Source organism: Lichenostomus cassidix, unplaced genomic scaffold (genome assembly GCF_008360975.1).
Source record: "Lichenostomus cassidix isolate B80296 unplaced genomic scaffold, HeHo_3.0 HiC_scaffold_46, whole genome shotgun sequence".
NCBI classification, from domain to species: Eukaryota; Metazoa; Chordata; class Aves; order Passeriformes; family Meliphagidae; genus Lichenostomus; species Lichenostomus cassidix.
Window position 1 is genome coordinate 2,719,612 of NW_028147597.1, and position 52,709 is coordinate 2,772,320.

At 50.6% G+C, this 52,709-nt stretch overlaps 2 protein-coding genes across 2 annotated transcripts; one reads left to right on the forward strand and one right to left on the reverse strand.

Moving 5' to 3' along the window:
• Positions 1 to 13,253: 13,253 nt before the first annotated feature.
• On the forward strand, positions 13,254 to 15,815 carry LOC146421969 (olfactory receptor 14J1-like). The gene is made up of 2 exons (XM_085046917.1): positions 13,254 to 13,494; positions 14,800 to 15,815. Exon 2 carries the CDS (start codon positions 14,823 to 14,825, stop codon positions 15,750 to 15,752), a length of 930 nt encoding a protein of 309 aa, XP_084903043.1. The 5' UTR covers positions 13,254 to 13,494; positions 14,800 to 14,822; the 3' UTR covers positions 15,753 to 15,815.
• A 26,218-nt stretch (positions 15,816 to 42,033) lies between these two features.
• On the reverse strand, positions 42,034 to 43,034 carry LOC146421970 (olfactory receptor 14I1-like). Its single transcript, XM_085046844.1, has one exon. The coding sequence runs from the start codon at positions 43,032 to 43,034 to the stop codon at positions 42,102 to 42,104; it is 933 nt and encodes a 310-aa protein (XP_084902970.1). The 3' UTR covers positions 42,034 to 42,101.
• Positions 43,035 to 52,709: the final 9,675 nt, after the last annotated feature.

Consider the following 52,709-nt stretch of genomic DNA (forward strand, 5'->3'; position numbering starts at 1 on the left):
CAAAGCAGATCGAAGAGAAGGGGTCCAAACGAGGAAAAAAGAAGAAGAATGGAAAAAACGGGAACAGAGCTCACTCCGACCCCCGTCCAGCACGCAGTCTCTGCCGAGCGACGAATCCTCCCCCGGAGCGAGGCTTCGGGAAAATGTTTTCAAAAAAACCCGCGTTTCTCTCTGCGGCTGGGTGCAGTTAAAGAGACAGGACCACACATTTTTTTTCTTTCTTGGGCATATAAGCCAACGATAGGGGATAAAGGATTATCATATCATCAATCCAAGACATTCCACCCCTTATTCCATAGCGTTGGCTTAAGGCCCACCTTAACATCTTCCAACTTCAAACACACACACATATATATACACATATATACATATATACATATATACATATATACATATATACACATAACTATGTACAAATAATGTCACGAACGGTGAACGGTGGTATGTTGCCATCCCAACCTTACATGTGGCCTTCACCCAAAATTAAATTTTCCTGAGGGACACATTGTGTTTTTCCATCTTCCTGCATTATCCACCAAGTACACCCTGGTCCCTGAGCAAAGACAACCCCACGGATGGGTTTGTCTTTATGTGAGGCAGAATCAATCCAGACAGTTTTCCCTAACAAGCCTCTGGCATGTACTGCTGGGACCTTATCTCCATCCACTGTATGTAGAAGCTCAGATTGGGCAGGACCTGCTCGGTTGATGGAGCCTCGGGTATTGACTAACCAGGTGGCCTCTGCTAAATGTCGCTCCCAATTCTTATAAGTTCCCCCACCCAATGCCTTTAGGGTGGTTTTTAACAATCCATTATACCGTTCCACTTTGCCAGCGGCTGGTGCATGATAGGGAATGTGGTACACCCACTCAATGCCATGGTCTCTAGCCCAGTTGTTTATGAGGCTATTTTTAAAATGAGTTCCGTTATCTGACTCAATTCTCTCAGGGGTACCATGCCTCCACAGGACTTGGTTCTCAAGGCCCAGGATGGTGTTACGAGCAGTGGCATGAGGCACAGGGTAGGTTTCCAGCCACCCAGTGGTGGCTTCTACCATTGTGAGCACATAGCGCTTGCCATGGCGGGTTTGAGGCAGTGTGATGTAATCAATCTGCCAGGCCTCTCCATACTTATATTTTGACCACCTTCCACCATACCACAGGGGTTTCACCCGCTTGGCTTGCTTGATGGCAGCACATGTTTCACAGTCATGGATAACTTGAGAGATGCAGTCCATGGTTAGATCCACCCCTCGGTCTCGTGCCCACTTATAGGTGGCATCTCTGCCCTGATGGCCTGAGGCATCATGGGCCCATCGAGCTAGGAATAAATCTCCTTTATGCTGCCAATCCAAGTCTACCTGGGACACCTTTATCTTTGCAGCCTGATCTACCTGTTCGTTGTTTCGGTGTTCCTCATTAGCTCGACTCTTGGGGACATGGGCGTCTACATGGCGGACCTTCACAGGTAGTCTCTCTGCCCGACTAGCGATGTCTTTCCACTCTTCAGCTGCCCAAATTGGTTTTCCCCTACGCTGCCAACCAGCCTTCTTCCACTTTTCCAGCCAACCCCACAGAGCATTGGCTACCATCCATGAATCAGTATAAAGGTAGAGCTTTGGCCATTTCTCTCAAGCGTTGAATCCCTTGTTCTATGGTTCTCCACTGGGTTTGTTGCGAATAGAGATCGTCGGGATGTAGGTATCTGTCCCTCGCAGCTCTGATAGCTCGTCTCCAGAGGCTGCTGCAGTCAGGCCCATCTCGTATAGTTTGGTTGATATCTGGGTCACGTGACACAGTCCCTAAATGCCTTGCCTCAGTAGCATCTAGAAGTGTAACATCGCCTGCAGCATCCCAAAGACGGACTAACCAACTAATCACAGATTCATCATCTCGTTGGACATAATCTTTTCTTAGGCTGTGAAGGTCTCTCACATTCATGGATTCAACAATGACCTCTGACTCAGTTGCTGGCCTTGAGGGTCCCTCCCCACTGTCATCTGGGCGATCAGTCTTAAATTGGGCTTTCCTGCTCCTTGTAATAGGAGCAACTGCCATTGGCTTAGGCTCCCTTACTTCCTGTTCTATAATATCTGACAGTGTACGATAAGCATATGCCAGGGCCCAACATATTGCACTGCAGTTGTCTCTGCACTTCTCTTTCAGATACTTCCCCACCTCAGCTGGTCTCGGGATTTGTCCAGGGGGAAATTCCCAGTCTATTGGATCAGAGAATTTCTTTAAAGTTTTACCTATGTCCTCCCATACTCCACACCATTCAAATTTCCTCACATCTGGATTAGGTGCCTGCTCCTGCTCAGCCCCTCTGGACTTCTCAGCCCTCATTCTGGTAACACTGAACATCATATACACGGAAACTCCTAGGTAAAGCACCTGTACTACCAAGTTAATGGTCTCTTTAACATCCAGGGGAAACTGAATATTCTCAAAAGCTGATATACCAGATTTAAAGGGAAAGAGATGGGTGAGGAGCCAGGAAGCTTCACCCTCTACTTCTCTAACAGGTTGGGTAATATTACTAACAAAACTCCAAAACAGGTTACTAAAACTAGAGGAGGAAACTAACAGAGCATGTACATCTTTAACTGTTTCCCATACCTTCTTACAGATCGTCAGTATCACACACATTACTATAACAAGCCGGAGTCGTGTCCCTGATTGGTGGAAATTATACATTAGGGACAGGATTGCCCCTACCTGTTGGTAGGGAAACAAACCTATGTGCCAAACAGACAGTATTACATCAAACAACCTCCCATCAAACAGCATAGTGACTACTGATGGCTGTAATTCAATACCAAGCGATTAAAACCAGAATGCAATTATTAGGGTTTTTTCTTCACTTTCTCTAACCCCACAAAAGGTGTAGAACAAGTAATCGAGGCCCCGTAAGTTGGGCGCCAAATATGTCCCGGGTTAATGATAAGACTCTCTCCTCCGAGAGCGAAGGGCCCCGACACCCCCTCCCCCACCCACAACAGAACCTCTCAGATGAAAGTGAAGAAAAAACTATTTATTTAACAAAACCACGCAGAGTGCCCTACAAGGCACAGGGGAAGGGGAAAAACAAGGTGAAAGGCAGTTATTCAACCTGAATAAAAAGTCCTTTTCTCAGACGCAGTCCCTCTCCTCCTCGCCCCCCACCCGGGGCCGGGTGGAGCTCCCTGGAGAGCTCTGCTGTCCTCTGGCCCTCCTGGGTCTCCGGGTGGCAAAGCAGATCGAAGAGAAGGGGTCCAAACGAGGAAAAAAAGAAGAAGAATGGAAAAAACGGGAACAGAGCTCACTCCGACCCCCGTCCAGCACGCAGTCTCTGCCGAGCGACGAATCCTCCCCCGGAGCGAGGCTTGGGGAAAGTGTTTTCAAAAAAACCCGCGTTTCTCTCTGCGGCTGGGTGCAGTTAAAGAGACAGGACCACACATTTTTTTTTCTTTCTTGGGCATATAAGCCAACGATAGGGGATAAAGGATTATCATATCATCAATCCAAGACAAGAGGAATCCCAGTTCCAGTGCCTGGAGCAGCTCCTCCCCTCCTCCTTCACTGACCTTGGTGTCTGCAGAGCTGTTCTCCTCACATGCTCTCACTCCTCTCTTCTCTGGTCACAATTACAACTGTGCAACAACTTCTTGGTTATTTCTTTCTCCTTAAATCTGTTATCACAGAGGCATTACCACCATTTGTAATTGGCCCAGCCTTGGCCAGTGGCATGTCCACCTTTGGAGCCACCAGGGATTGTCTCTGTCCAACATAGTGGAAGCTTCCAGCAGCTTCTCACAGAAGCCACCTCTGTGGCCACCCTGCCACCAAAAACCAGGCCATGGTACCAAGGGGCTGTTGTGACACTGGGGGCTGCATGGATCCAAGGGGCAAATGTGACATTGCACAGCCTCATGGAACCAAGGGGCCATTGTGACACTGCAGAGACCCACTGAATTGTGGAGTCCATCGTGACACTACAGGGCCTCATTGAATCACTGAGAATATTGTGATACTGCAGAGTGTGTTGGTTTTGCTTAGCCCAGAACATCAGCAAGGTATCTTTAGCATCCAGGGGAAATTTAAACCCTACAAAAGCTGTTGTGGTTGGCCTGAAGAAATGGCTGAAGAGTTGGGAAAAAACTCACCCCTGTGTTCATGAGTTGGTTTTGCTTAGCCCAGTTTTTGCTGGGGAAGTGGGGGAGAGGCACAAAGATGGCTCCTGAGTGTTCTGTGTGAAAGTTCTGGAAGCTTTCACAATGTCCAGCAGAGCAAATCTCTGATGGCTCTGAAGATGATGGACATGCTGCTGGCCAAGGCTGGGCCAATTAGAGATGTTAGTTATGCCTTTGTGGAAACATATTTAAGAAGAAATCAAAAACAATGTGAGCACACACTTCTTTTTAGCCAAAGGAGGAGTAGGAGGTGAGAATATGTGAGGGCAAAACAACATGGAGACACCAAGGTCAATGGAGAAGGTGGGGGAGGAGGTGCTCCAGGCACTGGAGCTCTGAAAATCCTCTGATAGCTGTGCTGAAGACCATGGGGGGAGCAGGTTGTCCCCCTGCAGCCCATGGGGTCCATGGGGAATGCAGAGATCCACCCACAGCCCGTGGGGAGGTGCCCACACCAGAGCGGGTGGATGCCTGGAGGAGGCTGTGATCCAGTGGGAGTCCCAGTGGAGAGAGAGGCTTTGCTCCCGAGATGGAACAGCCTGGCCTTGGAGAGCTGCACCCCGTGGGGGAGGGAGCCACGCTGCAGCAGTTTTGGGAGGACTGTCTGCCCGTGGGAGGAGCTCATGTTGCAGCAGGTTCAGGTGGACTGCTGCTCGTGAGATTTGGACTCATGCTAGACGAGTTCACAGAGAGCTTCCTCCCATGGGAGGGACACCATGGCTAATGCAGAGGAAAAGACTTCTCCCCCTGAGCAGTGGAAGAAGATCTCAGTGATGAACTGACCAAACCCCCATACTCTGTCCCCCTGTGCTGCTGGTGGGGAGGAGGGAGGGGGTGAGCAGGGAAACAGCGTCTTTGAGGGTTTTTTTTACTTCTCATTATCTTCCTTCTGACTCTGTTAGCAATAAATTTCACTTTGTAACTTTAAGAGGAGCCTGTTCTGTCCTTGGAGCATCTCCCAGTCCTTATCTCAACTCATGAGCCCTGTGTGTATTAACTTTTTGCCCTCTCCTCTGCCCAGCTGTGGCAGGGAAGAGTGAGTGAGTAGATGTCATGGGTGCCTGGCATTTGGCCAGGGTCAAACCACGACATGTGTCCACTTTCCATCATCCCATTTTTCCCATGTTCCACATGTCCCCCATGTCTCCCTTGTCATCCATCCCACATCCCCCAAGTCCCCACTCCATATCTACCATTTCATCTCCCACATCCCCCAAGTCACCCATGTCCCTCATCCCATTCCCCCATTCCATGTCCCCCACATTCCCCATGTTCCCCATTCCCTGTGCCTGTCCCCCATGTCCCCATTCCATGTCCCATCTCCATCCCCCATGTCCCCATTCCATGTCCCATCTCCATCCCCCATGTCCCCATTCCATGTCCCATCTCCATCCCCCATGTCCCCATTCCATGTCCCATCTCCCACATGCCCCTTGTCTGCCATTCCATGCCCCCATCCCACATCTCCCCTTCCATGTCTGTTCCCCTGTGTCCCTCTTGTTCCACATCCCACATCCTCCATCCCCCACCCCCCATATCCCCCTGTCCCAATTCCATGTTTCCCATCCCAGATCCCCCATATCCCCCATCCCCTGTCCTCAATTCCATGTCCCATCTCATTTGTCCCACACCCCCATGTCCCTCCCCACAACCCCATCCCACAGCCCCCATGTCCCCATTCCATGTCCCCCATTCCACATTCCATAGGGGGAGAATGGGGGAAATTTTTGGGGAAAATGGGGGAAAGTTTGGGGGGAAATGTCGGGAAAATTTGAGGGAAATTTTGGGGAATTTCTGGGGAAATTTGGGAGCAAACTTGGGAGAAATTGAGGGAAATTTGGGGGAAATTTTGGGGAGATTTCATGGAAGTTTGGGGGAAATTTTGGGAAAATTGGGGAAATTTTGGGGAATTGCGGGAAAATGTTGGGGAAGTTTGGGAGAAAATTTTGGGGAAAAATTGGGGAAATTGAGGGGGAAGTTCAGAGAAAAATTCTGGGAAATTTTGAAAATGGAGGAAATTTGGGAGAAATGTGGGAAAAAACTTGGGAGAAATTGGGGACATTTTAGGGAAATTTGGGGGAAAATTGGGGAAAATTTGGACAAATATGGGGGAAATTTGAGGGGAAATTTGGGGGAAAATTGGGGTGAAATTTGAGGGAAATTCAGGAAATTTTGGGGAAGTTTGGGGGAAATTTCAGAGAGAAATGGGAAAAATTGAAGGAAATTTCTGGGAAAATTTGGGGAAAATTTTGGAGAAGTTTCGGGAAACTTTTGGGGAAATTTGGGGAATTTTTGGGGAAGTTTGGGTGAAAATTTTGGGGGAAAAATGCGGGAAGTTTGGGGATTTTTTAAAGAAAGTTCTGGGAAATTTTTGGAAAATTTGGGGGAAATTTTGGGGAAAATTTGGGAAATTTCAAGGAAGTTCGGGGAAAATTTTAGGGAAGTTTGGGGGGAAAATGGGGGAAATTTGAGGAAAATTTTGGGAATTTGGAGGGAAAGTTTGGGGAAGTTTGGGAGAAAACTTTGGAAAAAATTGGGAAAGTTTGGGGGAATTTTGAAGGAAAATTCTGAGAAAATTTGGGGGGAATTTTTTTGGGAAAATTTGGGGGAAGTGCAGAAAATTTGAGAGACTGGGCAATTTTGAGGCAAAATTTTGGGGAATTTTGGAGAAAATTTGGGGGAAATTTGGAGGGAAATTTGGGGGAAATGGGGAAAAATGCAAATAGAATGGGGAAAAAGGAGGAAAATTTGGGGAATTTTTGGGGGGAAATGGGAAAAATTGGGGGAAAATGGAGGAAAATGGGGAAAATTGGGGAAATTGGGAATAAAAGGAAAATTTGGGGGAAAACTGGGGAAAAACATGGAAAAATTGGGGAGAATAAAAGAAAATTGGAAAAAGTTGGGGGAAATTGGGGAGTTTTGGGTGGAAATCGGGGAATTTGGGGGGGAAGGGGACATTTGGGGACATTGGGGGTGTTTGGGACACTTTGGTGTCACTTTGATGGAACTTTGGAGCCATTTCGTGACGATTTGGTGACATTTGGTGACTTCTAGTGGCATTTGGGGACAATTTGGTGCCATTTGGTGTCATTTAGTGTCCCTTTAGTGCCATTTGATGCCATTTTGGTGCCATTTGATGTCACTTGGTGCCACTTTTTGCCACTTTGGTGCCATTTGATGTCCCTTTAGTGCCACTTTGTTGCCATTTTTTACCTTTTTGTTGCCATTTAGTGCCACTTTGGTGTCATTTGATGCCATTTAGTGTCACTTGAGTGACTTTTAGTGACATTTAGTGCCACTCTGGTGCCATTTAATGCCTTTTTTGTCACTTTGGTGCCATTTAGTGTTACTTTGGCGCCATCTGGTGCCATCTAGTGTCACTTTAATGCCATTTAGTGCCATTTGGTGCCATCTAGTCTCACTTTAATGCCATTTAGTGTCATTTAATGCCATTTAGTGCCATTTCAATGCCATTCAGTGTCACTTTGGTCCCATTTGGTGCCATTTGGTGCCATTTAGTGCCATTTTTTGCCACTTTGCTGCCCTTTAGTGCAATTTAGTGCCACTTTGGTGCAATTTAATGCCACTTTGTGTCACTTGGTGCCATTTAGTGTCACTTTAGTCCCATTTGGTGCCATTTTTTGTCACTTTAATGCAATTTTTTGTCATTTCAATGCCATTTTCCCCATTTTTGTGCCATTTTGATGTCACCTGCTGTCTCCTCACTGACCTGCAGCAATCCGTTCTGCAGTCATTGTCACCTGTGCTGGTCGGTGATGTCACTGTGTGCCCAGGGGCTGCTTGGTGTCATTTAGTGCCATTTGGTGTCACTCAGGTGCCATTTGGTGTCACTTTGGTCCCATTTAGTGCCATTTAGCGCCACTTTGACACCATTTAGTGTCATTTGATGTCACTTTGGTGCCATTTAGTGTCACTTTGGCGCCATCTGGTGCCATCTAGAGTCACTTTAATGCCATTTAGAGCCATTTGGTGCCATTTAGTGCCACTTAATGTCACTTTGTGCCACTTGAGTGCCATTTAGTGCCATTTAATGTCACTTTAGTGTAATGTTTTGCCATTTGGTGACATTTAGTGCCACTTTGGTGCCATTTAGTATCACTGTGGTGTCATTTAGTGCCATTTGCTGCCATTTGGTGTCACTTCAATGCCATTTGATGCCATTTTGATGCCATTTGGTGCCATTTTTTGTCACTTTAACACCATTTTCCCCCACTTTGGTGCCATTTTGATGCCACTTGATGCTACCCCGATGCCACTCTGATGTCACCCTGTCCCCTCTCAGTGACCTACAGCAATCCATTTTACTGCTATTGTCACCCGCGCTGATCGCTGATGATGTCACTATGGTGACGTCACTGATGTCACTCTGAAGACATTACTCTGATGACGTCACCCTGTCCCCTCAGTGACCTGTGCAGCAATCCATTCCACTGCAATTGTCACCTGTGCTGGTCGCTGATGTCACTGTGTGCCCAGGGGCTCTTTGGTGTTGTTGGAATACATATCAGGTTAAAAATTTTGTATAACTTTAGTCAAAGGTTTTGTTTGTCTTTACCCTGAGAAAAGGAATTTTAGGTTTCTTTCAGGACATTGTTCTACCAGATGAGGTCTGGTGGACTCAGCATATCAACAGATTGGGAGTGACCCCAGAGATAACCAGAGAGATAAAGACTATGAACAGAACATCCACTGGGACATTGTGGTTATCAACAGGACGTGGTGGATATCACAAACAGCTACCCCAGAGCAGCTCCAGCAGGGCTGAAGACATCCTGGCCTGGAAAAAGGACTGATGAGAAAAACTGAAGAATGAAGAATCTAATTAGCATCAGAGGTGAGGAAATTCAGATCCAATGGGAAACTGAATACTGGGGGTTTGCTCAACTTTAGACCAATGAACACTGACCCAATGCTTTCCTATGTATTTTTACTGTATAAAATATCTGAAAAATTGAGTAAAAGCTGTGTATCATGGAATGATTCTCTCTGCACACCCGGGCTATGTGTGGATGAGATAATTTCTGTGGTACATCCTGGCCAGAACAACATCCTGGCCAGATAATAAAGTAATGCCTTGACTCTCTGACATTAAAATGTTGTTGGAGGGTTTTTCTTTTTCCTGCAGATTCAGTGACAAGCTCAGCTCTGCAAGGCTGACAAAGCAGAAGTTCTGCAAAACAACAATATTGCCCTTACTCAAAAGCAGGGTTGAGGAACAGCCCCATAAAATGGACACTGGTGGTTGAAAACAGACCCCAAAGAACCATGCAAGGACTTGTGATAAAGAGTGCAGTTATATAAAATAAAGTAATACATTTCCATCAAGTAAGCAGGGAGAGCTCATGAATATGTAATCAGTGTGTGTGATAAAAACTCTGCTTACCCAATGCTCAGGGCACTCGAATGGAGGAAGGATCCTCTGAGTGCCCAGCACTGCAATAAAGAGTGGCTGCTTTCTAATATTCAAACTGTGGTAGAAAGTTTCTGTAAGGCTGATTTCAGTATCAGTTCCACAAGGCCCCACAGTGTCACAATGGTCACCTTAATTCCATGGGGCTCTGCAGTGCCACAGCTGTCTCTTGGTTCTATGAGTTCCACAGTGTCACAATGAGCCCTTGGGTCAATGGGGCCCTGAAGTGTCACAATGGTCTCCTTGGCTCCACGAGGCCCCATGGTGTCACAATGGTCCCTTGGTTCCAAAGAGCCCTGCAGTGTCACAGCAGCCTCTTGGTTCCATGAGGACTCAAAATTCCACAATGGTCTCCTTGGTTCCATGATGCCCTGCAGTGTCACAATGATGTCCTTGGTTCCGTGTGGCCCCATTGTGTCACAATGGTCTCTTTGGTTTCACGAGGCCCCACAGTGTCACCCTAGCACAGGACACCAGGAGGGATTCATTCCCCACTCCCTGCAGCTCCCTGGCCCAGCTGCACCAGCACCTTCTCCCAAGCCAGCGCTCCTGGGCACAGCCAGGGCTGTGCCACACTGCAGCTCCCTGCAAACCACAGCAGCAGCTTTGAGTCCCAAACCCGAGTCACAGACAGTTTGCCACTCTTTGTGTCGATATCTGACCAAGAAATGTCCCACTGTGGGCTGCCCCTTTCCTGCAGTCACTGCAATCCTGGGACCTTACACGGAGCTCTGAGCGAGAGAAATGGCCAGCGCTGCACCTCTGCTCTGACTCGGGGATGGTGGCAAATGCTCTGTGGGGTGGCTGCAATGATGGGAAAAGGACAATTGGCAGTGCAGAGGGAAACCCATCTGGGCTGCTGGATTGGGGCAAAACATCACTGCCTGGGGAGAGAAGTTGGCTGTGAAAGTCCCTCCTGTGGATGCTCACGTAGCCAAGAGTTGGCACTGAAGAGCATCGCAGCAATGGACAGGGGGATGGGGCTGCCAGGATTAAAGTGTCTCAGGTGGGTCTGGAATGGCCACACAAGGCTGAATTATTTCTGGCTCAATGGGCCCAGGACAGCTCAGGTCATCAGGGAAGAGATGCAACCTCCAGATGTGACCGAGGGGTGGATTTACCCATGGACAGCATCTCCAGGTTATCCATGAGTGTGAAACATGTGCTGAGATCAAGCAGGGCCAAGCGGGTAAAGCCCCTGTGGTGTGGAGGATGATGGTGGCAATATCGATCTGGGGAGACACATGGTGTTTTTAGTGGGAGTAGTAAATTGGAGAACACCATTCCCAAACCACAACAGCCCTGTCAGAGCCAGCCCTGTCCCTGCACTGCCCCAGCTCTGCTGCCCCACAGCTGCTGCAGCAGGAAGGGCAGAGCCATGGGGGAGGGAAATGCACAGGGACTCCTCCTGGGAGGCACCTCGGGAGGTTTCCAGGCCAAGCCAAAGCCCAGTCAGTGGAGAAAGGGACACAAGGATGGGCTGTTTGTGTGCTCTGCCATGGCAGGATGAGATGCAGAGCTGCAGAGACACCCAGACAATGTGGATCCCTGCAGGAGCTGATCTCACACAGCAGCTCCCAGGCCTCTGCTGCTCACTGGTTGCTCTGGTTGGATGTTCCCTGGTGGTTACACCCAGCCCCACACACCCCAGTGCTGTGTGCACACACACCAGTCTCACCAGGGCCTGGGCCCCAAAGGACACAAGACCTGATGGTTTGTGGTTCCCACTCCAGTATGTGGCACTTGGACCTCCCTCTGAACCCACAGCAGAGAGAGCTCCCTTGTCCCAGAAAGTTCTTGGCAATGGAGAGATTCAGAAAATGGGACAGGCTGTGGGGATCAGTTGCAGGGCATGGGCAGGGATGGGCACTGAGCATCACCTGTTTGCTCAGGTTGAGCTGTTTCATCCCCTTTTCTCTCTCTTTTCTCATGCCTGTTTTTTCACAACCCACCATGGTGCCACCCTCTCCCTTCCTGTGTTCCTTTCCTAGACATCCCATGGTAAGTCTTGCACATTCCCCAAATGCCCTTTCTGGATGCCCATCTTGACTCTCAGACCCTAAGGCAGAAACCTCCATGCTCAGCTGGGAGGTCACCATGGGATTTCTGCCATTGCCCCACTTGGTGAGTCTTTCTCAAAGAGATATTGGACCTTGCTTTCAGTTTCTTTACCTTTTGAGTTTTGAATGGCTCCTCCACAAGCATTCATGTCCCTGGTGTGGCAATTCTTTCCTTTTTATGTAAATGTTGGCATTTAGGCCAGATGAAAATGCTGACATGATGTGTAGATATTTGCAGCCCTGTGGAGAAGGATTTGGGGATATAAGAATCACAGAACTGTAAAATGGTTTGGGTTAGAAGACACCTAAAAGTGCCTCCAGTCCAACTCCCTTTCCATTAGCCAGGGATTCACTCGTTCAAGCTGCACAAAGCTCCTGACCTTGGAAACTTCCAGGGATGGGGTTTCCATTCACTGGAAAACCTGTGCCAGAGTCCTGTCACCCTCATCATAAACTATTTCTTCTTTACATCCAGTTTATATCTGCCCTTGTTCAGTATAAATACACAGTGCCTTGTTCTGCCAATACAACCCCTGGCAAAAAGTGTGTCTCTGCAATTCCTGGACTGAGAGCATAACATTTTCATGGCTAAACCATGGGGAGGTCCAAGAGATGTCCCAGGAGGGCGTTTGGAGGCCTCAAATAAAGGACCACTATACAGGGAATGAAGGCCCTGGGCTCAGTGGTTTGGAGACTGAAGAGAGAACAGGAGTAGCCTGAGAGGGCTTGAAGTGTGGGTTCAGATATATGGGAATTTTTTTCATCGTTGTAGTGAGCATGGAAAAGAAGTAATGCCAGCAAGGAGAGCTGGGTTGGTCCAGAGTGAACAGGAGGAAAATGGAATTTCCCTCCCAGGGCAGTGCTGTGGTGCAACACATCCCCCAGAAGGAGTCTGGGTCAGCCCAAGGCTCTGTGTGCCAAGGCAGAGGCAGGCAGGACGCAGAGCTGTCAGCAAAGGAAGGGCCAGCGAGGTGGGGCAGCCGGGGGATGACGACAGCCTGCAGGGACAGAGGCACAGGGCATGGACAGCGTAGGACAGCCTGGGCTGGAGAGGGCAGAGGGATGTGCAGGAGCTGCAAGGCCCTGACAGAGCCAACTTGTGCAGCACTTTGGCCATGGCTGCTGTCCCTGGCCCTGAGGCCATGAGGAGGACACAAGTGACCCTTGCAGCCCTGGGGCCTCATTGCCTCCTTGTCCCTGCCCAGCAGCCTGGCAGGGGCTGCCCCATGGTCCTGCCCTTGGCATTGCACATCCCCACATGCCAGTGCCCCGGGAAGAGCCCTGAGCACTGAGGGAGGGACAGGATCTGCCTTGCCAGGGGCTGGGGCTCAGGCCTTGGCCCTTTGCATTCCTGAAACACATCCAGCTTTGCTCAGCATCAGAGACATCTTTCCCTTCTTTGTCCCCAGCTGTCATCACTGCCTCCAGTGTTCTGCTCTACCTGGAACCTGGGGACATTTTCTCAGTTGTGTCTCTCAGTGAGACCCATTAAAACTTCAAGAAACTTTGAATTCTTGAGAAGTTTTTTGAAGACACTCTCAGGGACTGAGTCTGATGTAAACAACCCCAAATCCCCAAGAGGCTCATTAAAGTCCTTGTTCTGTTGCTGTGCTGCTGAGCTGGGCTGGGCTCCTGGCACAGAGGGAACTCCTGGCAACCAAGAAAAGCTTCAAAAAGACATTTCTCCTGAGGAGCAGTTTCTCTCCCAGCCCAGCAGGGCTGAGGGTGCTGCCTGCAGGTACCTGAGAGGAGTGAAGCAGACAGAGGCTTAAAGCAACTGGAAGGACAATTCTGAGCTTATTCATGGAGAAATCTTCACAACTTCTGACACTGTAAGTCTCTGGCTGCAGGGATCTCCTAAAGCTGACACATGACAGCACTGATATGACTGTAAGGATGGCTCTGCTGGTGTTTCTGGTTTGGGGGAGGATGTGCTGCAGAGCAGGGCTGCCCTGGGCACCGTCAGAGGGACAGGGCAGGACAGCTCCTGCTGCCAGGGATGGCTGCAGGCTGGGAAGGTGGGGGTGCAGCCAGGGGTGCCCAGGGCTGTCCTGCAGAGCAGCTCCTGCAGCCCTGAGGGCTCTTTGCCAGGGCAGGGGATCTGCCAGCTGCCCTGAGCAGCAGAGCTCTTGTGTCCCCTGGCAGCCAGCACAGCCCTCAGCCCGGGGGCTCGGGGCCCTCAGTCCCCTCCTGGGCCGGCAGAGCAGCACCAGAGATGAAGGGCATCTCTCCTGCCATTGCCCATTCCCTGCTGACCAGGGCCTGAGGGCGACTGTCCTGCACTGCTGCTGCCTGTGAGGGGCTGTGCAGGGCTGGGCAGGGAAAGGCTTTTCCTCAGGGCTCGGCTGTCTCTCTCCTTGCCTTGCTCAGCTGCTCCTGGCATTGCTGACAGGCTCTCTGGCAATGGCAGTTGCAGCTGCAGGGTCAGGCGCAGCCCTTGGGGCTCCTCCTGTGCAGGGTGAGCACAGCAATGAGGTGTCCCAGCTCCCTCTGCCCTGGGCAGCTCTGGGCAGGGCAGGCTGGCAGGCTGGCAATGAAATGACTCTCCCTGACTTTGGGAAAGGGAGCAGCCACTTTGTCAGGTATTTATCCCTCTGCTCTCAGCAGCTCCTCCTGGCTTTCCTTGGTAACATGGGAGTGGATCTCAGAAAGATGCAAGTGCTGGGCAGGTGGGAACAGGAGAGAGGGACAGAGCAGCTCCTCTCAGTCTGCACTAAGCCTCAGACAATCCTCCTGCCTCACTGGACTGTCTGTTCTCCCAGACTGCAGCAGAATCTCTCATTTTGCTGTGTGCCATCCCCATCCCTTTGCCCTGGCAGTGCTGGTGCTGATAAGCTCCTGTGCCTTAGGAGTAGATTCCCTGTCCAAGTTCAAACACCAGGAGTGGCTCCTGCCCTCCCTGTCCCCTGCACTGACTGAGGGAGCAGGTCTGACTCCCAGGTGTGCTGCTGGTCAAGGTCCAGATCGTCACACATTAGCCAGCAGCAATCAGGGCTCCAGCAACCAAGGTGAAGGAAGGGCTCAAGACAGAGACAAGGAGTAGGCATTTAGTGGCAGGGAAGGCTCTATGAGAAAGGGCTTTGACTTTTCTATTAGGAATCTTTCTAAAATTGTCGCTGTCTGTCTTCTTTCAACAGGTTCCAATGCCCAGAGGATCAAAATGTCCAACAGCAGCTCCATCAGCCACTTCCTCCTCCTGCCATTCGCAGACACACGGCAGCTGCAGCTCCTGCACTTCTGCCTCTTCCTGGCCATCTGCCTGGCTGCCCTCCTGGCCAACAGCCTCATCATCAGCGCCGTAGCCTGGAACCACCGCCTGCACACCCCCATGTTCTTCTTCCTGCTCAACCTGGCCCTCACTGACCTGGGCTCCATCTGCACCACTGTCCCCAAAGCCATGCACAATTCCCTCTGGGACACCAGGGACATCTCCTATCCAGGATGTGCTGCACAGCTATTTATGTTTTCTTTCTTTATTGGAGTAGAGGTTTCTCTCCTCACCATCATGAGCTATGACCGCTATGTTGCCATCTGCAAACCCCTGCACTATGGGACCCTCCTGGGCAGCAGAGCTTGTGCCCACATGGCAGCAGCTGCCTGGGCCAGTGGCTTTCTCACTGCTCTGCTGCACACAGCCAATACATTTTCCCTGCCCCTGTGCCATGGCAATTCCCTAGGCCAGTTCTTCTGTGAAATCCCACAGATCCTCAAGCTCTCCTGCTCACACTCCATATTCAGGAAACTTGGGCTTATTGTTTTGTCCATCTCATTAGTATTTGGCTGTTTTGTTTTCATAGTTTTCTCGTATGTGCAGATCTTCAGGGCTGTGCTGAGGATCCCCTCTCAGCAGGGACGGCACAAAGTTTTTTCCACATGCCTCCCTCACCTGGCAGTGGTCTCCCTGTTTATCAGCACTGCTATTTTTGCCTATCTGAAGCCTCCTTCCGTCTCCTCCCCATCCCTGAATCTGGCAGTGTCAGTTCTGTACTCGGTGGTTCCTCCAGCCCTGAACCCCCTCATCTACAGCCTGAGGAACAAGGAACTCATGGAGTCCATAAGGAAACTGCTGAGAGGACTTCATGAGCAATAAACTGCTCTTTTCTTTTACAGAAATTTCTCAATGAAGCTTATCAAAATCTTGGCCTTTTTATTCTTTTTGTCCATTGATGCGTTCTCTTTTATCTTTTCCTCCTGTTATAATATTTTCCGCTAGGGAATATCATAACTCACAGTATTTCTATATTAATATCTGCCATTATTCTGTATCTCAATGACTTTTTAAATCTTGTTCCATGTGCATGTGAATAAAACTATTTTTGTGCACAGGTGGAGGGAAGAGACTCCCAGCACAGCAGCACAGCCAGGGACAATGGCCCTGGCTCTTCCCACATCTGCTCTTCCCAACTCCACCCTGTCCTTCCCAGCCCTTCTGTGGGTGTAAGGGCTGAGTGCTCTGGCAGCTTGGTGACAGCCCTGCTGTGTGTCTGTGCTGTGAGCACAGGCAGGGACAGGCCATGGGCACTGCAGGGACACAGCTGGGCTCCACCACAGCAGTTCCAGCAGCAAAGGGATTCTCCTGAGGGTACTGCAGGAAGGCTCTGCTCTCTCTCCAAAGTCACTGTCAGGAACTTGCCCAAGGAATAGACTCTAAAGAGGCTCCTTGTGTTCCTTGTTCTCTCAGGGCTCAGTGGGATGAGATCAGGGTCAAAGTGTGGCCTTCAAGGGACTCAGGTCTGGGTCAGGTTTTGCTTGTTGGTGGCCTGTGCCCATCAGATGGTGAATGGTCTCCAGTGCCTCCAGTTCCTGCTGCAGGGCCAGACAGGGCTGGGCTGCTCTGCAGGTCTTGGGCAGGAGCAGGGAGAGGCTGGACTGGGCAGTGCCAGAGAGAGGAAGACAATGGACCCTTGGTTATACAAGTACTTGCAGTGTCAGAATGGTCTCCAAGGTTCTGTGAGGCCCTGCAGTGTCACTATGACCCCTTGGTTGCACCAGGCCCCACAGAGTCATAATGGTCTCCACGGTTCCACAAGGCCCCATAGTGTCACATTCACCCCTTGGCTCCATGGGGGCCCACAGGGTCACTATGAGTCCATTTGGTTTTACAAGGCCCTGCAGAGTGACAATGGCCCCTTGGTACAAAGGGGTCCTGCAATGACTGAATGATCTCCTTGGTTCTTCAGTATCACAATGGCCCTTTGGTTTGTTAGGGTCCCACAATGTCACAATTGCCCTTTGTTTCCATGTGGCTCCTCTTGGAGACTGAAATATTATCATTTATAGCTTAAACATCTTCATGAAGGACTTTTGTCTATTATAGCAAAACTGTAAAAAACTGCAGAGAAATCCTTCAAAAGCCTGAATGGCGCTCTGAACTACACTGCTCACTGCCCATTGAGGAAGACAAGATGAAGTAACAACTCAAGGCTGGAGGAGAAGAAATACATTCACAGAAGGATCAAGCTTAGCACCTTTGGGGTGGAGAACCAGCTCCTCACCCTCCCCAGGGTGGACAGCTGGGTGTTGGTGAGCTGGGGGGGTTTGGGGAGCCCCAGGGGACTCAGGGGGACATGGAGCTGTCCCCTGCCTGGCACAGGACGGGGAGTTCCCCACGCTGCAGGAGGCTCGTTCCTTCCTGGCTCTCCTCGATGGCCACTCCCAGCTGAGGGAGGATGCCCAGCACTCCTTCTGCAGGGAGGTGACCTCTCCCAGCTCCTGGGGGACGTGGCAAACCAGTGCCACGGGGCCATCAGGGGGTGCCAGGACCCCTGAGCAGCCCCGAGCTGGAGGTGACAGGGAAAGGGAGGTGACAGAATCACCCCAGGAGGGGCAGGTCCCCATCCCACCCCCTGGGCACCGCAGGACCTGTGGGGCTTGGGGACACTGTGGTGAGGGGTGGGCACAGGGGGTGGGCAAAGGGGGTGACCATTGTGTCCCTGAGGGTGACCAGGGCCATCCCTGTCCTTGGCAGCACTGAGTTCGCTGTGACCAAGCTGGAGGTGGCTGGGGGTGCCCCGGGGGTGTTCCTGCTGTGCCACAGTCCCCAGGCCTTGAACAGTTCCCCGCTGAGTGTCTGTGTCCAGCTGAGACCCCCATGGCACCCCCGGGGGTTTGGGGGGTCAGGACCTCACAGGGCCCTGTCCCCATGAGGGAAACACAGCCCTGGCACCCACGGGGACAGTGCCATGGGACAGTGCCATGGGGACAGTGCCATGGGGACAGTGCCATGGGGACAGTGCCATAGGGCTGCTGTGGGCACCCGTGGGGCAGGAGGGGTTTGGGGGCTCCCGGGGGGTCCCTGCCCTGCTGAGCCCTATGGTCACTGCACAGCTAAGCTCTGGCCAGGATTCCAAGCAGTACTAGATCCTCCAGGATGAGGACAGACACTTGTGGCTGTCAGGGGTGGCATGGATGTTCTGCAGCCTGCGGGAGCTGCTGGGCACCTCTGGGCACTGGGGGCTGCAGGCAGAGGACCCCAAATGCACCTACTGGCACAGGCTGCCTACTCGCCCTGCCCCAAGGTGACACTGGGGGACATTTCAGAGAGAATGATGTGAGGTCACAGAACAGCTATGACATTATGGAGTGGCTTTGTGATGTTCTGGGGGGATTGTGTGATAGAGTCACCTCTACTGAGCTGCTCATAGAGCAGCTGTGATGCAAGAAAGGGGCTGTGTGACATCACAGGATGGGTTGTGTGAGGTCACAGAGTGGGCTACAACATCACAGAGTGTGTTATGTGTGTCATCATGCAGTTATGGCATAATAGAGGGGACTGTGTGACATCACAGAGCAGGCTGTGACATCACAGAACAGCTGTGTGGCATCACAGGGTAGACTGTGACGTCACAGGATGGTGGTGTGACATAACAGAGCCAGCTGTGACAGCACGGGGTGGGCTGTGATGTTACAAAGCAGGCTGTGACATCACAGAGCAGACTCACATCATAGAGGAGGGCAGAGTGACATCACAGAGCAACCTCTGACATCACAGAGGGCTGTGTAGCTTCACTGGGTTGGGCCCTCCAGCCCAGGCCCTCCCTCACAGCTTCCCTCCCTTAGAGAATACCTTCCTGTTACTCATGTACAGTGGGGTCCCCTGTCCCTCGGGGCACCTTTTCTCCTCTGTGCTGCAGCCTTTCCCAGAGGATGTTCCATGAATAAACCCCCAGAGAAGAACACAGGGACAAGGGCTGGGGCTGTGTGACCAGGAAGGACATCAAGGATTTGAATTCTCCAGGTCACTGTGGCTTGGTTTGTGTTCTCCAGAGCAGGAAAGATGTCTGGCAGCTGCAGCAGGGTCAGTGAAGAGCCTCCAAGGTGGGGCTGGAGCCCTTGGGCTGTGAGGAGAGGCTGAGGGAGCTGGGCTTGTCCAGCCAGAGAAGGGAAGGCTGAGGAGCTCCTCATCCCAGCCTGGCAGTGCCAGCGAGGAGGTGATGGAGAACACAGAGCCAGGCTCTTCACCAGGGTGCTGGTGGGAGACAAAAGACAATGGGTGGAAGAGAAAGAGGGGAGGTTCAGCCAGGACAGGACTGGAGGAAATCAAATGAGTCAGGCTGGTTTCAGCATTTTCTCAACACCAAAAGCAACCTGACCTCCCTTCTCCATCCACCATTCACAGCTTTGCAAATAGGTCATTGTCTGAGCTGTTTTACCCCAGTCCAGGCACAGCATCATGATACAACTTAACTCTGTTTATATCTATGACAGCATCATCTTTGTCTAAAACTGATTTTGTATAGAAATCCCTTGTGACTGGTGGACATGTCAGATGCTGCTGGGATGTTGCACAGAGCTGAGGGAAGAGCTGTGATGGTTATTAAAATGAGTCATGTTCAACTTCTGTTTCTTGGCCATGCAGACAAACTTTCGGTGCCTCTGAGTCTCACCAGTTCCATACCCCAAAGGACACAAACCTGATCACTTGTGGTTCCCACTCCAGTGGTTGCACTTGCACCTCCCTCCATCCCCAGAGCAGAGCTCCCTTGTCCCACAAAGTCCCTGGCAATGGAGGGATGAAGCAAACAGGACAGGCTGTGGGGATCAGGGCCAGGGCACGGCCAGGGATTTGGTGTGGTTGTGACCCCAGGGCAGGATGCTGCCCTTGGCCTTGCTGAACCTCATCCACTTGTCCTGGGCCCATGGCTGCAGCCTGTCCAGATCCCTCTGCAGAGCTTCCTGCCCTCCAGCACAGCCACACTCCCACCCAGCTTGGGGTCACCTGGCAACTGACTGAGGGTGCCCTCGGTGCCTCATCCAGATCAGCAATAAAGAGATTTAACTGAAGTGGCCCCAGTCCTGAGCCCTGGGGACACCCCTGGATGTGACTCCATTGCCCAGCACTCCTTGGGCTGGACTTCTGTCTTTTATGGAGCTCTGCATTCCCTTGCTACTGTTTGCTGACAATAAATGAACATCCCTCTGTGTCTCAGGCAGCTCCTTCTCCAAGGAAAGCAGCCGGGAGTTTGTGCCAAGGAGCTGAAAGCTGCAGGTGCAGCCTGGAGTGGAGGAAGCTGAGATTTGCACAAGGCTGCTCTGAGTCCCAGGGCTTGGATGAGGGAAATGGTGAGATGGGGGTTAGAGACAAAGTCTGATTACACATCACCCATAAAGGGTCTTGATGTTCAGATCTGATCAGAATGCATTAGGAGGTGCTGGGGATCAATACCAATTGGAGGTTTCTTATATCATTGTATAAAGAGCAAATTAATAAAGAGGAAAAAAAATATCTCGTATCCCTTTTTAATGTAATACATTCACTTTGAATAGACTTCTGGAATTCACGTAATTAACCTCAAAACAATTGAAGTCATAAATGATTCCCAGGGGCTTGGCTTATTAGGGTGTTTTGAAATGTTAATGAGCCCTCAAAGAATGAATTGCAGAACTGAGGAGCTGAAGGCTGAAGAAGCCTCTGGAGAAAGAAAATTCAGCAGCAACCTCCAAGTTGCTGAGGATGTCAGCAGCCCCCACTGAGGCCATCCCTGCCAAGAGACCATGGGGGCAATGAGCAGCCAAGGAGAGCATCCCTGGGGCTGGGGAAGCAGAACTCAGAGGCACCAGCGGCTCCAGCTGGGAAATGGACTCTGCAATGTGGCTGTGAAAGCCCTGCCTGGGCTTGGCCAAGCAGGACAGCCAAGGCCTGACCCCCATGCCCTGGCAATGGGGATCGGTGGCCTCACAGGATGCTCGTGGCTCTCCCGGAGCAGTGGGATGTGGGGTGTGGGATGGTGAGGGCAGGAGAGCAGCAGGAGCCCTGCAAAGCTCTGTGGGCTGGGGGAGGAGGCCACAAGCCCTGGGGCTGCAAGGAACTCGTGTCTTCTCATGGGCCTCAGTGGCAGGGACAGTAGCCACAGCCAGGGGACACAAATGTCATTGCTGCTGGCAGGGGGTGGTCCCAGCCCCACCAAGGCCTTTGGTCACCCCAGTGCAGCTCTCCTCCCCTGGCCTAGGCCTGTGCTGCTTCCCTTGCAGACTTTACCCACTGCCCCATTTCCCCACCTCCCTCTGACCCTGGGAGCTCCCAAAGCTTTCCTCATGTCCCTCAGTCCTCCCTTTTTGATGCTTCAGACAAAAAGCTGTGTTTGGCTGAGGAATGGCCAATTCCTGTGGGATTCCCAACTCCTGCCTTCTTCCCACACCCTGCTGAAGCTCCTGTGGCTCCCAAGCTGTCCCAGGCACACCCTTGCTGGAATCTGCTCCTTCTCTCCCTCTCCCAGCACTGAAATCCATGTCCCATCTGCAGCCCTGCAGAGCAGCCCAGCCCTGTCTGGCCCTGCAGCAGGAACTGGAGGCACTGGAGGTCAGGGACAGTGACTCTGGCTCTGGAATGCTCAGGAGATGCTCAGCTCAGGCAGCTCCTGCAGCCCCAGGGCCAGCCCTGCTGCCCAGGACAGCAGCAGAGAGTTGCCCCAGGGCTCCTCAGGCAGCTCCAGCTGCCCCAGGGACACAATCACAGAATCACAGGATAAAACAGGTTGGAAAAGACCTTTGAGACCATCAGGTCCAACCTGTGAGCTTACACCAGCTTGTCACCCAGACCATGGCACCAAGTGCCACATCCAATCTTTCCTTAACCAGCTCCAGGTATCATCGAATCTGCAGGAAAAAAATACAAAACCCCTCCAACAACATTTTAATGTTAGAGAGTCAAGGCATTACTTTATTATCTGGCCAGGATGTTGTTCTGGCCTGGATGTACCACAGAAATCATCTCATCCACACACAGCCTGGGTGTGCAGAGAGAATCATTCCAGGATACATAGCTTTTACTCAATTTTTCAGATATTTTATACAGTAAAAATACATAGGAAAGCATTGGGTCAGTGTTCATTGGTCTAAAGTTGAGCAAACCCCCAGTATTCAGTTTCTCATTGGATCTGAATCTCCTCACCTCTGATGCTAATTAGATTCTTCATTCAGTTTTTCTCATCAGTCCTTTTTCCAGGCCAGGATGTCTTCAGCCCTGCTGGAGGTGCTCTGGGGTAGCTGTTTGTGATATCCACCATGTCCTGTTGATAACCACAATGTCCCAGAGGATGTTCTGTTCATAGTCTTTATCTCTCTGGTTATCTCTGGGGTCACTCCCAATCTGTTGATATGCTGAGTCCACCAGACCTCATCTGGTAGAACAATGTCCTGAAAGAAACCTAAAATTCCTTTTCTCGGGGTAAAGACAAACAAAACCTTTGACTAAAGTTATACAAAATGTTTAACCTGATATGTATTCCAACAACACCAAAGAGCCCCTGGGCACACAGTGACATCAGCGACCAGCACAGGTGACAATTGCAGCAGAATGGATTGCTGCACAGGTCACTGAGGGGACAGAGTGACGTCATCAGAGTAATGTCTTCAGAGTGACATCAGTGATGTCATCATAGTGACGTCATCAGCCATCAGCACAGGTGACAATTGCAGTGGAATGGATTGCTGTAGGTCACTGAGAGGGGACAGGGTGACATCAGAGTGGCATCGAGGTAGCATCAGGTGGCATCAAAATGGCACCAAAGTGGAGGAAAATGGTGTTAAAGTGACAAAAAATGGCACCAAATGGCATCAAAATGGCATCAAATGGCATTGAAGTGACACCAAATGGCAGTAAATGGCCCTAAATGGCACTAATAGACACCAGAGTGACACTAAATGGCACCAAAGTGGCACTAAATGGCAACAAATAGCAAAAAATTACACTAAAGTGACATTAAATGGCACTAGATGGCACTAAAGTGGCACAAAGTGACATTAAGTGGCACTAAATGGCACCAAATGGCTCTAAATGGCATTAAAGTGACACTAGATGGCACCAGATGGCGTCAAAGTGACACTAAATGGCAACAAAGTGACATCAAATGACACTAAATGGTGTCAAAATGGCGCTAAATGGCACTAAATGGGACCAAAGTGACACTAAATGGCACCTGAGTGACACCAAATGGCACTAAATGACACCAAGCAGCCCCTGGGCACACAGTGACATCACCGACCAGCACAGGTGACAATGACTGCAGAACGGATTGCTGCAGGTCAGTGAGGAGACAGCAGGTGACATCAAAATGGCACAAAAATGGGAAAAAATGGCATTGAAATGACAAAAAACTGCATTAAAGTGACAAAAAATGGCACCAAGTGGGACTAAAGTGACACTAAATGGCACCAAAGTGGGACAAAGTGGCATTGAAGTGGCAAAAAATGGCACCAAAGTGGCAAGAAATGGCACTAAATGGCATCAAAATGGCATCAAATGGCACCCAAGTGACACCAAATGGCATTAAACTGATAAAAATGCATTAATTTTTTAAAAAATGGCATTGAAGTGGCAAAAAATGGCATAAAAGTAGCAAAAAATGCCCCCAAATGGAACCAAAGTGACATTAAATGGCACCAAAGTGACACTATATTGCACTAAATGGGACCAAAGTGGCAAAAATGGCACTGAAGTGGCACTAGATGGTACTAAGTGGCATTAAAATGGCAAAAAGTGGCACCAAAGTGACATCAAATGGCACCAAATTAGCACTTAATGGCACCTGAGTGACACTAAATGGCCTCAAATGGCACTAAATGGTATTAAAGTGGCACTAAATGGCACTGAAGTTACACTAAATGGCACTAAAGTGACACCAGGAGTTATTAAAAGGCACCAAAGTGGCACTAAATGGCACTAAAATGACACCAAGTGACATCAACGTGACATCAAATGGGACCAAAGTGACACTGAATGGCACTAAAGTAACACTGAATGGCACCAGAGTGACACCAGGGGTCATCAAGTGACACCAAATGGTACTAAGTGGCATTAAAGTGGCACTAAATGGCACCAAAGTGGCACTAAATGGCACCAAAGTGGCACTAAATTGCACTAAAGGGCAGCAAAGTGGCAAAAATGGCACTAAATGGCACTAAGTGAGACCAAAGTGACACTGAATGGCACTGAAATGGCACTAAATGGCATTAAAGTGACAGTAGATGGCACCAGATGGCGCCAAAGCAACATTAAATGGCACCAAAGTGACAAAAAAGGGCATTAAATGGCACCAGAGTGGCACTAAATGTCATTAGAAGTCACTAAAGTGACACTAAATGGCATCAAATGGCACCAAAGTGGCACTAAATGGCAACAAAAAGGTCAAAAATGGCACCAAAGTGGCACTAAAGGGACATCAAGTGGCACCAAAGTGGCAAAAAGTGGCACCAAGTGACATCAAATGGCACCAAAATGGCACCAAGTGGCACTAAAGGGACACTAAATGACACCAAATGGCACCAAATTGTCCCCAAATGCCACTAGAAGTCACCAAATGGGACCAAATTGTCACGAAATGGCCCAAAGTCCACCAAAGTGACACCAAAGTGTCCCCAACACCCTCAATGTCCCCAAATGTCCCCTTTCCCCCAAACTCCCAATTTCTCCCCAAATTTCCCCAAATCCAATTTTCCCCAATTTCTCCCAAATTTTCCCAATTTTTCCCTTTTCTCCTTTTACCCCCAATTTCCCCAAATTTTTCCCATTTTCTTCTATTTCCCCAAATTTTCCTCCATTTTCCCCCAATTTTTCCCATTTCCCCCCAAAAATTCCCCCAATTTTCCTCCTTTTTCCCCATTCTATTTGCATTTTTCCCATTTCCCCCAAATTTTCCCCAAAATTTCCCCCAAATTTTCTCAGAATTTTCCTTCAAAATTCCCCCAAACTTTCCCAATTTTTTCCAAGGTTTTCTCCCAAACTTCCCCAAAATTTCCCTCCAAATTCCCCAAATTTTCCCCCAAACTTCCCTAAAATTTTCCCCAAGCTTCCTTGAAATTTCCCAAATTTTCCCAAAATTTCCCCCCAAATTTTCCCAAAATTTCCCAGAATTTTCTTTAAAAAATCCCCAAACTTTCCCCATTTTTTCCCCAAATTTTCACCCAAATTTCCCCAAAACTTTCCCGAAATTTCCCCAAAATTTCCCCCGAATTTTCCCAGAAATTTCCCAGAAATTTCCTTCAGTTTTTCCCATTTGTCTCTGAAATTTTCCCCCAAACTTCCCCAAAATTTCCCCAATTTCCCTCAAATTTAACCCCAAATTTTTCCCCAAAATTTCTCCCCATATTTCCCCTCAAATTTCCCCCATAGTTCTCCAAATTTCCCTAAAATGTCCCCAATTTCTCCCAAGTTTTCTCCAAAATTTCTCAAAAATTTCCACAATTTCCCTCAAATTTTCCCAAAATTTTCACCCAAAATTTCCCCCCAAACTTCCCCCAAATTCCCCAATTTCTCTCAAATTTTCCCAAATTTTTTCTCTGAACTTCCCCCTCAATTTCCCCAATTTTTCCCAATTTTTTCCCCAAAATTTTCTCCCAAACTTCCCCAATATTTTCCCCCAATTCCCCAAAATCTCCCCAATTTTCCCAAAATTTCCCCCAAACTTCCCTGAAATCTCCCCAAAATTTCCCCCAAATTTCCCTCATTTCCCCCAATTTCCCCAAGTTTTCTCCCAACTTTCCCAAAAATTTCCCCAAATTCCCTCTCAAATTTTCCCCCAATTTCCCTCAAATTTTCCCAACATTTCCCCCAAACCTTCCCCCATTTTCCCCAAAAATTTCCCCATTCTCCCCCTATTTCCCCCAAATTTCTCCCCAAACATCCCCAATATTTCCCCCAAATTTCCCCAAAAATTTCCCCCAAAATTCCACAAAATTTCCCAAAATTTACCCCAAAATTTCCCCCAAAATTTCTCCCATTTTCTTTAAAAACATCCCGAAACATTCCCCAATTTTCCCCAAAATTTCCCCAAAACTTCCAAAAATTTCCCCAAACTCACACAAAATTTCCCCAGTTTCCCCCAATTTGCCCCAAAACCACCCCAAAATTTCCCCAATTTCCTCCAAAATTTTCCCCTCAAACTTCCCCAAAATTTCTGCCACTTCTCCCAAATTTTTCCCCAAAATTTCCCCCAAATTTTCCCATTTAACTCCCAAAATTCCCCCAATGTTATCCCAAATTTCCCCCAACGTCCCTAATGTCCCCAAATCCCCCAATGTGTCCCCAATGTCCCATTAATGTCCCCAACATCCCCAATGTCCCCAGTGTCCCCAATGTCCCTGTGATCAATCCATGTCATCATGTTGGCTTTTCGCAAAGATCCCAATGGCTACTCTGTGTATTGTTTGAATTCTTTTCTTACAGAGGTAGCCTGGCTGGGAAAAGTTGCTGTGCAATGATGACTAAGGTCTTTCTTTCTAGTACCAGCTGAGTTTAATAGCAGTAAAATAGCTGTTCTGGTTGGATTCGAATGCTTGAAGTGTCTGCTTGAACTGGATCCCATCCCCCGGCCGGACCCTGCCTCTGACACTGCAACTATCAGCTCCTGGCGCTGCAGGAACCACAATCTGGGAGTGAGAACAGATCAGTGACAGACGACTGCGCATGCTGCCAGGAGGCGGATCAGTTCCCAGAACGTGCAAAAGAGTTTGGAGAGAAATAGGAATATGTGTAACTGTTTATGAATATGCATTAGGCTGAAGGGTATGGAAAGGGTGTCTCTGTCCATTCCAGGGGTGCTTTTCTGGCTGAATGCCAAAGCACCCAGCGCTGACCTTTTGCTTTTATCTGTCCCCTATTGTCTTTTATTAAACCTTTTTCATCCTAACAGGAGAGTGAACCTCGTTTTTCACAGTTCACTGGAATAAACTTACGAGTTTGGGTTTTCATTGGACTAGGTTGTTTGGCAATAATAGCCTTTTTAATTCTCTGTCTTGTCCTTTTCAAAACAGTTAAAAACAGTTAAAAATGTTAAAAGTAAACCAAAACAAGTCATGGTTTCCTTAGCTTTATCCATAACCTCAGTAAAAACAGAAGGGGCAGATGTGGGGTTGCAGAGGAAGAGGCCCCCATGATCCCATGAGAAACCAAAGAACCTGAAAGGATGCAGAAAAGTATTGATCAGCACAGGATCTGAAGCAGATCAGCAGATTCCTTCTCTCCCCTGGGAAGAATAACAAGCTGTATTGAGAAACTGTGAAAAGGCTGAGAAAACAACTAAGAGAGAACTTATCACACTGAAAAGTATATCTACTGTATGGCTTTGTAATAAAATCAGAATTTGCATACAGTGAGTGATTCTCATTCCTACCCTAAATGGCACCACGACTTTCCATGTCAAACCCTGCAGGGCAGGGACAGCTCTTGTGGCACAATCCCTCCTGGCCAAGGACACAGTGCTGGGAAGGTCTTTCTATGCCAGCAAAGGAAAGCTCCTGGCTCAGGGTCACCTTTCCTGCTCAGCCAGACACCCCAAGTTCTCCAGGAGCAGAAGAGAATTCCAGCATTCCCACAGGCTGTGTGATGTCATAGCATGGACTGTGACATCACAGAGCACCTGTATGACATCACAGAGCACCTGTATGACATCACAGAGCAGGCTGTTACATCACAGGGCAGATGAATGGCATCACAGAGTGGGCTGTGAGGTCACAGGAAAACTGTGTGACATCACAGAGCAGACTCTGACATCATAGAGGCAGGCTATGTCAAATCACTGGGCAGCTGTGTGACATCAAAGGGGGCTGTGTTAGGTCACTGGGTAGGTTAATGTCTTGGTTTAAAAACAGATGTGTGCCCAGGAAGGTGGGAACATTTCTGGAGTGGAAAGATAACGCCCTCCCTCCAAATTATCGCTTTGTGATAATCGGAGATCCCTGGCAAATATATGGAAAAGGAACAACAGTTCTTCACTAGCAAATATATACATATATAGAACAGAACAGAACAGAACAGCAACAACCGAACAATGCAGGAGTTTCCCACCCGTCAGGCCTCACTTTCCCCTTTGGTGCAGTTCTGGCCAAGCCCGGCAGGGGGCGCTGCAGTGACTCTCGCGGCCAGCAGGGGGCGCTGCGGTCCCGGGGCAGGACCTTCCCAGGCGGTGATGGCACAGAAAGTGACCCGGCGGGGACAGCCCTGGCCCCAGGCAGCACCGCCCGCGCTGGCTCCGGGCTCCGGGCGGCAGGGGAGCAGGGAGGAGCAGGCAGGCTTTGGTGGCAGAGCTGAAAACCCCAGGGCAGCAATACCCGGGGCAGCCACACTCACTCTGTCACCCATGTGGCTGCTCCTCGATGGAAGGGAAGGGAAGGGAAGGGAAGGGAAGGGAAGGGAAGGGAAGGGAAGGGAAGGGAAGGGAAGGGAAGGGAAGGGAAGGGAAGGGAAGGGGCAGCCCCACTCCCACAGGATCCCACCCAAGCTCACACTTCTGGCAATGTCCCCTGAGCCACAGAAGGTCCGGGGGCAACAGTGACAATTCCTGGCACAAACAGCCATGGGATACCCCGATCACCATGAACCACCCCCCAAGAGAGGGTTGGGGCTGATGGGATTTGGTGTTGGATCCGTTGGGATTTTGGACTGGATCCAATTGGATTTGGACTTGGATCTGATGGGATTTGGGGTTGGATCTGATGGGATTTGGGGCAAAAAGGACAAATTCTGGGTGAAAACCGCTAAGATCCTTACAGATCACGAGGGAAGGAAGCTCCTCCCAGTCATTCCTCAACCGCCCTGAACCAGAGGCATTTATTGATGGCTCCCAAAGATTCCTGGAGATTCCAACCTACTCCAGAGGCTCCTCCAGCACTGGCCAGAAGTTCTCATTGCTTGTCCTCATTGTCTTTGGCCTCACAGGGCTGGGCGGGGGCTCCTCGGGATCAGGATCCTCAGGAATGCTGCAGTCAGAGCTGGATGCTGACAGCACGGCGATCACTAGTGTTTGGAAGATCCAGGGATCCTGAGGACTGATCAGCTTGGATTTCTCCTTCTTCTTCACCTCTTCCCCATCTCCTTCTCCTCTTCCTCCTCCAGCACACAGAGTTTTGGCTGTGCGTGTCCAGCGCTGGCGCTGAGAGCAGCCCTGGTGCTGTCTGGCCTTTGGAATCTCAGGATGATCCCTGGAAGGATCCAGTGGGAAAGGTCATCCTGAGCTGGGGGACACTGGATTGTCCCCAAGCCTTTGGCCTTACCTGTCTGGGGACTTTTCTGACTTCTTCTTTGTTCCCTTGGTTTCCAACTTTTCTGACTTTTCCGGCTTTTCCTTCATCCTTTGGGATACTGACTTTTCTGACTTTTTTCCCCAATGCAGTTTCTGACATTCTCAATTTCTCCTTCCTTCCCAATTCTGTTTCCAACTTCTTTTTCCCCAATTCAGTTTCTGATTTTCCCAATTTTTTCTTTCTCCCCAGTTCAGTTTCCAACTTTTTTTTTCCCAGTTCGGTTTCTGACTTTCCAGACTTCTTCCCCAGCACCGTTTCTGACTTCCTCTCTTTCCGCTTCTTCCCCTGAGTTTTCTGGTTTTCCAGAGTCTCTTCCTCAGGTTGTTCCTCTACTCCCGATATTCCATAAAGTGCCTCTGGAACCAGGAAAGAGACTCCATGTTGGAGGTGACATCACTTGTCCCATTTCTTCCCTTTATTTCCACATTTCTTCTCCTTTTCCCACACGTTTCTCTGCTCTTTCCCCATTCCTTTGCTTTCCACCATTTCCTTCACAATTTTTACCCATTTCTTTGCTTTTTCCCTCATTTCTTTATCCTTTTACTCTCATTCCCCCTTTGCCCTTTCCTCCATTTTTTTTTCTGTTTTCATTGCTCCTTGATTTTTCCCCAATTTCTTTCCTTTTTCCCATTTCTTGGCTTTATTATTGCCAGAATTTCCCATTTTCTTCATTCTTTGCTGTTTTCCCTCTTTTCTTTGATTTTACACAATTTCTTTCCTTTCCCTCCACTTCTTTTCTTTATTAACCCAATTAATTTCCGTTTTCCTTTTTTTTTTTGCTATTTTTCTCCCTTTCCTTTATTTTCCCCTACTTTTTTGCTTTATTATCACAAAAAATTGCCATTATAGTTTTTCTTGATTTTCCCCCTATTTCTTTCTTTTCCCCCAATTCCTTTACTTTATTATGCCAATTAATTCCTGTTTTCCCCCTTTTTTTTTTTATTTCCCTCATTTCTTTGCATTTTCCTCCATCTTTTAAAATTTTACCTTTTCCATCTCTCCCAATTTTCCTGCCTTTCCCATCTTTCCTGATCTGTGGCCCCAATTCCTGCCTGGGCTGTGGGATCTCCTTGGGGAGGTTCTGGAGGCTCTGGAGCAGCAGCACCCTTGGAAGTGGTGCCTGGACCATTTCCCTCTGGAACCTGGGGAGGGAACTCCAGATCACCCCAGAATCACCCTGGAATCACCATGGTTTTCCCCAAATCCAAGAGATTTCCCTCTCAATTTGCCACATTTTCCTTAATCCACCTTGTTTTTTCCCAAGTCCACCATAGTTTCTCCAAAATCTACCACATTTCCCCCAAATCCATGCTGTTTTGTCCTTTATCTACCCCACTTCTCAGAAATCCACCATAGTTTTCCCCAAATCCACCCCATTTTTCCCAAATCCACCATTTCCCCCAAAATCAACTTGGTTTTTCCCCAAAGCCACCATGTTTTTCCCAAATTCCCCCTTATCCCCAAATCCCTCATATTTTCCCCAAATCCGCTTGGTTCTTCTCTAAATCCAACACATTTTCCTTAATATACTGTTTTTCCCCAAATCAACCATTGTCCCTAAATCCACCATGCTGTTCCCCCAAATCCACTTGGTTTTTTTTTTCCCAAACCCGCCATGATTTTCCCAAATCCATCTCATTTTCCACAAATCCCTTGTTTCCCCAAACCCACCACATTCTCCCCCAATCCCCTGTTTTCCCCCAAATCTACCATATCTTCCCCAAATCCCCCATTTTACCCAAATCCACCATATTTTCCCAAAATCCACCATCCCCAAGACCCACCCAGTGCAGAATTCCAGCCCCCTAAATCCATGGAATCCTGGAGCAGGTTGGGTCAGACCCTGTTCCGGTCCCACCCCGGTGTCCCCCCATTCCCAGAGCCCCAGGATCACCCCAGACACACTCGGGGAAGATGATGACAGAGCCAGACGAGGTCAGGGCAGCCACAGGGACCTCCCGGGGCACCACCATGTCCAGGAGCTCTGGGATCTGCAGTGGAGGAGAACAGGGATGGGACCTTCTCCATGGATTGGACCTTCTCCATGGGGATGAGGAACTCAGCATTAGAAGGCCCCAGAGATGGTGGGATCATCATGCATGAGGAACTCAGCATTGGAGGAGCCCCAAGATAGCTGGAGTTTCCTACCATAGATGAGGGCCTCAGCGATGGAAGACCCCAAATATGAGAAACCCAACGTTGGAGAAGCCCGAAGAGGACCCCAAAGATGGTGGGACCTCCTTAACATGGATGAGGGAATGTTGGAGGAGCCCAAAGATGGTGGAATCTCCTCAACATGACCAAGGGACTCGAGGACCCCAAAGATGATGGGACCCCCTTGATTTGGATGAGGAACCCAACATCAAAGGAGTCCAAAGATGGTGGGATCTTCTCCCCATGGATGAGGAACTCAGCGCTTCAGAAGCCCAAAGAGGACCTCAAGGATGTTGGGACTTTCTCCATGTGGATGAGGAGGTGGTGAAGGATTGCAAAAATGGTGGAATTTCCTCAACATGGCCAAGAGACTTGAGGACCCCAAAGATGGTGGGACCTTCTCCCCATGGATGAGGGAATTTTGAAGGACCACCCCACTCCCCTCCCCACATCCTCTCAAGCCCCTCACCTTGAACACTCCCTTCTGCAGGTTCTTCTTCCCAGTCACTGCCTCCAAAAAGCTGTGGTAGAACCTCATCTGGATCTTACGCCGCTCCACCAGCAGGACTCCGATGTCCCTCAGGGTCAGGGCCACGTCCTCACCTGTCCCCAAGCACCGCGACAGGAGGGACATGGTGGCCTGGAGGGCACCCTCCACCCTGCGCCGGGGCAGCCCCAGTGCTGTCGCCACAGCAGATTTCTGGAAGGGATCCAGGTTCCCTGTGAGGACATGGAAAATTGGGGGGTTGGGGTGTCTTGAAAGGGTTTTGGGGTTTTCTCATGGGGTTTTGGGAGTTTTTCAAGGTTTTATGGGGTCTCCTTGTGGTTTTTGGGGTCTTCTTGGGGGTTTTGGGAGGCTACTTGTGATTTTATGGGATTTTCTCATGCTTTTATGGGGTCTTCTCATGGGTTTTGAGGCCCTCTTGTGGTTTTTTTGAGTCTTCTCAGGCGTTTTGGGGTCTTCTTCTGGTTTTATGAGGTGTCCTTGTGAGTTTTGGATCTCCTTATGGATTTTTGGGATCTCCCTGTGGTTTTCTTTTTATTTTCTCATGTATTGTTGCTGTCTCAGCAGGTCCTTTTGGAGTCTGCTCATGTTTTATTTTGGGTGTCCTCATGATTTTTTGGTTTCTCCTCACACCTTTCAACCCCAAACCCTAAATTTCCCACCCCATTCCTCAACCCTCCCCCTCCAGCCATGTCCATCCCAAAATCCTCCCCTCTCACCAGGCAGGAATTCCCGGTCATCCATCAAATTGTGCCCCTGGACCAAATTCCTGGCTGGGCAAAAAATTGGCCTCCACGTTGTCACCTCCATGTCCCCAAACCGTGCCTGCCAGGGCACCACAGCCAGGGTACCGAGGGTCGGGATCCGCACCCCCTGCAACTGCAGTTTTTGGGGTTTGGGGATCTGCAGCCCCTGCAAGTGGAATTTTGGGATTTTGGTAACTGCACCCCATTGAAGCAGAATTTTGGGATTTTGGGATGAGCCAGAGGTGGCCTTGACCCCCGGGAGGGGAGATGGGGGCAAGTCCAAGGTGACCTTTCTCTGCGGCAGGAGCTGGTCCAGGACAAAGTCAGCCACTGCATCCCAAATTTCCTTCCTCTCTGGGAATTGAGGGAAACTGAGTCAGGATCCTGACAGATCCCAGCATTCACAGGGATCCAGGGGGCGCCAGTACCTTCAGGGGTGGTGGCTAAGGCCACCTCTGTCCAACCCCAGAGTTTGACCTTGGTCTTCCTGGTGGTGGGAGGGCAGAAGCTCATTCTGCACTCCCTCGGGATTTGGGATTGGGATGTGGAATCGGGATGTGGAGTCTGGGATGTCCCACCACCAGACCGGCTCTTATTGTGTCCCCAGGACACTCTGTGACACCACTGGTGGTTGCAGTGGTGGCACTGTGACCTCAATGGGACCTCTGTGATGTCATGGTGACACCATAGGGACAGAGGCTGGGATATGGGGATGGGGGAGGAGGGGGGATGTGGGATGGAATATGGAATGGGGGACATGGAATGGGGACATGGGGGGCTGTGGGATGGGGGTTGTGGGGAGGGACATGGGGTGTGTGGGACAAATGAAATGGGACATGGAATTGAGGACAGCGGATGGGGGATATGAGGGATCTGGGATGGGAAACATGGAATTGGGACAGGGGGATATGGGGGGTGGGAGATGGAGGATGTGGGATGTGGAAGAAGAGAGACACAGGGGAACAGACATGGAAGGGAGGATGTGGGATTGCAGACAAGGGGCACATGGGAGATACGACAGGGAATGGGGAACATGGGGGATATGGGGGACATGGAATGGAGGAATGGGATGAGGGACATGGGTGACTTGGGGGATGTGGGAGATGAAATGTTGGACATGGAGTGGGGACTTGGGGTCTTGTGGGATGGATGACAAGGGACACATGGGGGACATGGGGAACATGGGAAAAATGGGATCCATGGAAAGTGGACATGTGTCATGGTTTGACCCTGGCCAAATGCCAGGCACCCATGACATCTACTCACTTGCACTCCCCTGCCACAGCTGGGCAGAGGAGAGAAAAAAAGTTAATACACACAGGGCTCATGAGTTGAGATAAGGAATGGGAGATGCTCCAGTCCTCTTGAAGAACAGGCTCCTCTTGAAGTTAAAAAGTGAAATTTATTCCTAACAAACTCAGAGGGAAGACAATGAGAAGCAAAAAAACCCCTCAAATACACTGTTTCCCTGCTCACCCCCTCCCTCCTTCCCACCAGCAGCACAGGGGGACAGAGTATGGGGATTTGGTCAGTTCATCACTGAGATCTTCTTCCACTGCTCAGGGAGAGAAGTTTTTTCCTCTGTGTAGCCATGGGGTTCCTCCCACAGGAGGCAGTTCTCTGTGAACTCCTCCACAAGCAGCAACCCACCTGAACCTGCTGCAACATGAGCTCCTCCCACGGGCAGACAGTCCTCCCAAAACTGCTGTGGCGTGGCTCCCTCCTCCACGGGGTGCAGCCCTCCGAGGCCAGGCTGTTCCATCTCGGGAGCAAAGCCTCTCTCTCCACTGGGACTCCCACTGGATCACAGCCTCCTCCAGGCATCCACCCACTCTGGTGTGGGCACCTCCCCACGGGCTGTGGGTGGATCTCTGCATTCCCATGGACTCCATGGGTTGCAGGGGGACAACCTGCTCCACCGTGGTCGTCACCAAAGCTAGCAGAGGGTTTTCAGCTCTGGTGCCTGGAGCACCTCCTCCCTTACCTTCTCCACTGACCTTGGTGTCTCCATGTTGTTTTTCCCTCACATATTCTCACCTCCTCCTCTTTCTCAGGCTAAAAAGAAGTGTGTGCTCACAGTGTTTTTGATTTCCTCTTAAATATGTTATCACAGAGGCATAACTAACATCTCTAATTGGCCCAGCCTTGGCCAGCAGCATGTCCATCATCTTCAGAGCCATCAGAGATTGGCTTTGCTGGACATGGTGAAAACTTCCACAACCTTCACACAGAACACACAGGAGCCATTTTTGTGCCTCTCCCCACCCACTAGCAAAAACTGGGCTAAGCAAAACCAACTCATGAACACAGGGGTGCTTTCCTCCCAACCCTTCAGCCACTTCTTCACGCTGACCACAACAGAATTTGTAGGGTTTAAATTTCCCCTGGATGCTAAAGATACCTTGCTGATGTTCTGGGCTAAGCAAAACCAACATACCCCACAGTGTCACAATGGTCTCAGTGATTTGATGAGGCCCTATAGTGTCACAATGGACTCCACAATTCAGTGGGGACCTGTAGTGTCACAATGGTCTCCTTGGTTCCATGAGGCTTTGCAATGTCACATTTGCCCCTTGGATCCATGCAGCCCCCAGTGTCACAACAGCCCCTTGGTACCATGGCCTGGTTTTTGGTGGCAGGGTGGCCATAGAGGTGGCTTCTGTGAGAAGCTGCTGGAAGCTTCCACCATGTTGGGCAGAACCAATCCCTGGTGGCTCCAAAGGTGGACATGCCACTGGCCAAGGCTGGGCAAATTAAAATGGTGGTAATGCCTCTGTGATAACAGATTTAAGGAGAAAGAAAGAACCAAGAAGTTGTGGCACAGTTGTAATTGCAACCAGAGAAGAGAGGAGTGAGAACATGTGAGGAGAACAGCTCTGCAGACACCAAGGTCAGTGAAGGGGGAGGGGAGGAGCTGCTCCAGGCACTGGATCTGGAATTCCTCTGCAGCCCTTGGTGAAGACCATGGTGAAGCAGCAGTGCCCCTGCAGCTCCTGGAGATCCATGGGGATGCAGAGATCCACCTGCAGCCCCTGGAGATCCATGGGGATGCAGAGATCCACCTGCAGCCCATGGAGGAGGAGCCCAGGCCAGAGCAGGGGGATGCCTGGGAGGAGGCTGTGACCCCTGCAGAGAGGGGCTCTGCTGCCCAGCTGGAGCAGCCTGTCCTTGAAGGACTGACCCCGTAGGAGAGTGACCCACGCTGCAGCAGCTTTGGGGGACTGTTGCCCGTGGCATGGACTCACATTGCAGCAGTTCACAGGGAGCTGCTGCTGGTGAGATGAACTCACATTGGAGAAGTTCCTGGAGAACTCTCCTGTGGGAGGAACCCCACAGTGCAGCAGGGGAACAACTCCTCTCCCTGAGCAGTGGGAGAAATCTCAGATGATGAACTGACCAGAACTGACCATTCCTGTCTCCCTGCTCTGCTGGGGGAGGAGATAGAGCTGGGCAGGAGGGAGAGGTGGGGGAAAGACACTTTTAAGGTTTTATTTTACTTTTCCTGTTCTGATTTTGTCAGCAATAATTCAATTAATATCTCTAATTGGAGCCTGTTTTTCCCATGACCAAAATTGATGAGGGATCTCTCCCTGTCCTTATCTCAACTCATGAACCCCTCGTTCTATTTCCTCTCCCCTGTGCAGCTGCAGAGGGGAGTGAGAGAGAGGCTTTGATGGGTGCCTGGCATCCAGCCAGCATCAACCCACTACACCCTGTATCTTGTACACGCCATGTATACCTGAAAAATGTTTTGAAGAGAAAAACACATTTATTTTTGAAGATAAAAACATCTTTATTATGGCTTTCAATCTTTGTAAGGCAACATGGGGTGGTTTTGTTACTTCAGGCTTCAGACCCATTAATTGCAGTCTAATTGAAGATGTGTTTCATGGCATGGAATAGAAGAATCTACCACAGAGAAATATGTGTCATGGTTTAAAATTAATCCTATTTGGTCTATGACTTGTGGTCCTTATAAACCCACTGTCCAAGGGCTGGGTTTGCAAGCTGGAGTGTGAAGCACAGGAAGTTTCTCTGGATAATGCTGCACCCCCATCTCTCCAGATGCAGAAATGGGCCAGAATCCAGCATTTTGAGTGTGATTTTGGGCTCCTAGCCTTGCTCCAAAGGAGAGACAGGATTTTGCCTGCTGTGTCTGCCTGGAGCAGACAGAACAGGTGGGAAGTGTTTGCAGAGCCCCTGGGAGGGAATATTGGGGTTCCTGTCAGCAGGATCCTTGTGCAGCTCAGGCTGGGTGGGCAGCAGTTCCATCTGCAGCTTCCATGTGCTGCTCCAGCTGCTGCTGCTGGGGACTCTGAGGGAAGAGGCCATGGGAGGGATGGAAATGTTGCATGGACAACACCATGTCAATCCTTGCAAAAAGCCTTTCCAGTTTTCCCTTGGATCTGAGATTCCAGGGCCCACAGCTGGGCTTCAGAGTTCTACTGATTTTTATTTTTCAGGTTTTTGAGCAGAGCTCTGAATTGGGCATCTCTTGTCATTTTTGCTGCTCTCCTGACCTGAAAAAGGATCTGTGCTCCTGTGAGCCACATCCTGAAGGGTGGTTGGCAACCATGGAATCCTCTGGGAAAGCACTTGATTGACTTGAGTGCCCTGGCTGGAAAGCTCAGCCTGAGGAAAGAACTGTTCCAGCTGCCTCTGTGTGTGTCCAGTTCCTCACAGCTGAGTCCCTGAACACACAGGCTGGTTTTTAGGGGTTTATCTTCCCCTCCTGTTTGCTTGGCGATGGTTTTGGGGCCCTTTAGAATAACATCTGACCAGCTCCTGCCCCATGCTGTTTTATTCTCTCTTCTTTGGAGTTGGCCTGCTGGGTTTGACATGGAAATTGGTGGTGTCTCCCCATTCTTCCCTCCACCATCAACTGTAACTTGTATTAAACAGTGAAAACTGCCTCATTTATCTGGTGGGGAGGACATGAGTGGGGAAAGTTAACAGGGTTTGTTTTCATGGGCCTTGTGACAGCAAAGAAAAATGAGGTTTGTCATTTTGGTGTGGTGCTGTGTGTTGGGATTTGTGGGATTATTTTGTGTTGTTGTTGTTACTATTTATTAGTATTACTTATTAGTATTATAGTTCTAAATCTTACATTATTAATAGTGACTGGATGTCTGTCAGAGGCTAAAATAGTTCATGCCTCAAACATCGTTATAAAGTTTTTCTCATTATAACAAAAAGTGTATAAAGAAGCTATAATCAAAGAAGCCTCCCTGAAGATACCTGACTGGGACTTTGGATTGAGAGTCAAACTGCTGAGATTAGATAAAGGGAAACCTATTGTTCATTTATCTCAGGCTGAGGGAAAGGAATGCATCCACAAAGGCCAAAGCCACCAGCTGCTCTGAGAATCATCCCTGGCTGAGTTTGGGGTCGGGGCAGAGCACAGCTCACAGGTTTGCACAGACTTTCCCCCCCACCTGAGGAGGGGAGGAGGAGGTTTGGGGTGTGTGGTGTAACCTCTGGTCAGAGGCAATGAACACCCATCCATCCTCTGTTACACAAACTGCCCAGCTGTGGAACCCCCAACCCCACAGACCACATCCACAGGACTTTCATGTGAGAGGAGCTGAGGGGGAGTCACAATCCATCAAAGACCCCCAAATGCTAGGCCTTGCACCACAGGAGTGCAGGTGATGCAAGCAGAGTCTGCTGCTAGAGACTGTCCCCTCCCCTGGGGGGACATGCCTGGCCATTGCCCCTGGCCTGAGTGTATATTAACCCATGGCATTCTGTGCTTTTGGGGGGACCATCATCAGCAAGAAGACCAGCTGGAGAGGATCAATGCAACATTGTTGGGATCCACAGATGGTGATATTTTCTTTATTCTGTCTCTGTCACCTTCTTTCTGTCCCCCCCAACCTCTTTTCCTACTTTTCCTTTTCTCTCTTTTCCTCTCTCTCTCTCATATTTACTATCAAATAAAACCCATACTATTGACTGGCATATGGTCTTGTTTGCACCTTAATTCAGGCAGAGGTATTTCCAAAGAACCTTAATAACTGGATCTTAACAGGGTCTCGTGAAACTAAGAGAACCCTAGTGACACTGCATGGCACCATAGAGCTAAGGGGCCATTGTGAGACTGTGAGGCTAAATGGAGCCAAAGAGTTAATTCTGACACAGCCAGGCCTTACATAACCAAGGGGACATTGTTATACTGCAGGGACTTGTGGAACTTGGGGAACAATTGTGACACTGTGGTGCCTCAGGGAACCAATGGGCCATTATGATCCTGTGGGGCCTCATGTACCTCAGAGGCCACTGTGACACAGCAAGGCATTGTGAAACTAAGGGGACACCTGTGACACCACGGGGCACATGGAATCAAGAAGACCATTGTGACACAGCAGGATCCTGTGTAACCATGGCTCCATTGTAACACTGTGCAACCAACGAGTCCATTGTGGTTCTCTGGGGCCTCATGGAATCAAGAAGAGCATTGTGACACTGTGTGACCTTCTGGACAAAAGGAGTCAATTGTGACACTGTGGGACCTCATGTAAAGATGGGGCCATTGTGACATTTGAGGGCTCCATGGAACAGAGGGGCAAATGTTACTCTGTGGGGCCTCGTGGAACCATGGAGATCACTGTGACACTGCAGGACCTCATAAAACCAAAGGGTCATTGCTACACTGTGGGGACTCTTGGAATGAAGGAAACTATTTTGACACTGTGGTGCCCAATCTGACCAATTGGCCATTTTGGCCTTATGGAACCAATGAGACCATTGCTGCACTGTGAGACCTCAGGGAACCAAGGGGCCTTTGTGACATTCTGGAGCCTCATGGAATCCTGGAGACCATTGTGACCCTCTAGAGCCTCATGGAACCATGTTGACAGCAGGTTGGCTGCAAGTCTGAATCTGCTGGAGGGTAGGGAGGGCTCTGCAGAGGGACCTGGACAGGCTGGATCCAGGGGCCAAATCCAACAATGTGAGTTTTAACCACACCAAGTGCCAGGTCCTGCACTTTGGCCACAACAACCCCTGCAGTGCTACAGGCTAGGGACAGAGTGGCTGGACAGTGGCCAGGCAGAAAGGGACCTGGGGGCACTGATGGACAGCAGGCTGGACATGAGCCAGCAGTGTGCCCAGGTGGCCAAGGAGGCCAATGGCACCTGGCCTGGATCAGGAATGGTGTGGCCAGCAGGAGCAGGGCAGTGATTCTTCCCTTGTACTCGGCACTGGTGAGGCCTCACCTCGATTGCTGTGTCCAGTTCTGGGCCCCAGTTTAGGAAGGACATTGAGGGGCTGGAGCGTGTCCAGAGAAGGGCAACAAGGCTGGGGAAGGGTCTGGAACACAAGTGCTGTGAGGAGTGGCTGAGTTTGGAGCTGGGGTTGTTTATCCTGGAGAAGAGGAGGCTCAGGGCAGACAAGGTGCTGTTAGGTCACAGTTTGGACTTGATGATCTCAAAGGTCTTTTCCAACCTCACTGATTCTGTGATTCTCTGAAAGCACCCTTGAAGCAGCTGCAGGATGAGCCCTGGGCCTCCTCTTCAGAAGGTCCAGCAGCCCATGGCCCTCAGCTTCTCCCCACAGGCCCCAAAGCCCATCCTGTCAGTCCTGCAGAGCCTCTCCAGCTCCTCCTCACTGCCCCACAACAGGGAGCCTCACAGCCACACACAGCAGTCCAGATGTGCCCCCCTGGCCTGTGCTGCCTCTGGCAAGGGAACAGCACGAGGCACTGCAGGACCCTGCAGACAATTCATGAAGCACTTGTAGGATGATCCTGCTCACCAAGGGATGTTCCCATGGTGCCAAGTCAGGAACTGAAATGGGGAGTGGGGCCAGAGAGGAAAGGGCAAACAGGGATGGGCTGTTTGCAGGGGAGGGGACAGGGATGGGCAAGAGGAAGAAATGTGGATGAGGAAAGAGGAAAGAAAGCAAAGGTGAAGCAAAGGAAATGCTCAGGGCTGTTTGGGGGTGGCTGCCAGGCAGCCCTGGCTCTGAGCAACAACGTCTGCAGTGGGACAGGAAACTCACAGCTCATGGGAACAAACTTTCTGGCTGACTTCAGAGGTCACAACAAAGCTGAGTGGTTTCCCTCCCATCCCCAGCCCTTGCTGGCCCCCAGGGCTGATGGTGTTTGTGCTCACTCAGGTTCATCTCCCCACACCAACAGCATGGGGTGCTCACGCCTGCTGTGTGCAATGCAAACAGGGCTCCTGAGCCAGTGCTGCCGTGTCTCTGCCTGGAAGGATCAAGCAGCTCTGGGAGCTGGGGGAGAGGCCAGGGCTGCCAAGGGGGGATGTTGTTGGCAGCTCCATGAGGACGCTCTGGGACGCTGCCCTGGGCTGTCCAGCGCAGTGGGGATGGATGAGCCCCTGCTCTGCTGCTCCTTCCCGGCTCCCCCAGGGACCTTGCAGAGCCCCAGCCATGCTGGTTGCCCCCAGCCTGCCCACGGCCACCCTGCAGCTGCTCACGGGGGTTTTCTCTGCTCAGCATTGGCCTGGGCGTGTTCTGGAGTGAGAAAGATTGTCTGAGCTTTTGCCCCCCTTCCACCAGCACAGGCGCCTGTCTGTGGCTTCTAGGGCTGAAGGCTGAACTCTTAATTCAAATTCAAATTGTAGGTAACAGCTCTGGCCTGATGGCTTATCGGCTAAGCATGCATTTGAAACCAGCACAGAAACTGCTGAATCATCCCATGAAGGACCTTCACCTTGGAGGGGGCTTTGGGGGTCTCCAAAGACCACCAGGATATACAGAGCATGCGTGGTGCACATACTAATGTATTAATGACTTCCGAGAAATGATTTGTATAACCACTCCTATCCTGAAGAATGTAATTAATATTCATGATTTTACCTATAACACTGTGTCTTTGGGGTACTGAGGTATGTGTGTTTGGTGGAAACAATTCCTACACATCCGGTGCACTTGGATGACTTGGTCTCTGAAGTGTCTCTGAACTCGATTGGGGCGATTCAGGAGAGAGCCTGGGCAAGGAGCCTCGAGCCCCCAGGCCCTGCCCTGAGGCGTCAGCTGTGCCCCAGCAGTGCCCATGGCCTGTCCCTGCTGCAGCCCCGGCACTGCCACCCCCAGCACTGGCAGCGACCCCGAGAGCACTCAGGCCCTACAGCAACACGAGGGGCAGCAGGGCAGCGGGGCAGTGGCACGGGAGCAGCACTGGCAACACCAAGTGCTGCTGCTCCTTGGCACAGCTGCTGTGCCACCCCTGATCTGCCCCAGCTCTGCACACAGACATTGCTGCTGCAGCTCCACAGAAGGGAACAAAGGGGGATCTCTGGTGAAATCTTGGCTGGGAGATGCTTTAGTTTGTTTAAAGCCACCATGAGCACAGCTCCTCATTGGCTCAGCCTGTGGGTCTAAGAGAAGATGGAGAGAAGCAAAATAACAAATGGCACAAACAATGACCTTTATTTTTGGTCAATTTAAAAAATATAATGCAAAGGAAAAAAAAACCCCACAAGCAAACCAACAAGAACAATCAAGGATGACATATATAACAAGTGATTTCCAGAAATTGGCAACAACTTCACTATTTCTGAAATTGTCCAGTCATCAGTCTCCACACTGCAGCCTTAAGCTCCTGGTTCCTCAGGCTGTAGATGAGAGGGTTCAGAACTGGAGGCACCACTGAGTACAGAACTGACAGTGCCAGATCCAGGGATGGGGAGGAGATGGAGAGAGGCTTCAGGTTGGCAAAAGTGCCAGTGCTGACAAACAAGGAGACCACAGCCAGGTGAGGGAGGCATGTGGAAAAGGCTTTGTGCCGTCCCTGTGCAGAGGGGATCCTCAGCACAGCCCTGAAGATCTGCACATAGGAGAAAACAATGAACACAAAACAACCAAATACCAAACAGGCACTTAGCACAATGAGTCCAAGTTCCCTGAGGTAGTTGGATTTGGAGCAGGAGAGCTTGAGGATGTGTGGGATTTCACAGAAGAACTGGCCCAGGGCATTGCCATAGCACATTGGCAGGGAAAATGTATTGGCTGTGTGCAGCAGAGCATTGAGAAAGGCACTGGCCCAGGCAGCTGCTGCCATGTGGGCACAAGCTCTGCTGCCCAGGAGGGTCCCATAGTGCAGGGGTTTGCAGATGGACACATAGCGGTCATAGCTCATGATGGTGAGGAGGAAATACTCTGCTGAAATGAAAAACAGAAAGAAAAAGACCTGTACAGCACATCCTGAGTAGGAGATGTCCCTGGTGTCCCAGAGGGAATTGTGCATGGCTTTGGGGACAGTGGTGCAGATTAAGCCCAGGTCAGTGAGGGCCAGGTTGAGCAGGAAGAAGAACATGGGGGTGTGCAGGTGGTGGTTCCAGGCTACGGCGCTGATGATGAGGCTGTTGGCCAGGAGGGCAGCCAGGGAGATGCTCAGGAAGAGGCAGAAGTGCAGGAGCTGCAGCTGCCGTGTGTCTGCGAATGGCAGGAGGAGGAAGTGGCTGATGGAGCTGCTGTTGGACATTCTTCACTTTGGGCATCAGGCACTGTCGAAAGAAGACATTGACAAGTTGGATAAAGGTCCTTGAGTCAATCCTATGCTATTATTTTACAAATACACTCAAAATAATACTTTTTCTTTGGGGAACTTCCACTTAACTTTTTTATATTTGAGCTTTCATTTGTACTGCTGAGTTAGTGCCCCTTTCTTAGAAGTGGCAGAAATCCTCATCTCCAGCAGTGCTCTCAGCCTGAACACTGGCAAGCCCAGAGGGAAAACACAGCTCCCTGTGCCCAATGCAGTCAGACCTGCAGGTCCCCACACAGGTGCCCTTTGCTCATTACACCTCCCTGTATTTCTGGGTGATTGTACTTCAAATGTGCTTGAAAAATAAAGCGGATTTTTGAAGCCTCCAGTTTCAAAATGTCTTTCTCTAAACTCTTGTCTCTTTCCCTGAGCAGCTGGATAGGGAGGGATACCAAGAGTGGCTCTGGCTCTCTGCTGCCTGGAGCTGTGCCTATTGGGAGCTGTTTCTCTGTGTCCAAGGCTTGTCCCTGCCAGTGCTCCCACAGCCCAGCCCAGCCCTGGGGCTCAGCTCTGCCCAGCAGAGCCCTCCCAGCACAGGGCACTGCCCAGGGGCGTCTCCCTGGCAGCAGCTCCTGAAGGGCAGGGCAGACAAACAGAGATGCTGCAAGCCAAGGTGCTGCTGGTGCTGTCTGTAGGGAGAGGACGGTGAGGAGGCACTTTCTGAGGCAGATCTGCTGATCCCCAGTGGGACAGTGCAGGAGGCTCAGTGACAGATCCAAACCTGACAGCGCCTTTGCCTTTCCTTTAGGAGAAAGCTGAGAGCAGCCCTGGCCATGCAGCACCATCTCCACAGCAGGAGGAATCAGCCCTGATGGGAGTCACCCCTTCCACCTCCAACTTCTCCCCACAGTCCATGGGGAGCTCCCAGGCAGGCTGTGAGCTGCCCCTGGCAGCTGGCAGATCCCCTGCCCTGGCAAAGAGCCCTCAGGGCTGCAGGAGCTGCTCTGCAGGACAGCCCTGGGCACCCCTGGCTGCACCCCCACCTTCCCAGCCTGCAGCCATCCCTGGCAGCAGGAGCTGTCCTGCCCTGTCCCTCTGACGGTGCCCAGGGCAGCCCCGCTCTGCAGCACATCCTCCCCCAAACCAGAAACACCAGCAGAGCCATCCTTACAGTCAGATCAGTGCTGTCATGTGTCAGCTTTAGGAGATCCCTGCAGCCAGAGACTTACTGTGTCAGAAGTTGTGAATATTTCTCCATGAATAAGCTCAGAATTGTCCTTCCAGTTGCTTTAAGCCTCTGTCTGCTTCCCTCCTCTCAGGTACCTGCAGGCAGCACCCTCAGCCCTGCTGGGCTGGGAGAGAAACTGCTCATCAGCAGAGCTGCCTCTTTGAAGCTCTTCTTGGTTGCCAAGAGATCCTCTGTGCCAGGAACCCAGCCCAGCTCAGCAACACAGCAACAGCACAAGGACTTTAATGAGACTCTTGGGGATTTGGTGTTTTTTATAGTTGAATCAGTCCCTGAGAGTTTTCAAAAAACTTCTCAAGAACTCAGATTCAAACTCAAAGGTTTCTTTTACTTTTAATGGTTCCCTCTGAGGGACACGAGTGAGAAAGTGTCCTCAGTTTCCAGGTAGAGCAGAACACTGGAGGCAGTGATGACAGGTGAGGACAAAGAAGGCAAAGGTGTCTCTGATGCTGAGCAAAGCTGGATGTGCTTCAGGAATGCAAAGGGCCAAGGCCTGAGCCCCAGCCCCTGGCAAGGCAGATCCTGTCCCTCCCTCAGTGCTCAGGGCTCTTCCCGGGGCACTGGCATGTGGGGATGTGCAATGCCAAGGGCAGGACCATGGGGCAGCCCCTGCCAGGCTGCTGGGCAGGGACAAGGAGGCAATGAGGCCCCAGGGCTGCAAGGGTCACTTGTGTCCTCCTCATGGCCTCAGGGCCAGGGACAGCAGCCATGGCCAAAGTGCACAGGTTGGCTCTGTCAGGGCCTTGCAGCTCCTGCACATCCCTCTGCCCTCTCCAGCCCAGGCTCTCCTACGCTGTCCATGCCCTGTGCCTCTGTCCCTGCAGGCTGTCGTCATCCCCCGGCTGCCCCACCTCGCTGGCCCTTCCTTTGCTGACAGCTCTGCGTCCTGCCTGCCTCTGCCTTGGGCTTGATACCAGAAGGGTTAATTCAATTTTTGCTATGCCTGTGAACTTTCAGCAGGGAAACAAGGCATGCAGGGGCTGATTTCCCAGCGAGGACGGTTGGAAGAGAAGAAGAGGACATCTGGTTGAAGGTTGCAGTGACAGAAAAAATAAGGACTAAACCTGGAAATTTGGGTGGGTTTTATGGTAATGGTGAAATTGTAATACACATGTAGCAACTGTATATAAGCAATACACTTGTGGAATCAGGTGTCCCTGTAAGGTTAGGAATTATCTCCCATTGGACCTCAGTAAATGATAAATTATACGATGAATATATGATGAATATATGATGAATATATGATGGCCTCTTAAATACCAAACTAGTGTTACGGAGTCTTATTCTGATATTTTGTCAATTTGGTGAAAGCAGGGCCACACAGTACCAAGGAGTCCACGGTGACACAGCGGAACCCCACTGAACCAAGGAAACATTTTGACACTGTGAGGGCCCATGGAACCAAGGAGATCATTGCTGACAATACAGAACCCCATGGAACCAAAAGTCCATTGTGACAGAGATGGGCATCATGGAACCATGGGTCCACTGTGACACAGCAGGACCTCATGACACTAAGGAGACCACTGTGACTCTATGGAACCTCGTGGAACCAAGAGGCCATTCTGACACTGAAGAGCTTCAGGGAACCAAGGGTCTATTTTGACATAGCAAGTTCTCATTGGAACAAAGGAACCATTGTAAACAGTATGGAAACCCATGGAACCAAAGGTCCATTGTGACACTGTGGGGCTGCATGGAACCAAAAAGCCATTGTAACACATCAGGGCTGCATGGAACCAAAGGTCCATTGTTATACTGCAGATCCAAGGCAACCACGGTGAAACTATGGAACCTCCTGGAACCATGGGTCTATTGTGACACAGCAGGGCCTCATGGAATCAAGGTGACCACGTTATGCTAGGGAACCTCATGGAAAAAGGAATCCATGGGGACTCTGCAGAACCAAGGAGACCATGGCTGACAGTATGAAAGCTCATGGAACTAAAATTCCATTGTGACACAGCAAGGCCTCATGGAACCAAGGGTCCATGGTGACACTGTGGGGCCACATGGAGCTAAGGAGCCATAGTGACACTGCGGTTCTCCGTGGAGCAAAGGGGCCATTCTGATACTGCTGAGCCTCATAGAACCGAGGCACCAATTGTGACACTGCAGGGCCTCATATAACCAAGGGGCGACTGCAGTATGGCAGGGCCTCATGGAATCAAGGGGACCGTGGTGACACTTTTGAGCTCCATGGGACAAAGGGTCCATTCTGACACCATGGAACCAAGGAGACCACTGTTACATTACAGGACAGCATGGAACGAAGGAAGCCATCATGAGCCAGTGAGGCCTCATGGAACCATGGAGACCATTAAGACACTTTGAGGCCTCATGGAACCAAAGGACTATTTTGGCACTGAAGGGCCTCATGGAACCAAGGCCACAATAGTGACACTGTGGGGCTCCAAGAGACCAAGGGAGTGAAGAATCAAGAGGATCATTGTGGCACTACAGGGCCTCATGAAACCATGGAGGCCATTTTTATACTTCAAGACCTCACGGAACCAAGCACTTATAGCACTTCAGGGCCTTGTTGAACCAAGGGGACCATAGTGACCCTATGGGACTCAATGGATCCAAGGAGCCATTGTGATCCTATGGGACTCAATGGAACCAAGGAGCCATTGTGACACTTTGCAGCCCCACGGATCCAAGGAATCCATTGTGACATTACAAGGCCTCATGGAGGCAAGGAACCATAGTGACACTATGGGGTCTTGTCAGGCCAAGGGGCAATTGTGGCACTGTGTGGCACTACTGAACCAAAGGGACCATTCTGACACTACTAGTCCCCATAGAACTAAGGATTCATCTAACAGCGTGAGGACTCATAGAACAAAAGGTCCATTCTGACATTGTGGGGCCTCATGGAATACTGGAGACCATTATGACACATCAAGGCTCTGTTGAATCAAGCAGGACCTTGTGGAACCAAAGAGTCCATTGTGACACTACAGGACCTCATGGAAGCAATGAGACCATTCTGACACTGTGAGTCCCCATGGAACCAAGGGTTCATTGTGATACTGTAGTACCAAGGAGACCACTGTGGCACTGCAAGGCCTCATGGAAGCAAGGTGCCAGTGTGACACAGCTGCGCCTCATGCAGCCAAAAGGACACTGTGATCCTGAGGAGCACAACAGATCTGTGGGGCCATCGTGACACTGCAGGACTATATGGAATCATGGAGACCACTGTGACACTCTGAGGCCTCAAGGAACCAAGGGGCCATTTTGTCACTGTGCAGCTCCATGGAACCAAGGAAACCATTTTCACACTGCAAGGCCTCACGGAAGCAAGGGGCCATTGTGACACTACAGAACCCTATGGAAAAAAAGGCGCAGTGACGCAATGGGGCCTTGTGGAACCAAGGATGCAATCTGACACTACAGGGCTGAATGGAACCAAGGGGTAAATGTGACACTGCAGGGACCCATGGGTCAAAGGGAGCATGGAACATGGAACAGGTCTGGCTGGCTTGGCCTCCCAAAGGCCACCTTTTTGGTCCAGCTGACCTTGGCAAGGGTTGCTTCTCATCTGCCCCTTAAACACTGGAGTTCCATGCATTCCTTCTTATGGAGAAGAATCATCCCTTCTGTCCAGGTGCTCATGGCCGAAATTGGTACTCTTCCAAAATTCCCTATAGGCCAGGGTTTCTCCCAGACAAAAGCTACCAGAGCAGACAGATTTGGCTGCCTTGGTCTCTGGTGGTTGCCTTCCATCTGCCTTCGAAACACTGGGGCTCCATGCTTTTCTTCTTATGGTGATGACTGGTCTTTCTCATCCAAGCAGGAATTAGGAACGACAGACAACATGTTGGAAAGTAACCCTCAAAAATTTGCCTCTTGCCATGGTGAAACAAAGAACGTTAGAACTCAGCAGCTAAAGGCTCGCTGAGTAGAACATTACAAAAATGACCTTGGCCAAAATCAGGGACATGGAAATTTGTTTGCCAAAAATCATGTCCAATGAAACAAGCACTTCCCAGGGTTTATCTACATTGCAACACTCAAGACTTTCCCATGCCCCCCTCCCCCACCTCCACTCCTGAGTCCACGCAACCTGTCCTGCCACAAGGTAAGTATCCAGGTTCCCTTTGCTGTTCTTCCGTGGAACAAGGCTGTCATGTACAGCCCTTTTCTGGTAATTTTGGGGAGGGGGCTTTTGTTACTTTATCAGAAAATAAAGTAACAAAGTCCTGTAGGTCAACTCTTGCAGCTTGCCCTCCTTCAGTGCCTGTGTGGTCCAATTCTGCTGAGTCCCAGATTTTTAAACCTTACAGCTTTAATTATTGTTATGAGAACTCAGCTATTTCTAGTTAAAGGACAACTTAGACCTTCTCTACTTTAACAATTCTCTAATAAATTCAATCTCTTAGCTAAACAATCCTCTACTGATTAATCTCTCTAGTGTATATAGGCTTTTGAAATTACACCTCACCAGGTGCAATGCATTAGTCAAGCATTCTGGAGTGTCTACGCCTTAAAAGTTACTCCCTAATTTTCTCAGGGTATTTATCTTGTTAAACTAAACACAGATCTAGACTGAAAATATCTGATATAGCAAAGTCACAAAACCATAAATCCCTTAACTCACCATGGCACAGCTCCCTATGAAATTAAAGGACTACAAGATTCCTAGCTAAATATGATATAACTCCTTTTCAATGGAGTTGAAAAGGAGTTCCTGAGTTCCCTAAAGTAAGGAGGTTCTCCTTCCACCATCTCTACTGCTACCATCCCAAGTGACCAGATGTCCACCTTGGGGCCCTGAGCACCACTGCTTCCAGCAGGGGTCATCCCCTGAGCAGTCCCTACCATTGAACTCCATTTATCCTGCTCAGGGCCAAGCTGGGCAGAGAGGCCAAGATCAGCTGAGGACAAAAACAAAGCCTGCTAAAGGCAGCTGGAATGAGGAAACCAAGCGCAAGAATTCCACACTCTCAAGCTGACAAAGTGCTGTGGAATAGTGCTGGAAGAGTGGCTGTGCTCTGTTTCCTCAGAGCTGTAGCTAAGGAAGGATGGAAGTGGCCACTTAGAGAAACCCTCAAGGTTCATTTAGTGGCTTTGATTTATTCACTTGAAGCTGCAGCTTGGAACTCTGTGCCTCTGGAAGGGACACACACAAACCAAAGCCACTCCTGACAGCCTGCTTCTCTCCAGACCTCTCAGCACTGGGCAGCTTCTCTCAGCTCACAGCAGGGCTCTGTGCACTCCCACAAGGAGAACTTCAGATCTGCACCACTCAGAAGCAGCCCCACACCCCACAGCCTGCAAAGCAAACCAGCCAGCACACGGGTTCTGAAGTGCCACCTCTGCTCCCCCTAAGAAGGTTTGGTTTTGCTGGGTTGGTTCCCCCTGCCCCTGCCCCTGCCCCTGCCCCTGCCCCTGCCCCTGCCCCTGCCCCAGCCCCAGCCCCAGCCCAGGGCCAGGAGGTGGCACAGGTTGTCATCAGGACCAGGAGCCACCTCCAGTTCCACAAAATCCACCCCCACAGGGCCCCCTGTGCCAAACAGCAACTTGGCAGTGGCTGAAGAATGAAACCATCAAAATCCCAGCAAAGGGGAACCTCTGGTGCCCAGCCAGGCCCTGGGGCTGGGCTCACCTGACAACCAGCTGATTGTCAGGTAGATTATGGCCTTGAGGAACAGCCCCAGCCAAAGTCCATCAGCTTAGCCACACCTGTGGCTGGCTCCAATATTATGTTCTCAGGCTTCACATATCATGGATGATGTTCTCAGGACCCTGCAGTCAGGATGATGTTCTCAGGATCCTCCAGCACCTGGGGGAACAGCGCTGGGGCCACCTCCTCCGGCAGGAGCCTCTGCTCCCTCAGGAATCATGGAAGGCCTGTGAGCACTTAAGACACTCCATCAGCATTGTGGAGCTGTTGGGGAGATTGAATCATTCCAGGAGATACAGGCTAATGTGGAAAGCCACAGGAGAACACCCTGATGAGCAGCACCAGCCCTAGAGGCAAACAGGGGCATTGGGCTGCGGGGTGACCACGATGCCATCAGTGGGACTAATGCTGCAAGGAGGTCTGGCAGTCCCCACCCAGGGGATGCCCAAGTGCCCCCTTCCCCTGCCCACCGGGGCTGGGCATTCCCCAGCTGGGATGCTCTGTGTCCCCTGGTGACCCCACACCCACTCCCCCTTCACTGTCCAGGCTTCCATATTCCTGGGCCTCAGCTCATCCCTGCCCATCCCACCTCAGCTTCCCTCTCTGGCCCCAGTCTCTCACCAGCTCAGCCCACCGGGAGATGTGATCCTGGGCCATGCGTTGATCTCTCCCTGCAAGCCCAGGGGAGCAGCAGGCTGAGCCATCTGCTGCTCATCCACCAGCCCCTCCAAGCCCCTCTTCCTGCATCCCCTCCACTCCTGCCACTCACCAGGGCACCCAAGGAGTCCCCGAGCCGCAGCTGCTGCTCCCCAGCCTCGGGACCACCCAGTTCTGTTTCTAAATAGGCTCCTCCACCTTCCCTGTGTGCAGGACCCAGCCACCTCTGACCGCCCTGGGCTGGGCTTCCCGACCCACCCTGGGCACCAGCAGTGCAGGGCTGCACTCAGGCAGCTGCCCCATGCAGGAGGCTCCCTACTCCCCACCATTCCGGGGCTGGTCTGGCAGCTGCTGGAATCTGGAGTTTGGAGCTCTCTGTGCAACAAGGAGGAATTTTGGGGTTTGAATTTCCAGGCTTGAGACACTGGCGCTGCTGTTATCAATCATGGCCTGAAGGGCTGGAACACTGAGAATGGAGCCAGAGCCAGAGCCCAGATCTGCAGGGAGCCCAGGAGTCCCTCCTGCCAGGAACATCCCCCTCAGCTTTTCCATGGCCAGGAGGGAGCAGCAGCCAACAGGATCAGCCAGGAAGTGCTGATCACGAATATCCCACATACCCCTGGAATCTCTCTATGTTCTGCCCATGCTGGTCCTAATCTGTGCAGGGAACAGAGCACGACGCAGCTGAGGCAGGGATTGCAGCTCCCTGCCCAGGCTCTGTGCTCCCCCTGCCAGCCCCCACTGACACCCCTCTGCCCTCATTGTCCCTCACAGGTGACCTGGAGCTCTTCCTGCTGCCCCTCCCTGGGAACACAGAGCCTGTCCTGGCCCTGCTGGCACAGCTGCCCCACACCAGTGCTGCCAGCCTGGCCACACACCCTTCTGCCCTGACAGGGCTCAGCCTAGGCCCTTCCCAGATCCTGATGCCCAAGGGCAGGGCTGGGAGAAGGTGGCAGCAGCCCTGAGGGCAGTTGGAGCTCCACAGCCCCTGGGCTGGATCCTGCTGTCAGTGCTGTCCTTGCCACCTGCCAAACCCCCATGGCTGCTCCATCTCAGAGCTGCTCAAGATCCCTTCCAAGGCCATCGAGTCCAACTTGTGACCAATCCCCACCTTGTCACCCAGCCCAGAGCACTGAGTGTCACATCCAGTCATTCCTTGGACACTGCCAGCGATGGAGACTCCAACACCTCCCTGGGCAGCCCCTTCCAAGGCCTGACCACCCTTTCCTGGCCAATCTGAGCCTCCCCTGGCACAGCTTGAGGCCCTTTCCTCTTGTCCTGTTCATCCATTTCTTCTGTTTACAGGGACAACCAAATGTCTCCCTCCTTCCCTGCCCGATATCCAACAGCAGACAGTCCATAGCCAGCATTCCTGTCCCTGGGAGCACCAGGAGGGACATTTGATGGCTTATGCAGCACTGAGAGAGGAGAAGGCAGGAATTCTCATTTATTTCTTTTCCATGCCCAAGGAGACTCACGCAATGGGAAAAGGAGCTGTTGTTTGTGGAGCTGCCCTGCAGGGCTCCAGCCCAGAGCAGAGGCTTTGGGGAGGTCAGGTGTGGTCCCACCTGCAGGTTGGGCTCTCTGCTGGGTCAGTCAGGGGCTGCTGGTGTGGGGCAGCCAAGCAAAGAGGAACTGTCCCAGCAAGGGTGAAGTTTGGCAACAACTGTGAAACAGAGGCCAGAGGCAGCAATAATGACAGGTTAAAGGTGTGTCAGAAACAGGGCTAATTCTCAAAATTCAGTGATTTAGTCTGTGGCATTGCTAGAAGTGTTTGACCTACACTGTTTCCCAGAATTCAACAAATCTCTGCCACAGATGGATGCCTTTTTCTTGGAATGGACAAAAGACCTCCCTGTGTGCAAGACTCATGTGCCTTCCTACTTTCTCTGGTCTGAGGGCAAAAGTATCTTTTCTTGTTCAGCTGTGCTGCTCCTTTTCACTCTGGTGGCTCAAACAGTGGAAACAGGAACTTCAAACCAGTGTAAAGACTTGGGAAATTTCAATGGGAATAGATTATCTAGAGCTACACTTGATCTGTCTTCTATCACTCAGTGGACTTGGAGCAGATTCTTCATAAATGATGCATGGGAAGGAGTAAATATGAAGTAAATCTGGTTCTATTACTTGTGTGATG

What these genes read in the sequence shown, in the direction of transcription:
- LOC146421969 (XM_085046917.1), top strand. Translation starts at nt 14,823, where the DNA reads ATGTCCAACAGCAGCTCCATCAGCCACTTCCTCCTCCTGCCATTCGCA.
- LOC146421970 (XM_085046844.1), bottom strand. Translation starts at nt 43,034, where the DNA reads ATGTCCAACAGCAGCTCCATCAGCCACTTCCTCCTCCTGCCATTCGCA.